The sequence below is a fragment of the Abramis brama genome (assembly GCF_963993115.1).
Source record: "Abramis brama genome assembly, chromosome: 13".
NCBI classification, from domain to species: domain Eukaryota; kingdom Metazoa; phylum Chordata; class Actinopteri; order Cypriniformes; family Leuciscidae; genus Abramis; species Abramis brama.
The window spans coordinates 25508554-25580642 of NC_139975.1; the positions used below are offsets into that span (position 1 = coordinate 25508554).

Genomic DNA, 72089 nt, shown 5'->3' on the forward strand with positions numbered 1-72089 from the left:
CGGTCAGATTGCTGTGGCTGATTTGCCGGCATTTCTGTTCACACACGGTTCACCTCTAAATTGGAAAAATGCAGTTGGAAAAGTCTGCATGTGTGAAAGCGCCGTGACATTTCAGATTTTCCAAAAGATGCCGAAATCTGATCTGTCAAACATTGGAGAAAGAGACTCTTGAGTTCTGAAGAAAAAGAAAGGAAACCACAAAGGAGTGCACGCTCAGTCCTCACTCGTAAGATTTTATCCATGTCCCATTGAACCTGCGGTCTAGTCGGCTTTAAAACAAGGAACGTTTAGCTGCTCTCTCACTCCAGAACTATGTCCATTAGACATGAGGTCATTTCTGGTGACTCAAGACCTCTCTCCTCATGAATCTTAATATATCTGTTCATTATGAGCACTATTATAAACCTGTCCCCTGTTTTTCTTCAATAACATCAGTCATCCTCTCAATATATATATATATGTATATGTGAACTACAGGTCCAACCTAAACCTACATTAATGACTTAAATTTTTAACAGGCGAGCATAAAAATACCAGAAGCGAGGACGCTGTGAGCCTGTGTCTTTGATCTGAGGGTTTGTCATCTGATCGTGGCTCATTATAAACTATGGGGATCCAGCGGATGGGGCCAGAGCAATAGTCTGATCCTGCGGTGATGAACTTGTGCCCTTTGTCGCTTCGCCTCTTTATTAAAAGACAGTGGCAGACAGTGCAGATCCCAGTATCTCATGCAGTCATCCTCTAAACCTTCTGCTGGGGTCTAAGCTGGTCTTACGTAATACACTCAATCACAGGATAAATGGGATGAAAATAAATCAGTCACACAAGCCATTGCTGTTGTGTTATTTTAATTTAGTCAGGAATAAACAGTAAGCCTAGGGTTGTTGTGAGAAGAGGGGGTTGGTTGAGTTCATCACACATGCCTGTGTGAACAGCTGTTAATTGTTTTATTTAAAGCAAAATTTACTCACCCATATGTTGTTTCAAAGTCTTTCTTGAAACACAAAATGAAATATTTTGAATGTTCACCGTGCTCCTTTTCATTGAATATGAAAGGGGAAGGCGCTGTCAAGCTTCAAAATAGACAAAAAAACAAATCTCATGAATATTCATTAATATTAAAGTGCCCGTATTATGCAAATTTACACGTTTATAATTATATTGTGGGGTATGCTAGAAAACATTTGCTTGATTTGAAGTTCAAAAACACATCATTTGTCTCGCACCTCGTCAGAGCTCTTTTTCCAGTACGTTCAGCATCTGGCTCATATTCGCCATCTCAAACATATTCTTAATTTTCAACATATTCAAAATCAATATTTTGATAGCTGACAGATCAAGTGACAGTGACACTAATATTTGATTGCGTTCAGTACTTGCTCTGCAGTAAATCGCTGAGCCATTTCAAGTTTTTCTGATGATACTTCCTATTCTTTTGTTTTCTGCCTGCGGTAACTATGAGTGAAACGTCACTTCATCATTGTGTATCAGACATTGCACTTAGTCATCAAAGATTCAATTATTGTTGTGCAGAAAAAATATACTTACACTGTTACTCACCTCGGGTCATTAACGACCCTATAATTTTTTTTACTTTTTTCTCTTGTTATATTGTTTATAATGAATTAATTGAGGAATACTAAGAAGGTTGATGTCTAACTTTAAAAAAGGAATGATGAGGAGGGTAGTGAATGACGTCCCGGATCAGACCCGAGGTATGCGTTTAAGGTTTAAAGCCCGCTTTTCCAGTCTGCTCTGATTGGTCAAAGTGTGTGTCAGAAATGTACGCTAATGAAATTTCAGAGCTAATGTGGAGGGGAAGATTTTCAGTGAATAACAACTTTAATTTCGGTCGTATAAATTTGGAATACAGCCAATATGGGCTATTTTATGGTGGTTATATGCCTTTTTTTAGATTGACAGTCCCAGTCTCAATTCACTTTCATTGTATGCAAATTAGTGCTCAGGACTTCAGTTCCTCAGAAGAATGTTCAGTCGAACAGGTTTAGAGCAAATGATGACAGATATTTAGTTTTCATTAATTTCAGAAGACCAGTCTCTCATAAGGGTTTCTCTAAAGCAGCGTAACTTTATATTATAAGACGGTTGGTGTCTCTGAATCTGCAAATCTCAGATGCTTCCTCGACAGAGGATTAAGGTGTCAGGAACCAAAGTTATGTAATTTCCTATTGCAATATATATTTGCTGCATGAGTGGATCAGAATTAGTGTAGCATGAAAAACTCAAATTTATTCGATTTCTACATGGCCTTTTTGTTGCTATTAACCATAAAACGGAGAAAAAAACTTTTCTTCAGAAGAAGTGCACTGTACTTGGCTAATGACTTTTCCTGCTCTTTTTTCCTGACAGAGATGATGTCATCAGAGATCTTTGTTCCTGGTTGGCTGCAGCATCTGCTCGTCGTTCTGCTCAGGTTTACGCTGTCCTGTGCGGCGCCAATGAACCTGAACAACGGGACCGAGTGCAGCGCTCGAGGACCCGCCCCTTACATCCTGGTGTTCACCGGCCACTGGAGTCCACAGACCTTCCCCAAACAGTATCCCTTGTTCCGACCACCTGCTCAGTGGTCCAAGCTCATGGGTAAGACTCCTGCGAGGTGGCGGAAAGTGAGAGTGTGAGCTTTGTGAGAGATGAGGTGTTTGGTTGACGATTCTGACGTAGGTTGCTAGATGTGGAACATCTCGTTCTCTGAGGTCGACCGCCAGCGATGGCTCCACGTTCTGTTAGGGATGAGGCTGTTCAAACTTCCTCACCTCACCTCACCATATGTCAGGACTCCCAAGTTCTCACAGCTGGCCTGTTAACCCTGCAATTTGCCCCGTCGACCCCTCAAACATACACACTCCCTGCCCCACCACGTGAGCGGGGCAGTCTAATGAGGAAAGCAGAACGAGAGAGAGGTTGAAGAGTAATAACCGTTGCCAGATGACACGGGCTGCCCTGCAGGTTCGCCCTTTTCTTTTACGCTTCTTCCATAAATACACAACGCATGCGGCCTGCAATGCCCATTGACTTGGCCACTGCAAAGGCGTTTTCTGGGTGTCACTGGTATACCAGCCGAGACCAGCAGCAGACGTGGACGCCTCAGCCAAAACATTCGAAACCCCGAGATCCTGAAAGTTCAGGCTGTGGCTTTGGAGCACTGAGATGATCTCTATGCGGTTTCTGCTGCCTTCTGGATGCCTTTATGGCTCTCTCTTTATCCATTTATCACTGTTGTATTACAATTATGTTCAGAAACCGCACATTTTTGTATCTAATCACAAGTTTGTGCCGTACAATGGATGATTGGATGAAGTCCTTGGATTAGGGATGAGACAAAAAGCATGGGAGACGGTTGTGATTTGTGCTTTAGCTGAGTGAGGTCAGGTCTCTTCAGTCTTTCTGTCCACATGTGAGCCAGACGTGTAGCATGGAGAGACTAGACGTGTCAGCGTGCCAAACGTGCTCCCTGCCTTCCTGTCATTCTCACTTGTATCTTTTTCTCTCAGTCTGCTGCTCTCTCGCTCCCAGCTCAGGGTCTGCCAGACCAAAATGGTTTTGTAGCTATGAAGAACACACTGGGACGTTAAAGAGAGGCTGAAATAATTTCAGAAACATCATCTTAGCTCCTTCCTCTTTCAAAACCTCTATTGTAATATCAAGAAGCTAATAGGTGAATTATCAAACTAGGCACGGTTTGTGTTTGGAGGAATAGTTCACCCATAAATTATGGTCTGTATTTACTCATGATTATGTCGTACCAAACCTGTCGTAAAAAAAGCCTTTTTCCTGTAAAACACAAAAGCAGATTTTTTCTTTCTGTGCAGCTCTTACTGAGGCAGTTTACAGTGACCACATTTACATTTATGCTTTTATCCAAAGTGCCTTACAAAAAGGGAACAGAAGCAATTCATAAAATATTTGTTAAAGACCACGCTGTTAAGCTCTAAAAAAGAAGTTCATATAACGTGTTTGAATATGTAGTCGCATGAACTGATTTCACCAAGTGCAACATGTTCCTGGATCAACATTCCAATCAACCAATCAGATTTGAGTTTACAGTTTGACAGGTTTAGGCTTACAATCAGGGGTTAGGTGCTTCTACATGAGTGTTATTCATTATGTTATTCACTATTCAAATCTTATAATTTCCCTCTGATTTTAGGGATACACTATACACATCTGTAGGGATAGGGTTAGGACTACATTTTCGGAAAAGAATGTTGCAAAATCTGGACATGCATAAGTTATGGACAGTTTGTGCTATGAATCACAGAAATCTGCATGTAAAGTAAAAGGAACCTGAAAAAGAACTGCTTCACAGTTTTGATCGTCTTACTAATCAGGTGTGCAATATTTGTATAAACTTAAAGTTTGTAGAGCTCCCTTTGACGTTAAAATGCCATGTGACAGTGAGTGAAGACCGTGTTGTAGTATTTGCATACCAGTTTGCGATTGGTCTTTATGTCTGTTTGCATACTGAACTGTGATTGGTCTTTCATCTTTAAACACATTTAACCACTGTACAGTGCATAGTGATTTTTGAGTTCAATGAACTACGCGCTGAATGTCAAAGTGTTTCATTTACTCAGAACCAATACCGAAAACATAAGTTTACCCAAAACCTTAACCTTTTTCCGCATTGCAAACACTGATATTATCTTCAGGGCATGAAAATCTACTTTAATATATTACAAAACAGTCTTGGTCACCCCTGCACTTTAGGTGCACACTAAACTCATAGTAGGTCTGGCTTTTCTCACTGAAGGGTTTGTTTTTAGGTGTTTATTCTCTTGGCATTGGGGTTTTGCATGGCTTTATTTTAAACAGCTCGAGGTGTGTTAGGCACACACAGAAAGTGGCAGAACTGTATTTGTGTTTTTTTAAATCTGATGAGCAATAAAAATTCATGGAGTGTTAGTAATGTTCAACAGGCCACGACAGAACCTGCCCGAGGAATCACGAGGCCTGAGCACATGAGCAATTGAAATATGTTTCCTCTGAGTTTACCATTTATTCTTTTACCTGTGAATCTGTGCAGCCGTGACCCATAATGAGCAGTACCGGCTGTGGCAGGAGGGGGCGCCGGCGAGCGACGGCTTGAAGAGCTTTGCTGAGCAGGGGCTCACAGTGGATCTGGTGAAGGATGCGAAGGAGGCGAGGAAGGGGCGATCGGTGGGGTCCATGTACCGCACAGCTGGGATTCCCTCTGGCATCGGCCACAGCTCCACTGAGATACTTCTGACGCCCAGGAGTCCGCTGGTGAGATGACCATATCACTAAACAAAATGAATCATTGTTGTGTTCTTACATTTTGTCTGTACCTAAAAACAGAAAAGAATTACTCAGTTCATGAATTACTGAAAGAGCTTAGTTGACACTGTATCTATTTTAATAAGGATTGTTTGATTTTCCCAGTAGAAAAGTAGGTAAATCTGCCTCATTGGAATTGAAATGAAAACAGATCTTTGGTAATAATGATCACCAGGATGGCTTGTAGAAAGGGACATTCAGGAGTGGATCTAGAACATTTTTGTAGTGTAGCAAGGCGATGGCATGTGACAACACCAAAGCAAGCATCTATGCATCATTCTCGTGGATTTATGACTTGGCATAAACAATTGTGCCCTGAATATTCAAAACTGTTACATTACCACAAAGTAATCATCTATACTGTTTGAAAATAATTAGAAAAAAATAAGAAAATATCAATATCCACTGTAACACATCAACAGATTCTAAATGTAGGTCTGTCAACACTACACAGAGAAGATTGGTTTTATTAAAGGTATAGTGGAGGATTTTCCCGAACTTTAGAAAAGAACCGCCCTCTCCACTTTTTGAAAAAATGCACATGCGCAACACTCTACCTGCTCCCGAGAGGGAACGCCTATTAAATGTGTGGACGAGAGAGCATGCACGAGCCTAGTTCTCCTCGTGCACGCTCTGTTTGCAAGTTGCTGTCGGCATGGCTCATACAAGCCTACTTTCCAAAAGAAGATTTGCACTTTTTCCTCTATGTCAGAACATTTCAGTGTGATACCTTTTACCATTTGGTCATAAGGCTACTTTAGACAAATTGAGATGTTTACCGTGTCTGCACGGTGCGTGGCTTGTGCCAGGGCTAGCATCGCTAATCATAGCTTACATTAACTTTTACTAGCAGTGATTTTAAATGGATTTCTCCAAATAGCATGCCAAACTTTACCTGTCGAGTAGAAACTTCGTGACTGAGGCATCAGTGGGGAAGCACAACCTGTGCTTTTAGCGCACGCCAGTGAAATATTCTCCCAAAAGTCCTTTCTCTTCTTGTCATACAATTCGTAGACACTTTTTCTCTTGCGACCCTCAGACATTTTGAAAAAACCCGGTGAGAACGGCGAGCTTCAATGAATGGCTGAAACCGTAGCTCACCACACATATACACCTGAAAGTGCGCATGCGCAGAAAGCAAAAACTACCTAGGGACGAGCACGTACGCCGGCCTTACGTAAACATATCACCAGAATGATTGACAACTAGGAGGACCAATAGTCTTGATGATCCAGCCGGAAAAAGAAAATTCTCCACTATACCTTTAATATACCATAGGCTTCTTGAATAATATATAAATCGCAAGTTTTAGTGCATCAAGAAGTAAAAAATTAAATTTGCTTTTGAACATTAAAGAATGGCCAAAATATCAAAGCACTGAGTCTGTCATCCATCCATCCATCCATCCATCCATCCATCCATCCATCCATCCATCCATCCATCCATCCATCCATCCATCCATCCATCCATCCATCCATCCATCCATCCATCCATCCATCCATCCATCCATCGTCTGTCTGTCTACACCTTCAAACTATTTAAAATTTTAAGACTAAAAAATGTCTTAAGTCTCAAACCACCTGAAAACGGTACACGACACAGGTCAACTTAAACAATGTGAAATATTGTGAATGGGACGGGATTACATTTCTCAGATTTCTTGAATTTTTAGATTCATAAACAACTGGGAAAAACAGTCCATTTGTTTGTGAATTGGGTTACACTGGTTGTGCTGTGTGTTTTTGACTTACAATGAATGAGGTTAATGAAGTGTCCAGCCCGCAAAGACAAAAAAGACATTTTCCACAATATTTTTTTATCATCACATTGAAGCGCCGCTACTGAATAGTGGTACATGAAACACTACTTAGTTTTATATTTTTAATGGGATAAATCTGGGGTGGCAGATGTGGTGGCAATGCTTTTTCTCAGATCCGCCCCTGGCAGTTGTTCTCATTCCAACAGTTTTGACTATTTAGTTTCAGACATTTTCATTGCACTACGCAGTTGTGTGCTAAAATGAGAAGGCAAAGTCATCACTGTTTTTTTAAAATGTAAATTCATGTTCCAGTTACACTTAATGTTGACCTGACAAAACAGTGATATCTTAGTGTGCTTTTTAGGTAGTCTTCTGATTAACACCATTATTTATTCATTCAGACCGATTTGTGGTTGCGTCTCTGGATTGTGACACATCCATGATGGATTATCGAAAAATAAAAAATGTAGGCCGTGTATCATTTGTGGAGGCGGATGAACATGAGCTTGCAGGAGTGGGTTTAAGAAGACTAAATGATTGGAGAAGTCCTGCATACGTCATTCAGTTTTTAGATCAGACTTTAATGACACAATTTAGTTCTATATTGCACAAAGACAGACTTCACCAGAGCGCAAGTCTCCAAAACCACATCCAGAGTCCCAGGACCTCCAGACCACAAGCCTCACTCACTCCCTCCCTTCCGGCTCCTGTGCTGGGTTTCCTGAATCCACCAGATCTGCAGATAGAGAGAGGCTGGATCCTTTCCTTCTCACTTTCTGGAATATTTATTTTCCTTAGCCAGGAGTCAGTTGGTTATAGGGTCTAAAGGCAGCGCTGGTGCTGCTGGTGACCTAGATATCTTTATTGCCAAAGTCTGGAATACAAGGTAGACTTATAAAAACGCCAACTACCCTCAGATGCGCTTGGCATTTAGTCCTGCTGGCATTTAACCACAGCATGGCGGGATGTCTGCTGTGGCGCTGCTGTTTTTAGATCCGCAGGGCAGTAAAGTACGACTGAGAGAATGAATGTGGCCTTGGGGTGAGACTGTGACGTGTGTGTATGTGTGAGAGAGTTGTGAGTGTCTGTTCACTTATTATTGATGAACTGATTGCTTACATCTTAATATTAAGCATATTTAATAGTATTAAACTTCAGCTAGTGATTTGTCCTGTGCTACAGAAATGAATGATATCTCAAATCACACGGCTTGTAGATCTGACGTATTATTTTTCTTAGTGATCAGACTGAATAATCCCTGAAACGTACATTAAAGGAACCCAAGAAATATCGAAAGCAAATGCTTTTTTGACATGCAATTTAAAATTAGCATTTAAAAATATTTGTTCATTTATTCTTTTATTTAAAAACTAACTACATGGTAAATCATCTATTAAACATAAGTATATACAACAGTGGCAAAAAAGTGATGTCCAGCCTAGGTTAATTGACATGTTCACCCTTTATTCAAATATTATTAAAAATGTGTTTGTAAGCATATTGTGTAGTCAATTGGTTTATTTGTGATAACGCAATGAAACATGCTAAATTGTGCAGACATAATTTTTTGGCCAGGCTGTCTTACAAAGAAATTATGAACACATGCAAAAACAAGAGAGAACCAATGAAAATATTGATAACTGGTTATGTTGTAGTCAGTGTAGGTTTTTTGCTGTGAGCTTTTTGTTCTTTTACGCCTTTTTTTTGATGGTATAATAAAACCTGTAGCTGTAGTTTGCCATTTTTGCCAAATAATTTGTCAGATAAATTCCTTAACTAAGTTTAGTGGTTTGTTCTTCCCTCTTTTTAAAAATATTTAAAAAGTATAAAAAATTGTCCTCATACGTTGATTGTTAGACTGAACATTAATTATCCTACAATTAATATTGTCATATATTTAAAAAAAATAATAATAAAAAATAATAATAACTCTTAATGTAACTCTAAATAATGTAACTCTTCTCGTATTAAAATCAAAATTGGATTCAGACATACCTTGATGCCTTCTTACCTCTGTATGCATCTGTCTTCATCGTTCTGTATAATTTTCTGAGAAACCACAAATACACATTTGTGCTGCAGCCGACATTGAACAATGTTTAATTATATAAGATCTCCAAAAAAGACTGCAGCGTCCGATTTCAGCTTCCCGCACGTGCATGACCAACAACCTCAAATCAACAGGAAAATAAGGTAATCAAAAACAGCCAAATGCTGTCCAAAATTACCAAAGGTTCTTTTTGCATTTAATAGGATCCAGACAGTGTGTATTTCTACAAAGTGCGAGCCATGCAAGAAACCACAGCGCGTTCCAGCAGCACATGCGGACAGACAGAGGAATAGATGAGTTGTGTATTATTTTTCCTGACACTCTGTTCTGGCAAATCAGGGCATTGGTTTGGCAATTATGTGTTAGTGTGACTTTGTGCCCTGAAGGGAGATTGAGCGCTATTAGCTTGGGGTCAGAACAGACAGAAGAGGGATGAGGCACCGTTTGCTTCTCACGCCAGAGAAATTGATATAGCAGGAGGTATTCCTGGAAAAGCCACAGAATGAGAAGAGATGTGAGGGAGAGACCAGAGTAAATCCAGCCTGGAGAAAAGTCAGTCGTAGACTGGATGTTGTCACAAGGTACCAAAATTGTGGCCCAAATATGGATGCAAAATGCCAACTATATCGGTCCTCCTTTTAATGTTTGCTTTGGGAATGATGGATTGTAAGTCATTCGCACTAAAGTACGTACTATAAAAAGTGAGATCCAGTTCGAATGCAATGCAGTGTTGCTTAAGTTTGTGTCCGAGGGGAAAAGGTTGCTCTTCCAAAGTGCAAGAGAATCCAGCGATTCTCAACCTTTTTGACTTTTTGACAAGTTAAAATAAATATGGCAGTCTCCTAGCTGAACAACTTTTTTTTTTTTCTAGGGGTTTTGGTGAATTTAGCATTTTAATCCATTGATATCAAAATTCATATCACTTTAATTTTAAATTATGCTTTAAGTATCAACTTTGCCTCAAATGACTTGCTTAGAATTCCATAAAAATAGTTTACATAGAGATTATAGAACAATAAAACTTTAGATGCGTGTGGTTTTTTTTGTGTGCATATCTTTAGATTTTTGTTGTTGCATATCAGCAATTCTGAGCAGTTTGAGGCATTTTTGATTTCTCTTCTAAAACTGTAGAGGAGAGACATGTGAGATTATAGGGTTTCATTTTCTCAAGAGACAAATCTAAGAAGCAGGACATTCAATAAAATCTCCTTTTGCCATTTAATCTCAATTGCTTTCCAAAAAAAAAAAAAAAAAAAAATTTTTTTTTTTAGCTACACTCTGAAGGTAGCAAAGGGATTTTTCACCCTGCCATAGAAATACCATTTTAGGTTTCCCAAAGAACCTTATTTTTCTTAGTGTGAAGAACATTTTAATAATCTAACAAACCTTTTTCCGCTCTGAAGAACCTTTCGTGGAATGGAAAGATTCCGTGGATGTTAAAGATTCTTCACTGAACCCATCGACAGTGCTGGGGATAGTTACTTTTAAAAGTAATGCATTACAATATTGTGTTACTCCCTAAAAAAGTAACTAATTGAGTTACTTAGTTACTTCTAATGGAAAGTAATGTGTTGCATTACTTTTGTGTTACTTTTTCTCACCAACGCAGGGCTTGCTTGTTTGTTTTTTTAATAACGAAAAAGTTCTATTTTTGGCAAATGTAAAGGCCCTTTCACACCAAAAGTGAAATGAATAAGCCTCAGGCTGAAGGAAATACAAATTCATGCCTGTACAGTAGAGGGCACAGCTGCTTATGATTTGAATTGGATCATCGAAGGTTAGCAGCATTGATGCATTGGTTAATAAAGTGAGATTAAATGCATAAAGTATATTTGTATTCTTTAACATTGTCACGGTAAATGGCGGTAATGTTTTTTTATTTATTTTGTGCAAGTGAGATTAGTAAGTGCATGTTCACATTTAGATATGAGGTACTGTCTAGGGCTTAAATCAAACTTCATTCACGCACACATATATGAAACACTTGCATACGCACAGCGAACACAACGCCTCTGCACTTAATCGTGATTCTTCTCAGCATGGGGACAGGAGAGCTGTCAGTCAATTAATGTGAAAACAAAGTAACTAGCATTACTTATAAAATAACTCCGATATTTTGTTGTAAATTTAAAACTAATGCGACTTGACAAAAGTAATCTGATTACGTAACTTGCATTACTTGTAATGCGTTACTCCTAAAAAAATGCCCATTGATGCCAATAAAGAAACTTTATTTTTAAGAGTGTATTAAAAAGAGCATTCCCGTTTGACTAGCACTAGTAAGCAACTACCCAGAACACACTATCAACACCCTAGCAACCACATAGCAACACACTAAAGTCACTCTGAACATTGTAGCAACTGCACAGCGATGTTCTGCCCTGCTGGCGAGTCTTCCACTCACATTTTGGTCAGAAAATATGAATCTACCTTGTGATTTCTCTTTTATAGAGACGTTTGACTGATATAGGCTACCTTAAATGAACTCAAGCAGACATGATCTGTCAGGTTTTATTGTTTGTCTGATGAATCATCTTTGGCTCTATATTAGGTTTGCGCTCATCCTGAAATAGCCATTGTCACAGTATGGCTGGTCTCTCTCTGTGCGACTGTCTCGTGTGGCTATTCCCTCATTCTGCTCTGACCGAAGGGATCCTCCTGAATGAGGTCACAGTCAAAAGGAAACATTCATCAGCATTTAGAAAAAAAAAAACCCCAGCTGGTTTAACCTAACATACACAGGAAGGAGCGGAAAATACTGGAAATGGCTACAAAGAAAAGTTTCAGATGTGACTTATGAAGCCAATTATGTTAGCAGAGCATGCTGAAAAACGGAAGTATTGCCAAAAGGTAAATCAGGGTTGATGATGTCTGTGTGTACGTTTTCAACATGAGAGTGACTGATCTTGTGTTTTCTCTCACAGCTGTCTCTGATAGTAAAAGTGATCCCCAGTCCAGACTGGTTTGTGGGGATTGACAGCCTGAACCTGTGTGAGGGTGGGCAGTGGAAACAGGAAGTGACCTTTGACTTGCACCCATTTGATGCCGGCACAGACAGCGGCTTCACTTTCTCCTCACCGAACTTTCCTACAACACCTCCTGAAAATATCACCATGGTGAGATGTTACATTTTTATATTTTAATACAATGTAAAAGGTTTCAAATAAATACAATTTTAAATATGCGTGGAAGGAAAAAAACACACTAAACTTGATTAACCCTTTGGGCCTCTTCAAAAAATGTTACGTTTGTAATTTTTTTATTTTTTTTTGCTTCTTCGGAATGGGATGAAACTTGGTTACTTTTGTCAGATTAGTTATGTGAACACACACACAAAAAAATCATGGACATGATTCAGATATGTTAAAGGGACAAAAAAAAAAAAAAAAATTCACACTTGGCTCCTTCACGGTCAAAAATGACCGACATAGGAAATGAATGGGAAATACATTCAATACATGGGAAAAAATATGAAAACTCAGAGAATCTTTTGGTGGTACAAACTAAAAATCAGCCAGTGTGCAGAAAAAAAATGCACAGCAATGAAGAATTATCACTATCCATCTTTATTATAGATATTTTAATGATCAAAAATGCTTTTCATGTGTTCCCTTTCTTTCAAAATTTTTATGTTTGATTGTAATCATTTTAAAGGCTTTCACTCTATTTTAATGTGAAAATTGCATTTATTGAAAAAAAAATTATTCTAACGGAAAAATAGCTTTACATTTTTTATAAATGTTGCATAGTATCACAAAAATAAAAAAAATATTATTGAACAAAAATATATTACATTGATTTTCCTGAAAAAAAAGAAAAAAAAAAGAATTTCAATTACATTTCAAGGCTTTGGTCACTTTTGATTGAGAAGAAGCGAAGTAAAGGAAGAGGCCCAGAGGGTTAAGGTATTAATCTGGCTAAATCATTTTGGCAAAAAAAAAAACCCCGGCAAACTACAGCTACAGATTTTATTTTACTATACAGAAATAATGCATAAAAAAAAAAAAAGCTCACAAGAAAAGGATCCATTGACATAAAGGAATAATCAGTTATTAATATATTAATATTTTGTTGGTTCTCTCTTGTGTTTGCTTGTGTTTATAGTTTCTTTGTATGACAACCTGGCCAAAAATGATATCTGCAGATTTTATTGCGTTATCACATGCTACAAAATCATTAACGCATTTTTAATAATATTTGAATAAAAGCCAAGAATGTCATAATAATAAATCACTGTTTTATTATGTCTGTTGTTTTATTCTGATGCAGATTACCTCTCAGAAGCCAAACCACCCAGCAAATTCCTTCTATTACCCTCGGCTAACAGATCTCCCGCCTCTGGCCACCATATGGATGAAGCGTCAGAGCCGATCACCTGTCCGTCAACAGAACCGGGTGTCCAATCACATCCTGCCTGAAGAAACCAAACCTCACCGATTCTCAGGTAGATCTGCATACACATTTCACACATGCAATGGCAGAGTATTGCGTCTCTTGATCGTGATTTTCTTTTTATTTGGATGGTAAATCAAGATGTTTTGGTTTACCACAGCATTGTGCGTGATTTAATGTGTTTTTAGGCCAAGTAAACAGTTTAGACTTGATGAACCCTAATGCACGCCACATGTGGTAAACTCTTTTTATTTGCTTCCACAACATTTTTAGCATCTGTGTTGTTCCACTAACTAATGTGCTGGTTCTTTACTAATGTGCGGTTTTTTAAAGTGCCCCTATTATGCTATTTTAAAGGTTCCTAATTTTGTTTTAGAGGTCTCCAAAAAATGCATATGCATATCCGAATTTCAGCTTTGGATCTTCCTCAGCGCTTGATGCACAGTGATGCGAACAGGAACGATGGCGTCAGTTTTAATGTATCCATTCGAGCGAGAGTATCCTCATCCTTTGGAAGTGCATGAAAAGTGGATTTGCGTTCACAGCACAGAAAACAGAGTCTTTTCGACATGTCGACAACACAAACCAAACTCTTCCAGGCCTCAGCCACAACTACAGTGTTTGAGGGTCAAAGTACATTGTTTGCAGGCAGCCAATCAAGACCATAGGCTGGCATTATGCAAATCTGTTACAAACCTACTTATGTTTGAGCTGGAAGTAATACTAGAATTACTGATGACTCGTTTCAGGCAGTTCAGAATCCGTTCTTTCTTTTAAGAGACAATAATGCCATTTATCTGCACTTTGATCTTTGAAACTTTCAGGCCTTTTACATTCAAAATCAGACATATTACACTCTACGTGAAAGAAAATATCCGAAAAAGCACAATGGAGGCACTTTAAGAGATTTAGGCCCGGTTTCACAGACAGGGCTTAGATTAAGCCAGGATTAGGCTTTAGTTCATTTAAGTTGCTTTTATAAATGTGCCTTAGAAAAACACATTACCGGTGTGCATCTTGAGACAAAACAATGGAACTAATATATATTTTTAAGATATGTCATATGTTGCTTTGACTTAAAGGGGTGGTTGATTATGATTTCACTTTTTTAACTTTAGTTAGTGTGTAATGTTTCTGTTTGAGCATAAACAACGTCTGCAAAGTTACGATGCTCAAAGTTCAAAGCAAAGGGAGATATTTGCTTTTAAAAAATTGCTTCTTAAGGACTACAACAAACAGCTGGTAGGGACTACAGGACATTCTTCCCGGGTTAGTGACATCACAAACCCTAATATTTACATAAACTCCTCCCCCAGGAACGCGATTTATAGATCATGACAGAATATGCTAATGACTAGAAGATAACTACACATAAGCTACATAAATTCATCAACTAACCATTCAGAAATGTCCTGTTGCATTCTACATGTTGTCACTTCTTCTAGAGACTCTCCATCATTGTCTGACTCCGGTTTGAACATAAAAGGCTAAAAGTTTTTGAAATTTTCAGTGCATGTCTGTGTGAGGTAAAAGGACACAAGTTCTTGAAGCTCCGCCCCCTGTGCCGGGAGCAGCAGCTCATTTGCATTTAAAGGAACAGACACAAAACGGTGCGTTTTTGCTCACCCTCAAAAACTGACAATTTTAACATGCTATATAAAAATATCTGTGGGGTATTTTGAGCTAAAACTTCACATACACACTCTGGGGACATCAAAGTTTTATTTTACATCTTGTGAAAAGGGCATTATACCACCCCTTTAAAACCATGCCTGTAAAACCGGGGGTTAGTATTACAATTCTCTATTGCATGTTGCTATCGGGACTTCATAGACCTACTTTATAATACACATTTCTTCAGTTATTTCGGGATATCTGAGCCGGACTGCCCTAGATTACGCCAGTGGCCTGTTTTTCTTTATCTGACCATGCATAAACAGCCGCAGAACCATAATCTCCTGACGGATTGCTTCCAGACTAGCGATCCTCATGATTCCTGCATGTGTTTCAGAAACGCCGCTGGACTGCGAGGTGTCGATGTGGTCGTCCTGGGGCCTGTGTCTGGGGCCGTGCTCTCGGGGCGGACTGCGTCATCGCACCCGATATATCCTTCTGAAACCCGCCAACAGTGGCACAGCGTGTCCCGAGCTGGAGGAACAAGAGGAGTGCACGCCGTACAACTGCCTCGCGTATCAGTGATGCCGGTCACACGGCTGGCATAGACACTTCGACGCTGTCCAAACGGAGAGCCGAGTTTAACCTCATGCCAATGCTGAGTCACGGGAGAGCCGCCTGGCTGGGACGTCCAGTGAGCTGCATTGGCTCCTCTCCTCACTGGAAAAGAATGGCTCGTACTCTGTTAATAGAGACTTTGATTACGGGTGCTGTACTCGCAGTAATCTCAGTGTATTTTTGCATAATCGCACATTATTTTGCCAATATAGATTTGTGGAAAAGACGACTTGCAGTTGCCCAACCACTGATTTGAACATAACTACATGAATTAACATAAGCCTTCCTCCCGATTTCACATCAATAGCAACCTTTTTGAAGTATAGCCTAGTTGGGTTTTGAGTGATTTGACAGATGGTGCAGTTATAGTATGCTGTGGAAGTCAACTTGGTAGTTCATTAGTAGTAAAATAACACTTGAAGACACCTCGGCTCCTGTCTCATACAGGCCTAATGATGTTCAAAATGCAGTATTCATACAGTTTACAATATTATCTTGTGAGGAATCACACAAAAACAAACTGTCATGTGTCATTTATCAAATAAGGGACCGTTTAGATGTTGTTTACACTACCGGTCAAAAGTTTGGAATCTTGAAGATTTTTAAAGAAGTCTCTCTTTTGTTCACCAAGGCTGCATTTATTTTAAGCTGCAAAATCATTGAATGATTTCAGATTTTTGACCAGTAGTGTATAAGTTGTATTTTATGTTTCTTCTAATAATAAACAATGAAATTCTCTCTCAAATCATCTCATCCTTGTTGCTTTTTTGTGGTAGCATTTTACAATCATTTTCCTTAATAATATTAACATAATTCATAGTAATAAAAGTCCTCAAACGGGAGCATACCTATGTTCCCAGATTTATATGAACACGTGAAAAAGGTTCCTATATGTTCCCCTATATGTTAATGTACATCAAGTAATTTTTTAAAAGGTCAGGACTCATTTCCCCAGGGCCCTATCAACTTAATAAACTTCTAACATAAAGGAGCTATGTCTTTTGTCTTTTGTGATTCAATTACTATGCAACCATTTGTCTAGTTCCCTCAATCTAGGCCTATTAATGAGAGCCATACGGCAGTGCTGGGGAACAGAAAACCCCTTTGATATGTTCCCACAATAACCCATGTCATATTAAGTAAATACAGACCGTGGGAATATATTTTTTCATGTTCTCACACTGTAAATAACAAACAGCAGCTGGGGTTGTCAGCACATTACCGTAAACAAGCGGTAGCAACATTTTAGATTCAATGGCACTGAAGTTACTTTTATGTTAAACTATATATTTCATTAACTGATATAATGTTAATATTCCATCTAAAGTAATGAAACCTGTTTTGTGCCTGTATATACTGATAATATACTGAATACATGGAAGGTGCAGAGTGTCATACATTCACAAAACACTATCATGCTAACAAACATGACACTAAAATAATGAATAAACAATAATAAGATGTAACATAAACCCCTAATATACACAATTAATAACAAAATCTAACAAGAAACTTTTATATAAACAAAATACAGTCAAATATAAATTGTCAGGCAATTGTATAAATGTCAATTTATGTTTTTTTTCCACTGTAGATTAAGATAACTTTCAAAATCTGTATATTTACAAGTATTGTAATATGTCTGTTAGATCTATGTGCCCTTATCCAATTTTAACCAAGTTAATATTGCAAACATTTATAAGTGAAACATGGGACCATTTTCATGTGCTCATTATGTGCCATATACATTTGGTGAACATTGGGATGACAGACATTATTATTTACTGTAGACTTGTGGAGCTCACAGTGTTGCTATTACAGCAGAAAGGGAGCAAAAACTTTTCTGTTATGCTGGTTATATAATTTGTAATGAATAATAATGCCAAATAGGAGCATTTTCTCTATAGCTATTTAAGGGCCAACAACAAACTCAGTGTCTGAAATCTATAGATCCATAGCCAACATGTTTGTGTAACCCATAATAACATGATTATGTGTGTAGGCTACACTGTTTTCATTTTCCTCTCAGGTGATGCATGTCGCAAAAAATAATAAAAAAATAAAAATAAAAGGGTTATTATCACATGGCACATTTATAAACAATCAGCTGCTGTATATAAGAACATAAACTCGTTGAAAAGCATTAGCTGCTGCAGTTAGAAATACAATTACAGTTGATGGTCGATGTGTTCATGACATTATTTGTTCATTTCATTGCGTCTAACATGCTGATGCGCGTGTCTTTATGTGCTTCCCCTGTAGAGGCCAGGACTCGGGTGGATCTAAGATTTCGTATTTATTATTGTTTATTAACATTTAATTATTTGGGAAATAGGCTAATAATGCCGTAATATTATCCTGTTGACCGCTTTCTTGCATGAAAGCTACCCATCTTTCGAACTTCAAGGCAAGCGAAGCTGAACTTGTTATTGTGTTTTTAAATGTCACCATCTAGTGGAGAAAACAGATTTTACAGTGTCACAGTTACACGAACTTGTGAATTAAACTAGATTTAGCAGCCCCGTTGTCATGAATTTTATAATTGTGATTGAAATAAACCTTAAATAAATTAGCTTTACGATATGTTTATGAACTTTCTGAAGCTTCAAAGTAGGCCTAGTTGTTGCATAGCTGTCAATGGAGGGACAGAAACCTCTGATTTCATCAAAAAGATCTTTGTGTTCCGAATATGAACGAAAGTTTGTTGGGTTTGGAACGACATGAGGGTGCTTAATTAATGACAGAATTTTTGGATGACTATCCCTTTAATTCATCATTCAGGAAAAATGTCAAGAAGAAATGCCAACATGGTTTATTTAACACTTTATTCAGGTTAACAGAGCTTTGCCTGCCATAGCTAATATGCTCCTGTCAGGTCTCAGAAGTTTAGACGTCATCCATGTCCCAAACCTATCCCCAAATTCATAGTGGTCATAGTTCCACGAGACTGAAATCTTCTTCCTAACTCATAAACAGTGTCCAGAATGGTCTCTTGCGGCCCCTGCTGGCAAAATAAACACTGAGTTCCCACAGCTTTTCAAAGATCAAATCCTGTTGGGATCAACTAACACCAGGGATCATTTCCTGTGGGATGCCTAGGCTCCTAAATTTAATTTAATTCAGAAGTGAGAGTCCTGGATGTGAGTTTCCCCATTCTCACAGCTGCTGCCTATCGTCAGAAAGCTGGTGATCCACTGACAGAGGGTGGGCACTGGGCACATCCAGCATGGGTCAGTTAGTATGATAGAAGATCTGGTTTCATGGTGATGAAAGCCAAACTAAAGCCCACAAATAAGATCCTCGCGGGTCTGTCGAGATGGTGCAGGATATAATGCAGTCCCATGTTCACAGACCTGTTTAGAGGATCCACTGATGTCCTTCAGGTAGTCCAAAGCCAGTCTCTCAAATGACCACAGATGTGAGAGCGACAGGTCTGTAGTCATTAAGGCCAGTGATTTCGGTTTTTTTGGGGACTGGAATGATAGTGGAGTGTTTATAATGAACACTTAGATCACATTTATGTTATGTTGCTGTAAAGCAAGTAACATCTATTTGTGAGGAGATAGATAGTGATTGGTTCTTCTGGTACTGCCTGTAAAAGGTCATGTACAAATAATATGCCCTTTTCGTTTGAATGACTGAATGTAGAATGTTCCCACATATTAATGTGTCAGAAACAGAAGGGTGCTCTGTTGTTGGTGATTTGAGACTCTCTCCACATCAGTAGCATGCCCTCGCCATCTGTTTTCTCTCGGGATGATGAATCCTGGAACTCATGAACAGGTGGGATGAGAAGATTGACAAAGGAGAGTAAGAATAAGATAGGCAGCAGCTAGTGAGACTGGGGAAACTCAAATCTCTCACAATCAGCACTGGTTTAATATATATTAAATTAATGATGTAATTTTGTTTTTCAGAAAAGTTTGGGCTTTGTAAAAATAAAATATTGTCTGCCATGTCCTGGGGGAACAGGCAATAAATGTGTTGCAGATAGTACATTTATATAGATATGTTGGATATATAGCTAATGTACAGGATAACATTGATGAATAATTAGAAATTATTCATTAGAAATGTGTAAGAAATGACATGTTTAACTTTAAGGTAAAGTCAAGATGCTGTGTACATGATACACTCGTAAAAAATAAAGGTTCTTTATTGGCATTCTGGTTCCATGAAGAACCCTTAACATCCATGAAACCTTTCCATTCCACAAAATATTCTTTATAGTGGAAAAAGGTTCCACTAAAATGTTATTTACACCAAGAAAAGAAGAAGGTTCTTTTAAAGAATGGATCACTGAAAGGTTCTTTGGGGAACCAAAAATGATTCCTTCGTTGCAAAAACACCCTTTTGAAAATACTGTGTAATGTAGGTCGTCTGTGGTGAGGTTTAAGCTTTTTTGATTTACATGGAGGATTGGATCCAACATTAAAAGAGTCAAAACAGAGAGGCCATTTACAAAAAGGTAGGGATTTTGTAAGGTTCTAGTCTATCATTTGTAAAGGATTTGGTTAGGTTATGTTTAACATGCCACTGGGAATAGTCTTGGTCGTTAAAAAATATATATTTACAATTAAAAAAAAAAAAAAATGGGGAAAGTGTCAATAATTGTCAATAAGTTTGTCTATAAAGCGGACGCTTCATCTCGTTGCTGCGCGACTTCAAGTCCAAATAAGCGCAGCTGAATTCTCGCGAGAGTTTGGCGTGACCCTCCCATACAGACCTCCAGAGATGCGCGTTCACTGTGTATGGCGCGTACAGTGTCCAGCAGGGGGCGCTGCTCTATTTCTCGGGTAGCCCGTGAAGCGCAGTCCCGCAGCAGTACGAGGGGTGCGTTTGATCACTGCACAGCTAAATGGCGGATGAGGACAAGGGGCTGAAGCTCGAACAATAACACCTTCTCTCCCAGTAAAGCGCGTTATCAGTCGTCTCAGCTTGCCGATGCAAATCCCGCGCGCACAGGCTGCAGTCATTCATATGTGGCTTTAGTAATTGACGGGTTTAGTTGAGGCACGATAGATCGCGGATTTTAGCGGAGCTCCAGAGGAAGTCGCTCTCTTCATGGTGGTTGTGATATGGGGGACTCGCTCGGTTTGATCGGGAAACGGCTGCTGCTGCTGCTCAATGACGGGAGCTCCGCGTCTGCCGCGGGCGTCGGGACGGATCCGGCGGCCTGGCTCCGCGGCACCGTGCGGGCGGTCAGTGTGATCGGGCTGGCGAGCCCGGGGGTGGAGGTGAGACCGACACAACAACAACAACACCACCCCGTCAAAACATTAAACAAAACCTGCCCATGCGAATCAACTCTGGTGCATTCGACAGTTTAACAGTGTAACACAATGTGACCTGACTCTAGGTTGCATCTAATTCTGAATTAAGGGAGAGATATGCAGATAGACTTAAGTGTGTGATGGAGTGCTAGTTAGCTAAGTAGCTAGCTGCATATAAGGGCTGGCTTAAATCCTAGTGAGCCGCCTGTGTTTTTGGAAGTCACTGATGCTGTCTGGTTAGGCAGCTTACTAGCTTACTAGGCCCATTGTGATTTAAAATGCATTCAGCACGATAAATGCATACGTCAAATCGATTAAACATACTCACTATGAATACAAAGGGAAGGGCCATTGTTTATGTCATTCTGCCTTTGTAGTAATAAGGAGAATGAGCTTTTATAAATGGGTTATTTCTATTTAGAATAAATGGATAAATACTTGGGAAGTATAAGCTATTTATATTCGCACAGGCAAAAACTTTATTTAAAATAAATTTTTTTTAGGAGTTTTTTTTTTTGTCAGTCATTAGTCTTGGATTAAATTGCATTAGATTCAGTTTAATGGTGTGGAGTACAAGTACAGAACCAATGAAATGCATGGTAGAGACATGCAGGCTTTTTATTTCTTGTGCACTGGTTTGATTTAATCCCTAATTTTTTTTTACCATCTGTTATTTACTGGAATCCGGAAGACTAGCTGATGTTACTTTTTTTGTCCCTTGAAATGTCTGAATGCTGTTCTAAAATAACTGATTCTCTAGCTGATTTATAAAATGAAACTCGGTTAACATGTTGTGATAAATTCAAAATGTGGCATTTTTATATTTATAACATATGATACAGTTAAGCAACATTCAATACTGAATGATTCAGCGTTTTAAACGAATCGGTTGAGTCAACGATTCAATGACCCCTTCATAAACAACTTCCTTATTCTTGAATAAATTGGCCATTTGAATGAATGACTCAATGGCTCACCATTAAGACGGTTATTCATTTTTGAGAGGAAACTACTTGGTGAGTCTTTTTCACTCACCATATTTTAAAAATAGGCATTTTAATCATATTAACAATGCTGAAATATGAGTTAAAATGAGCAATTTTCTTGTTTGGTGCTGATGAAGGGGTACTGAGCCTTGTGGTACATAGGACAAAACAGTTTGGGAGTTTGGTATGTAATGAACATAATATCCATTTCCAACAGATGGAAATTCAGGTTGAATTCACGTCAGTTCACGTTGAAACTTGTAGAGTGCAGCATTTTGCTTCTGTGTTCTGCAAAGATGCCAACCTCCCATCTTCATTGCAGGTGTTCGTGGAATTTGAGAAGAGCCCTTGGCGGCAGCGCTCATGGGTGCAGGTGTACGGGGACGAGGTGCGTGCGGTTCTCGTGGAGAGTGCCATCGTCTGGGTCAACTGCACCGACCCTTCCCTCTCCCTTCCCTCGGCTCTGACAGCGGTTGCTTCTCAGTGGCCAGCCTTGGTGAGTACAGATGCACACTGGGATTCTGCTCTTTCCATCTGGGTAATCTTCCAATAATTGCCCAAAGTCGGCATGAAACTGAAGTTGCGCTAGTCTTTTCTTCCCTATTGTGACGTATATCCAAGTGAAACGGCTTCTCGAACAAGAACATATGAAGGACGGGACTTGATTTTGTCCATGGGGAATTGATTGGATGGTTGTGGTTTGCTATTGGTGGATCTGATGTGAGTGACAGGTTGTCCCGCCCTCATGCCAGTAAACACGTCATCAGAGAAGAGAAGAGATGTCGCTCCAAGAGGGAGGGGAAGTTATTCTGATTAAAGATTACGAGGACAGATTTATTTAAAACGCATAATAATATGCATGGATAAATCATTTATAATAAATAATGAAATATTCCATTAAAGACAAAGAATTGTCAATTTTGATTTCATGTTGAACTTCATACAGGTCGAGAGCTGTCTCCATATTATCATCTTTGCTTTTTGTTGTAGTTATAATTTGATTAGAAAAAGCTTTTGGAAATTGTTTAGACTGGAACTCTTGTAAGAGTGAAGATATGGTTTTTATTCACTCGCATCCCATACTGGTTTCCCGAACCCACTTGTTGTCTCTTGTCTCAATCTTCAGGTGTTCAAACCGCTGGTTGACCGTGTGGGTTTGGGATCCATGGCTCCTGTCGAGTTCTTTGGACCAAGAACTTTGTCGTTTCTCCCTAATGGGAATTCACTGCGCCCATTTGAGGTTGGTGACCATCATAAGATCTGCATTCTGATCACTTTAAATTTACTAATGCAGAACTTTTGCGCTGTACAAGTTTAAATAGAACTCGATCAAATGGATTATTTTCTTTATTTCTTCAGACTGAAAAAGATTTTGGACACTCTCTGCTACAAGAGCAGCCAGCGCTTCATGCTGCCATCAGCAGTTGGCACAGTGACTCTGAGCTGCAGGAGATCCTGCGCAAAGGTCAGTTGCATTTACCTATAAATAAACTCTAACTCTATAAACGTGCATGAGTAAACTTACCTGTGCAAAGCCTGCAATGAAATCAAGTCATGCAATATATAAAGGGTTAGTTCACCCAAAAATGATAATTCTGTCATGTAATCACCCTCATGTTGTTCCAAACCCATGAGGCTTCCGTTCATCTTCGAAACACAAGTGAAGATATTTGTAATGAAATCTCTGTCCCTCCTTTGAAAGTCTATTCACCCAAAACTCTGACACTTCATAACATTCATAAAGAGATTTTAAAATAAATCCATATGCATCCAGCAATTTAGTCCAAAGTCTTCTGAAGAGACTCGACTGCTTTATGTGATGAACAGATTGAATTTCGGCTTATATTCACATAAAAACATCGATCAGCGAACACAAACAGAAGCTCAACCATACTTGGTTCTTGCTCATCCATCAACCATGCTTGAGCTTCCGCTTACCAAAATTAAATGCTGTAAATATTGTTTGCTGATCAATGTTTATATGTGAATAAAAGCCTAAATTCAATCTGTTCATCCTATAAAGTGATTGAGTCTCTTTAAAAGACTTTGGTCTAAACCGCTTGATGCATATGGATTTATTTTATGATCTCTTTCTGAACGTTTTGAAGCGTCAGAGTTTTGGGTGAATGGAATATCAATGGAGGGACTAAAATCTCTCTTAAATCTCCATTTGTGTTTCAAAGAGGAACAAAACAACACGAGGGTCAGTTAAGGATGACAGCATTTTTATTTTAGGGTGATCTATCCCTTTAAGCTGGTAATATAAGCTTTATTTCTTTTCTGTCTTGTGCAGGATCTTTCACTATTCAGGGTCGGAGAGTACAGGTGTACCAGCCGGAGTTTGGGGAGCCCTGGGCGCTGGGACTCGTATCTCAGCATGATCCTGTTTCACACATTATGGAGATTACCATGGACCAGGTACGTGTGCAAGTCAGTGCGCTGTCTGTTTAGAAACTAATGGTGTGACCATTGACTGATTCATGGCGTACTGTAGATGCAGATGGAAGCTGATTTTAGTGTGTGGCTTAATGTGTCAATCATGGTTTATCATTGCAGGGTGAGGAGACACAAGTGGTCGATCCTCGGGTTATTCATGTGATGCTTGCTGTGGAACAATCAGATGAGGTATGTTCGAATTCTGTCACTGCTAGTGTCGATTAGAGTGTTCCAAAGAAACCGGTTTTTATTGAATTGTTTTTAGTAATATATTTTTTACTTGCACCAGATAGAATTTATTAAATTTTAAATTTGATTTACGAAAACATTATTTCAAAGATTAGCAATTAATAGTTGGAAATTATGAGTCTTTGAGAACAAATTGCATTGTTTTTTTAATGCATTTACAAAGTCATTTAAATTCTGAATATTGTATACACACTAATGTTCAAAAGTTTTAGATTAGATTTAGATAGAAGTAAAAAAAAAATGTTTTTATTTCAAATAAATGTTTTGAACTATTCCTGAAACAAAATTTCCACAAAATATGAAGCAGCACAATTGTTTTCAACATTAATGATTATAAAAAATGTTTCTTGAGCATCAAATCAGCATATTAGAATGATTTCTGAAGGATCATGTGACACTGAAGACTGAAGTAATGATGCTTGAAACACAGGCATAAATACATTTTTAAATATATTAAAAATAAAGGTTGCCTTGGTGAACATAAATTTCTTTCAAAAACATTTAACAAAATCTTATTGACCTTAAACTTTTGAACAGTTATATATGTTTATATGCATATACTCACACACACACACACACACACACACATATATATATATATATATATATATATATATATATATATATATATATATATATATATATATATATATATGAACTTCGTAATTGATCTTGTGCCTGGGTCATTCTACCATATCGTATCTCTTTTAGAGCCAAGATAGACGCAAGAAGGAGGGTGATGGTGGGAAAGGTGAGGGCAGTCGGCGGCGCCGGACAGCATCCGAAGGAGATGAAGACGTTACTCTCAAACGTTTCAAAGGAGCCGGGGAGGGTGCCTCTGACAGCCAGAATGGGAATGGCTCCAGCAAGGACGCTGAGGCTATGGTAACACGTGTAGAGATGCCGGTAGAGGTAGTAGTGGAGAGAAAAGACGGAGGGGGTGGCGTAGGTGGGAGGGTGTCGAGCACCTGTAGTCCAGTAGCTTTCCCAAACCAAGACTCCTCTAACAACACCAATTCCTCTCAGCAGGATCACTCCCACATAAGGAGCACAAGTTTTGTTAAGGAGAATGGCAGTTTTGTCCCAAACCAAGAACGTATATCTTCAGTGTCAGCTGTGCTTCCTGCGTCCACTCCAACACCACCTCCATTGAAGCCTGCCCCATCGCCTTTTTCTAACACTTTTCCTTCTTTGGGGCAAATGCCCAGTTTGGTGCCCGGGGCCCCCGCCCCCAAGTCATCTCCCACACTCCCAGCATCCGAGAGGGAGGAGGGAGGTGTCCTTTCAGGGTATCCTAAAACAGCTGCCCTGGTGTCTCCAGGTCCTGTGACCATTTCGTCACCTTCCCAAGACAATGCTTCAAGTGTGGCTCTTTCTGTTCCTGGAGACGCAAACCTAAAGCCCAGTATGTGGGGATCAACCCCAGAAGCAAGCCAGGTAGGAAATGATGTTCGATTTTTCCTTTTGGATCTATTAATTAATTCGAAAATTCATTAAAAATGTAAAAAAAAAAAGTCCCCAAAAATGGAATATTATGAATTAATATACATTTGTGAGAAATACTTTTTATGGTGAAAAATATATTTAAAACATCTTCAGATTTATTTAAATAGGAATGTTCAAAACCAAATGAAATCAACATGAATATCATTTATTTTGCCATGTTTATTAGTGTTATTTCTATATTATTTTGTAGCATTTATAAATATTTTAAATTAGCTTTTGTATTTTTATATTTTAATAAGTATGTGCTTTTGTCATTTTTATTAGTTTGTTTTCTGTTTAACTATTTTATATTTGTTTTTCTGTTTATTTTCTTTCAGTTTTAGTAATTTTACAACTTCAACTTATTTATTTCAGTTAATTGCCAAGACATCATTTACAACTTAAGTTTTTTTTGTTTTTGTTTTCATATTAAAGGGATAGTTTACCCAAAACTTAAAATTCTGTCATTAAAGGAGAACTCAATTTTAACATTGAGCTCATTTTTTTGTAAATTTGGAGTGCTGTCAATACAGAGAACAACGACAAAAATCGGTGTTGCCTACACCGTGTTATCCTCTTTTTAAAATTTGCACCCTGTTGACTTCAATGGGGCAAGTTTTAAACCTGCTTTTAGCCTCTTAACATCCTTGATGTGTCATTACAAGTGCACAGCCATTGTGAGTGATTCCTTCAGAGTGAACACGGTGAATCTGACTGCAGTAGATGTGAAAGATATGAATAAAAGTGATGTTAATTCAGCCAGCGCTCATACCTGTATATTTACATCCTGTTTTCGGTCGAAGTCCACAGTAATCGATCGTCGAGTTCACGCGTGTGATCATAGATAACTAAACATATGCGCGTGATCTCGTCAATCGATTACTGTGGACTTCGACTGAAAACAGGATGTAAATACAGGTATGTGCGCTGGCTGAATTAACATCACTTTTATTCATATCTTTCACATCTACTGCAGTCAGATTCACCATGTTCACTCTGAAGGAATCACTCACAATGGCTGTGCACTTGTAATGACACATCAAGGATGTTAAGAGGCTAAAAGCAGGTTTAAAACTTGCCCCATTGAAGTCAACAGGGTGCAAATTTTAAAAAGAGGATAACAATGTTAATATTGACTGGAGTTCTCCTTCAATTACAGACCCTCATGTCGTTCCAAACCCATAAGACTTTTATTCTTCTTTGGAACACAAATGAAGATCTTTTTAATGAAATGGAGGGACAGAAACCTCTTTTCATTAAAAATAACTTCATTTGTGTTCTGAAGATGAACGAAAGTCTTATGGGTTTGGAACGACATGAGGGTCAGTTTTAGTTAATATCAACACTGGTTTTTAACAAGATTTGTCCTTTTTTTTTTCTGTGAACTCTTATTAGTCTTTGACCATCACTTATTTGGCTTATTTATATTTCAGACGCCCAAGACCCTTGCTCTAGCTGCTGCAGTTTTTGGTAAACAGTCAAGTGAGTTTGGAGATGTTCCCACACAGACAAATGGTTCTTCCCAGGAGGACAAGCCTTTTGGCTTTCCCTTTGGAGCTGCGAAGGAACCGCAGAGGCAGAACGCTGATCCCTCAAAGAACCTGTTCTTTCAATGCATGTCTCAGAACCAGAGTATCACACAAGGCCCTTCAAAGGCCTTCACATCCTTGTCCGAGTGCCTGAACAAGGAGCCGCCTAGCCTGTTCAAGCCTTCCGCTCCCTCCGAGGGTTTCAGGAAGGCAGTTGTGGCTTCTGCATCCGCTGGACTGTTTGGTTCAGCACCTGCTAGTGGCCTGGCACCACCGAAAGAGCAGCCAAAAGTGCCTGATATCAAGCCTGCAGGCAATGGGCTGATGAACAAGCCATTCGGAGCGGTTGTGGAGGCACACGGAAAACTCCCAGCCACTTTCCCCTCAGCCATCGGTCAAGCTGCGAGCTCTGCGGAGGTGCTGAAACCCTCTTTGGGATTAGGAACCAGTGGACTTGGAAGTGCCAGTGGTGGGATTAGAAATGTTAACAGCTCGAGCCCAGTCAGCGGTTTCGGTTTGCTTGCTGGCAACAAGGTTTCAGAAACTCACGAGAACCTGTTCCTACAGGCGTCGAAGGAGACAAATCCATTTCTCGCTTATGGTGGAGCTGTTTCGCACAGCCCTTTCAGTTCCTTGTCAACTCCAAAGTCGTCATCTGCCCTGTCCGCATCTGCTGTTTCACCTTCAGGCAGCACCAGTGTACTTAGTCAAGATCCTCCTGGTAATGAGGTCAAGCCAAATCTGTTCACCATGGCAGAACCTCCTAAGGGAATCTTAACTCCCCAGTTCGCTGCTCCAGCTCTCATGACCACTCCGTCATTCACATCGGTAGCACAGGATGGACAACAAACGCCCAAAGCAAGCAAAGAGGGTTCAGATGTCAGTACGGGAGCCCGACTCTCCACTGAAGGCCAAGGTGTCGCTATGCCCTTCGACCAAACCAAGTTTTCCTTGGAGGAACGCGGTCAGTCCACCAAAAGGGATTCAGAGTCCAGTAGCAACAGTGACCTGTCTGATTTGAGCGAGGCGGAGGACAACTCGAGCCAGAAACCTGGGGTTCCTGCAGCCAATGAGGATAAGAATAAGACCCTGCCTGCGCCTAAGAGCCGGCCGCGGAACAAACCCTTTAAAGGTAACATGCTTGACTACTGCATGCTGTGTGATTCATAAATTAGTTCACCCTAAAATTAAAATTCTGCCATCATTGACTCCCCCTCATGTTGTTCCAAACCTGTATGAGTTTCTCTAATCTGTGAAACATGAAGGAAGATACAATAAAAGTCAAGGGGTCCAGTGTTGTTTTGGACCTTAATTACTTTCATTGTATGGACAAAAACAGTTGAAACTTTTCAACTCACTTTTGATTCCTTTTGCTTCATGCCTTATAGCATTTTTATGCAATCCGTAGTAGTGGTCGATGTGTATATTGGTCGATATTTGACATTTACTAATTATCGGCATTGGCCAATAAGTCAGTTTCAGTTTGGCTGAGATTTGTCAGAAGCAAGATGTTTATTTTGACAGCTCTGAGAACTGATATCAGTGTGTGAGCGTGGGAGCTCCTGTGCGTCTATGTTTTTGCATAGAGTGGTGCAGTGATGACATATTTTTGTAGGCTAACCCGTAAGTTAGCATCACCCTTGTTCCCTCGGCTTTTCCATTGGCTTTTGTATTATTGCAGAAAATAAGCTCTGTGACTGACAAAAGTTTATGATTCTTTCTTACACAATTTGTTCATTATGATAATCTTCACAAATGTTATGAATTATAAAGCCTAAAAACTATCGGCAGAAGTAAGAAGCTAAAACAAACTACACCACCATCGCATGACTTCAACATCGCCATCACTAAGCTTCCGACAACTCTTTATTAAAGAACATTTTCCCTGAAAGATTGAGTTAGAGTAGTTTGATTATAAGCACATTGAGGCTGTGAAAGCGGACTAGTGCGTAGATGAGTTTACCTGTTCAGCTGATGATATTTAATGTCACCATGAACTTCTGTAGTCCCGTTTAGCCAATTGTTAGCAGTTTAAGACAAATAAAAGTTAAAAAAAAAATCACAAGCAGCTATTACTGATGCATTTTATGTTGCAGAATAAAACGAGAAAATAACGTCAACTCAACCATCTTTTTTTTTATGGTGAAAGAAATGTATAAATAAAGAAAGCCAAAATATTAAATCTCATGATTATATTTTACTGTGTTATTCACTGTTTTGTAGAAGGGGGTCAAAATGACCATTTGAACTTGAGTGACAGGCACGCAAACTTGGGAAAAATAATATTTATGGCCAGACTCAGGCACTCATTCTATGCAATTGTGTTAAAAAAATCGAGATGCATTTCTAGTTTCAGCATTATTTGTTGTTCAAATATTCCTTTGAAAAAGAAAAAAGTATGCGAAGTGACCCACATTTGGTTTTGGACCTCTGAAAATGTGTACAACTTACTCCTGGAGTTGCATTAAAATCTCCATATCTCTGGGATTGAGCCATATCGGGCCTTTAAAACCAAAATATAAAAGAATATTAAGATATCTTTAATACTTGAGTTACAGGCATGCAAACTTGAGGCAAAAAACACAAGAAGTGCTTTTCCCATTTTGGAACTGTCACTGTTGGCATATAATGCAACAAAGATTGCTAAAGTAAACAGATTTAACTAATAAACCTAGCAATCTCTGTGTAAAAACAAAATAATGATGCCCTCATCTTACTAAAGTCATTTTTACCCCCTGTAATTTGGCACCAAATCTCATGTGAAAATTGTCTTTTTGATCCCCCTCTTCAAAATAGTGGATTACTCAGTCAATATACATCAATTATATTTAATATTTTGGCTTTCATCACTATTTTTGTTTGTCTATCTTTCTTTGATTTAAATTTGAGCCTGGGAAGTTTCCGAAATTTAGTTGCTTTGACATGGATTGACCCTTGAACTTGTTTTCACCTCAGACCTTATTTCAGGCATTTAACCAAAAACCCATTGACTTCATTATGATAGAACCGGAAGTGATATAAACTTGCCTGGGTTTTGGCCTACAAAAATGTCATCCCTGCAGAACTATTCATTAGTTTACTGTCTTTGTTTAACAGTTCTGTCCATCGGCCACCTTTCTTTCTAAGATATCGGCATCATCGCCATCAAAAAATCCACAACGGTCGTCCGCCAATCAGTAGTTCATTTTGATAGATCAGTCAGCATTCACGGTCACCTGATTTTGAGTTCATGTGTGAACATTTATCTAGTGGGACAGTCCGTGTTGAAGGACCAGAGTAAGGTTCGGCGCTTGAAGCAGTCCGGAGAGTCCTTCCTGCAAGACGGCTCTTGCATTAACGTGGCTCCCCACCTGCACAAATGCCGCGAGTGCCGTCTGGAGCGCTACCGGAAATCCCGCGAGCAAGACTCGGATGATGATGACCCAAACGTGGCCTGCCGATTCTTCCACTTTCGCAGGTGAATAAGATTCAGACAACTTTTGGTATGACTTGCTTAACTCTTGTCTAAGGTATGACTCTGACATCTTGACTTGTGTTGTAACAGGCTGGCTTTCACTAAGAAGGGAATCCTTCGTGTGGAAGGTTTCCTGAGCCCGCAGCAGAGTGACAGCATGGCAATGGGGCTGTGGCTGCCCTCCCTCGCGGTACATGAAGGACTTGACCTGGACACGTCCAAATATATTTTAGCAAACGTGGGTGACCAGTTTTGCCAATTGGTCATGTCAGAGAAAGAGGCTATGATGATGGTAGAGCCCCATCGTAAGTAACCGTGTAACTTATAATCTGAATAAATCATAACAAAGTATGACATAAAACCAAACACTGTTTGCACATATAGTAGTTCAGTAGTTCTTAAAGGGATAGTTCACCCAAAAATGAAAGTTCTGTCATCATTTACTCACCCTCATGTCATTACAAACCTGAATGAGTTTCTTTGTTCTGTTAAGCATAAAAGAAGATATTTTGAAAAATGTTGGTTTCTGGTCCCCATTGACTGAATTTTTTTTTCCTATTATGGAAGTCAATGGGGACCAGAAACCAACATTTTTCAACAATTTTCTCTTTTTGTGTTCAACAGAAGAAAGAAACTCATACAGGTTTGGCGCAACATGAAGGTGAGTAAATGATGACAAAATTTTCATTATTGGGTGAACTATCCCTTTAACCTTGTTTTATGGACTCTTCAAATCAGATTAAAAACAAAAAAGTAACATTTTCCTTTAATAAATTTAAAGATTCCAGTTAGAGTGGAATTTTCTTCGTTTCACACCTTTTTTTTAACCAACGAATGTTCATGAAACTTTAAGATTTTATTGATTTACATGACTTTTCTAGGTCTAGAAATTACACATTTAAAAGTTTGGAAAAAATGTGGACACGTGAATGAATTGCTTGTTATCTGAGCAATTAAAAAAAGTATATCTTCCATCATTGTTGTGATATTTCAGTCTTCATTCATGGAATATAAGTAGAGCAAATTATTCATAAAAAATCTCTTATTACACAATCTACTCAAGTTTTATGAATAAGGCCCAATGTAAAGGGGTTTAGACACTTTTCCATGTGTTGTTTTATCAGCAATAAACATAATAATAATTTTTGGTTATGCAGCACCTTTTAGGACCTCAATGTCACTTATTTTAGTGTGAACACTTAAGGACTTAATAGTTGAGACTGTTATTTAAATAAAAGCTAGCAGTGCAAAAAAAAACAACAGTTATTTTAACAGAGTTATTTTAACTAAAATAAAAAGTATAACATTTGTCTTGTTATAAATGTTCACTAAAATATTAACAAAACTAACATAAAAAAAACAACAAAAACAAAAAGTTAGTGACTATTTTAAAACTCTATTAAAGACTTGCATTAAATCTGATAATCTTCTGTGATTTTGCAGAAAAAGTGGCATGGAAGCGAGCTGTGAGGGGAGTGAGAGAAATGTGCGATGTGTGTGAAACGACACTGTTCAACATCCACTGGGTGTGTCGCAAATGCGGCTTCGGTGTTTGTCTTGACTGCTACCGGCTACGCAAGAACAGGCCACCTGAAGGTAGACATGCAACAAGAATGACTAGCCCAATGCTCATTTTGTTTGATATCTTGTGTCATGCACATCCATTACAGCATGTCTCTGACTCCTCCTTCCACTCTTTCAGTAGACGACAGTCCTGAGGAAGAGGTGTTCTCATGGCTGAAGTGTGCTAAAGGCCAGCCACACGAACCACAGAACCTCATGCCCACTCAAATTATACCTGGCACAGGTTAGTGCATTTATTCCTATTAAATATATGTAGATTTAAAATGAAGTGAAATCACGGTAACTGGAGACACATTTATACTTTCTCCTTGTACCCCTTTAGCCTTGTACAGCATAGGTGACATGGTACACTCAGCCAGAGGTAAATGGGGGATCAAAGCGAACTGTCCCTGCATTAGTCGACATAACAAACCCTTGGTGCGGCCCAGTGCTCCAAATGGCCTTTCACAGGCAAGTTTTCTTTTTGATACCTTTAGAAAGAAAAAAACATGATATGTTTCTGCAATATTTAGTCTCAATATCTCATCTTTTATCTCTTAATTGGTGTAGTCGAGTACAGCTCACACTTCGGGGAATGGAGCCAGCACCACTTCAGCCACAACCCGCCCCAATGGGGAATCTGCAGCAGGTGTAGTGGTCAAAACAGAACCCGTTGAAGAGGCGGGCATTGCTGACACAACATCAAGCACGAGTGGGACAAACAGCAGCGCGTCTAGCCCTCCTGCTGCCCCGACACCAGCCGCTAAAGATAGCAAGGCCAGTTCCTCAGCCCTGCACTGGTTGGCTGACCTGGCCACGCAAAAGGAGCCTAAAGGTGAGACAATGTGGAGGTACTTTATAACAGTGGTTCTCAACTGCGGGTAGCACTTTATTTTACAGTCCTACTCACCATGTACATACTATGTACTTATTACAGTAATTACAATAACTAGGTACTAACCCTGAACATTCACCTAACTTTAACCCCTATAGTTACCTTATGTTACCCTTATGTTACCCAGTATTTTCTTAGGGAAGGACACATACTGTAAAATAAAGTGCAACTCAACTGGTTTTTGCTTTTGCTGTTTTAAACTTAGATTTGACCCAAATTATCGTGGACCGTTATATTTATCATGTTTATACATCATTTTTCTTATATGTATGCAAAGATATTATTATTATTATATTTTATTGTTTATATTGTATTGTTAACGGTATAACTGTAATAATAATAATTAGCTATATTTGTAAAGCATCTTTTGTTCAAGAAATGCAGATCAAAGTGCTTCACAATAAAAACCATTACAAGTTCTTTACATAAAAACGAATAAAAATAAATGCCATAATTAATATAACATGAAACTCACTTTCTAATATGAAAAAAGATGAAATTAGTATTTATTTAATGCATAACAAAAGATAAATGAAAAGAAAGATGAAAGAAAAACAAAATACAAAGAATGCAAAAATTAGGTGAAAAAGTCAATGAATACAGAAGGAATTTCAAGCAAGTAATTTTAGTTTTAGTAAATTCATTTTACATTCATTTTAGTTAAAAGCTAAAGTAAGTTTTTAGCTTTCTTTTAAAAATATTTTGTGAGCTAGTTCCCCTTATGTTATTTTTGTAGTCTAATAATTTTGTTACCATTGTGCAAAACACAAATAAAACTATTAAATGTTGGTTCTGCACTGGTTATCAGACACTTCAACATGTATAAAAATTATCTATATTGGTAAATCATATGGGTTGATCTGTACTGCCTATTTTGTTTCAAGTAACAGTAAAGTACTATAAAGTGTTTTTTTAAGTTGATAAGCCTGTTCATCTTTCTATCCAAAACTATGCATGATTATATTCTTATCTACATTTTATTCGACTTTAGTACTGTTTTTTTTCCCCCTTGCTGTCCCCAACTCTTTAAGAAGAAATTTGTGACTAAATTTCCGCATTATAACATTTGATGGATTGGTTACATACTTCATAAAATGAATGAATCTCTTGAATTTGCAGCTTCTTGGTGAATCTTTGCAAGGACTCTGTGCAGATACCATGTGCTCAGGCTCTCCCTCTTGCTTTATCATTTTTCAGAGTCTCTGCGTTCCATGATGGGTCGTGACCCTCGCACTCCGTTTGGCCTGGACTCCTTCAGTACCCTTCCCAAACCCTCGGGGTCCAACCCCAAGCTCTTCAATAGTCTGCTGCTGGGTGCTGGCCCATCCCAACCCAAAGCAGAGGGTACTAGCCTCCGAGATCTGCTGAACTATGGCCCTGGAAAGCTCCCGCAAGGTCCCACAGAGGGAGGAGTCCCCTTCCCTTCAGTGTTCTCCACTGCTGGTGTAAGTATCAGCGCTTTAACTTACATCTATCTTGCATTATTTTTTTAGACTTTTGAGATTTTTATTAATATAGTTTTGTTTTTTCCCTCCTTAGCAGGCTGATAAAATGAAGGGAGGTCTTCCTAATTTCCTGGATCATATCATTGCATCAGTAGTAGAGACAAAGAAGGCAGAGGGTCGGCGTGTGTCGGGGTCAGCAGAAGGCGGCGAGTCTGGGACTGTTCCTCGCAGAGAGGGGATGATGGGCCTCAGCGTACTCGACCCCCACACCTCCCACTCCTGGCTGTGTGATGGCCGTTTACTCTGCCTACAGGACCCCAGCAACAGCAACAACTGGAAGATCTTCAGAGAGTGCTGGAAACAAGGACAGGTGAGCAGTGACAGTCAAATGGAAGAACTTTTGTTTCATCAGTTGTGTTCCACTGATGCTAATAACACTTTTTTTTTTTTTTTAAGCCTGTGCTGGTCTCGGGCATACACAGGAAGCTGAAGGGTAACTTATGGAAGCCTGAGGCTTTCAGCCAGGAGTTTGGAGACCAGGATGTAGACCTGGTCAACTGTAGGAACTGCGCCATCATCTCTGATGTCAAAGTCAGAGACTTTTGGGATGGCTTCCAGGTTATTTCCAGTGAGTACAGACGCTTTAACATCTTTAGATTTTAAAATTCTGAGCAAGATTGGACTGTATGCTTTAACAAGAACAACAACAGTTTAATTTATTGTTGAATAATTGTAAAAATCCCCAACTATGATCCCTAACATCCTTAACTACACTGAACAAAATTATAAACGCAACACTTTTGTTTTTGCCCCCATTTTTCATGAGCTGAACTCAAAGTTCTAAGACTTTTTCTATGTACACAAAAGGCCTATTTCTCTCAAATATTGTTCACAAATATGTCTAAATCTGTGTTAGTGAGCACTTCTCCTTTGTCGAGATAATCCATCCACCTCACAGGTGTGGCATATCAAGATGCTGATTAGACCGCATGATTATTGCACAGGTGTGCCTCAGGCTGGCCACAATAAAAGGCCACTCTTAAATGTGCAGTTTTATCACACAGCACAATGCCACAGATGTTGCAAGCTTTGAGGGAGCGTGCAATTGGCATGCTGACTGCAGGAATGTCCACCAGAGCTGTTGCCCGTGAATTGAATGCTCATTTCTCTACCATAAGCTGTCTCCAAAGGCGCAGGTCGTTGTCGTAACCGACTTGAGTGGGCAAATGCTCTTTGGAGAGGAGTTCTCTTCACGGATGAATCCTGGTTTTCACTGTACAGGGCAGATGGCAGACAGCGTGTATGGCGTTATGTGGGTGAGCGGTTTGCTGATGTCAACGTTGTGGATCGAGTGGCCCATGGTGCCGGTGGGGTTATGGTATGGGCAGGTGTATGTTATGGACAACGAACACGGGTGCATTTTATTGATGGCATTTTGAATGCACAGAGATACCGTGACGAGATCCTGGGGCCCACTGTTGTGTCATTCATCCACGACCATCACCTCATGTTGCAGCATGATAATGCACGGCCCCATGTTGCAATGATCTGTACACAATTCCTGGAAGCTGAAAACATCCCAGTTCTTGCATGGCCAGCATACTCACCGGACATGTCACCCATTGAGCATGTTTGGGATGCTCTGGATCGGCGTATACGACAGTGTGATCCAGGTCCTGCCAATATCCAGCAACTTCGCATAGCCATTGAAGAGGAGTGGATTTTTTTTAGATTTGTTTTGTTACCTTTTATCTTACCTTTTATTGTGGCCAGCCTAAGGCACACCTGTGCAATAATCATGCTGTCTAATCAGCATCTTGATATGCCACACCTGTGAGGTGGATGGATTATCTCGACAAAGGAGAAGTGCTCACTAACACAGATTTAGACATATTTGTGAACAATATTTGAGAGAAATAGGCCTTTTGTGTTCATAGAAAAAGTCTTAGATCTTTGAGTTCAGCTCATGAAAAATGGGGGCAAAAACAAAAGTGTTGCGTTTATAATTTTATTCAGTGTATTTTGTGGTCACCAGTTAACCATAAATCCACTTTAACCTGGAGGTCTATTATATTCTCTTTTCTAGAACGGTTACAAGGTGGAGATGGCCAACCTATGGTACTAAAACTCAAAGACTGGCCTCCTGGAGAAGATTTCAGAGACATGATGCCCACTCGGTAGGTTTTCTGATGTCATTTGGCGTCTTGGTATCTTCATCTGTGCTATATCTAACTAGGAGCAGCCAGTGTGTTTAGCAGTTTTTATGATTTGGCTTATTTATGTTCTTGCAGGTTTGATGATCTCATGGACAACCTTCCTCTGCCAGAGTACACAAAGAGAGACGGCCGTCTCAACCTGGCTTCTCGTCTTCCAAACTTCTTCGTTCGGCCAGATCTGGGCCCTAAAATGTACAATGCCTATGGTAAGGGATCTTCATTAAAAACACTCAAGTACTCAAGAGGATTACATTGGCATTTTGTTAACCTCTTTCCTTCGCCGTGTCTCTCTCAGGTCTGATCTCCACAGAAGACAGGAAGGTTGGCACCACTAACCTGCATCTGGACGTATCCGATGCAGTCAACGTAATGGTGTATGTGGGTGTCCCAGAAGGAGAAAGTGAACAAGAAAAGGGTAAGCATTAAGCTTTTATAACATTTCTATTGCTAATTTACTTAATTGTTTCTGTTCACTTATATTGCTAAATCATATTGTAATATTTTAGTTTGTATCTCCCAGATTTGTTGTCTGTTCCTGTACTGTATAAGGATGGGTATTTTGAGTAATTTTGTAATCTATTATTCTTGCCAAAAGACGAAAACCCGTTGTAATCATTAGCTCAAGGTAAAAAAAAAAAAATTAAATCAAGTTTTTTGTTTATATTTTGTCTTATTTGCTAATGTTATCACCAATAATGGTTTCAAACTTTCAGTGAAATACCAAAAATGTAAAATCCACACCGTGTTCACAAGCTGTTTAATTTCCCTGAAAACACGTCCTGTCCTAAAAGGGTTAGTTTAACTAAAAATGGAAATTGTCATTTGTTTACCACCCTCATGTTGTTCTGAACCCGTTTGACGAAATACGAAAGGAGAGGCGGAATTTGATGTCACTTTCATTGCGACTTTTTCCTCATAAAGTGAACGTTGAATTGGTCATTCTGTCTAACAAATTGTTTTGTGTTCTGTGGAATAAGGAAAGGTTTGGAATGATTATAGTAATTACATTTTTAGGTGAACTGTCCCTTCAGGCATAAGCTTAGAGAATCTACCCATAGATTAAATATTTAGATAGGAAAAATGGCAATCGAATAGAACAAAATATAGACAGTGCCTTGCAAAAGTATTCAGACCCTAACTTTTTGTTACAATATTTTAAATCGGTGAATAATAGTCCCAAGCCTCCCTCAAGAGGTAGTTTCCTAGAGGCCACCATGGCAGACCTTATTAAGAGTAGAAGCTGTATTTAATTTGAAGAACAGTTGAAGGTTGTTTAAAATGTTGTAAGGTGACAACAAACATCTATGTTTGCAAAAAGACGTACAGTATCGTTCATGAATGAATGTATTGAATGTCTTTCCCTCATAGCTGCATTTTTGTTGGTGTCATTAAATATAGCATCTGCTCTGACTGAGGTCTCTCATGGTAAAATCTGTGCAGATTATGAGCTATTGTAGTAGCTTAGCATCCAAACCACTCACAGGCCAGTGGCCCGGATGCAGTCGAGGCCTTTAGGACGGCCTGTGCTCTTAGGGTCTTACTACTTTTGACTGTGGCACCATTTCTCATTTACAGAAGCAGACCTCGCTGGATTTAAAGGTCTGTGCATTTTTTTCATTTGTCTCAACTTAGGCATGCCCCTCCCACTTTTCTCGCTCTCTCTTGTTCTACACTCCCATTGCTTTAACCCATCTCTTACTACTCTTTACATTAAATATATGGGAATAAGTATGGACAATGCACCTCTCAGTGCACCATTTTGTACTCCATTCAGAATTTCCCAGGACACCAAAACATAGTGTTTTTTGTTGTTGTTACATTTCACTGTGTTTACGCCCCTTCAGACCACTTGATTGAGTAGCTTTATTTTTTAAAGGGGTCATATAATAAAGAAAACCACAATTTCCTTGGTTCTTTTCAAGTTGGAGTTTTATGTATAATGACGTATTACTTTCAGAAATCGAAATGTTTTTTAAAGGAATAGTTGACCCAAAAATTAAAACTCACAACATTTAAAACCCATGTGCTTCTAGTTCAGCTGTGCAACACAAAAGGAGATTTTTTTCGAAGACTCTTCATGCCACTCTACAGCAGTTGTTCACAGTAATATGTAATAGTATAGACCAGTGTTTCCCAACCCTGTTCGTGGAGGCACACCAATGCTGCGTCCCAATTAGCCCTGATGCGTCTTTAACGGACCGCTCTGCCGCTTAGTCCCGTGCACCCTGTCACCGTTTAAACTGCCTTGTCACAGTTAAAATCCTCCACATTTAATTTAATTTTATTTCCCTGTATTTGAGAGAAATACAGCACTTTGATCTGCCAATCGTGGGTCTTTCATGCGGGAGACTCTCCTCTGTTTGCATAATAATGCATTTAAAAGTGAATGACCAAACGTATCTTCATGAAGTTCACAATGCTGTTGCAGGTGAAATATAATGTGGATAACATTGAATAAATCTTTTTTTGTCAGGTTTGATACTGATTTTTAATCACTCAATCCCCTTTATAACCGTCAGTCTTGCACATCCGCCATGTTTGTAGTTTTTTAACACTTTTTAAGTTTTATTTGTGCATGTAGTTCTTTTCAAATCCTCGTCCAATGCACTATGGGTTGTGGGCAATATTAGCCATTAGATCCACAGATCTGCACTTCAGATTCTAACTTCTAACCAGAAAAAGTAGACCATCCAGGTTAAAGCCCTGCACGGGCCTCAAATGTAGGCGCCAGCCCGGGACCCTAACCTGGCCCTTGTCCGACAGCTTATCAGAATTCTCGGCCCGAGTCCGACTGGAGCCCGTGACGACCAAGCGGCCAGTAGCTGACAGTGAGTTGACCACATGTTTGATCAATTTAGCCTCTCAAAACAACACTTGACTTGCTTACAATAAAATCCACAGATACAAAAAACTTAAAGCATATCACAATGTTATTTTATATGATTATCACCACCACCACCACAGTAAAAAGGCATTTTTGACAAGCTGAGGCAGGCTGCTCTGCTGCTTACAACGGCGCTCGCAAACGAAACGGGCTATACAGTCTAAACAAACAATCAAAAAATTCAAGTTGTCTTGCCTTACACCTAGACTATGCATCAAAAACTCAAGGCTTCATCACAGAGCATGGCCATTCTTATTTCCAAGAGTTTCCAACAGTTAGACTAATGAAAAAAAGTCCAATCCCAAACGAAAAATGAGACCGTCTTCTAATATGGCTACAGCCAGAAGAACAGCCTCTACGGAGCATCGTGAGAGAAAGCACAGCATCCATAGTGGAAGGTTTTAATCCAGTCCTCCTTTCTTCTTAACTCTCACAACTGTGCTAAAGTCACACTCGCTGCTACTGCACCGTGCGAGCCAGTCTTGAGTTGCGGGCTTGCGGCAGCATGTTCTCGTGTTGTTTCCACAAGTGCAGGGCATCCCATAGTTTCTTTTAATGAATGAATGTCTAAATATATAAAAAGAAGCCTATAACGGGCGCGATGCTCGGCCTGCGTGTGAGCTATGACGCTAAAAATGCAGGGCTCTAATCCAGATATATTTGAAATACTCATTTCAACATTACGATTTGGGACGCACTAATTCTAATTTCGAATACTATTTAGGACAGAGTACGTCAATTGGGATGCAGCACAACTACACATTTTCAAACTCTTCCTAATCAAACACACCTGATTCAAATCATCAGCTCATTAGTAGGGAGACATACAAAATGTGCACTGTTGGTATGCCTCCAGGAACAGGCTTGGAAAACGCTAGACATAGTTAAAGACCCAGACACACCAAATGACATCAATGAACATCAAAGGACTGTGACGTCACCTGCGTCTGGGCCAAAAAGATGAAAACGCTGCAAAGACTACAGCCAATGGCCATCTTGCTTATGTTCTGTGCCTCGGTGAGAGGAAATAACTCTTCATACCAGCAGGTTGCAGGAGTCTGTATTCATTATTCAAAAGAAGAATCAATAAGAGGACCATAAACAAAGCAGCGCTTGCTTACTACTTTCACACCAATCTCGCCCCCTGCAGGTGGATTCATTGAAAATCTCAGATGAGATGAGCACTCAGAGCACTGTTTGTGCCCTCTTGACTTTATTCACTTTCGCTTTTCTTGTGCACTGGTTCGCTGAGCTGACCAGCCAATCAGAGTGAACTCTATCACTAATGACTCTGACATGCTCAATTGGCTGAAAAGCTGCGGGGTTCGACTAGTGCCAACGGTGCAGAACACATGACAGAAACTAGACTGACAGACACTCACCATGGCCCGACATTGGTCGTCCGTCGATTTAGTGTGTCACAGGCATGTGCACTATATTCCAGGTCCTCTGAAGTTGTATGACAGCTCACTGGAGGGGTCTGTTCTTAAGACGGATTCTGTTAACCGCTGCAACTAGATCAAATGGTTCGCTCTTGAGTCAGTTGTCATCAATGAACTGGTTAATCTGGTTCATAAATGTTCAATATCAGACTGATTTGTTTAAAATTGCAGTGTTTTGCAATGACTAATATTATGACCCCTTTAATATCTTATTCTTATCTGCTATAGGAAAAAAGCTTCTTTTCATTTTTCTTCTTTTTTTTTCAGTGGTGGTTGTTGATCCTGTCATTTTTTTTTCTTTCTTTCTTTTAAATGTTTTAAAATATATTTTAATTGGAATTTGTTTTTATTCCAGGAATCTGGTCAGATTTTATTTTTCTTCTGTAGAATATGTTGGGATACTGCAACAGTACATTGTGATTTAGTGCCCCCCCCCCGCCCCCCTCCACATACAGCCTCTTTGCTCCGTTTGCTTGCTTGATCAGTAGGGCTGTCAATAGATTAACATATTTCATTTCAATTAATCTCAACTTTCTTGTAGTTCACAAGTTATCACATTCAGTTCCTTTTTAAGATAAAAAGTCAAAACATGTCGTTATTGTGTTTGGTAGTTCTGCCACACAATGAGGAATAGTAACAATTTTCCCACTCTGTGTGTGTGGTATTAATCTTTTCTAACATGCTCTGAAGCCCTGCTCCATTATGTTTGCACAAGTGTTTTGCAAGTGAGTGAGTAACTGATGGTGATGGAAGTGATTATTGGAATCCCACTGTTGTAATAAGTCCCTAATACCTGACAGTTATCAATGAGGCGGCTTTCACACTGGGCACGTTCGCTGCGGTCCGAGTCCGAGCGCGATTGTTCCCGGTCCTGAAACGTTTGTCTGGTTTCACACTCAACTTGATTCTATCGAACCCTGTTGTGTTAACATGCACTGAATGTCTTCACAAACGTGCACGGTGCATGACAGAAAACAGGACGTGGGTCAATAAATTGTGTTTTTTATTAATTTGGTGCTATTATGCGCAGCAGATTGAACGACACTTCACTGCAAACAGACTCTTTTAAGGAGACCGTGGATTGCGAGCTATTCATTAATTAATTGCGCTCACTCTGCACAATGACACTGCACTCTCACTCATGCTTGTATCCAAGGGAAATCATCACCACTGTCATCCCTCACATGTGTTTTGTTGAACTGAAATGCATGTGTGCAGGTTACTTTAATTCCTGAACAAGTGCGCACCCGAGTTGCTTTCACATTCACGCGAATCGCACCACAGTTCGAGTGCAACTAAACTTAGACCACCGCCTTCAGGTAGCCTCAGGTTCGGGACCCCGGGTCCGCACGACAGCTTTCACATTACCAATTTTCCATGCAAACCGTGCTCCGTTTTCAACTAAACTGCCAGTGTGAAGCACCCTTGTGTTGGTGACTGCGACAGTCTTAAACAGCAAGAAAAGAGTAGGGATGTCCCGATCAAGTTTTTTGGGCCCCCTGATCAGATTCGAGTCATTGCAATTTGAGTATCTGCTGATATGAAGTCCTGATCCGATACTTGTATATTCTTAGTGCTTTGTGCACAAACACTTCAAGTACATTTTAAGTTATTAAAATCAATCCAATGTAGATAGGGATGTAATTCCAATAAAACAATCACTAACTACAGTAATTATATTTATAGGCCTGTGTGTGTGTGTGTCTCTTTCTAGTTTTGGTTGTTGGGTAGGGAGAAGAGAGCATGTTGTCGCAAATAGCAGAATACGCTGTCAGATAAGGTGATGGTGTTAACAGCGTAACAAAGAATTAATCGTACGTGTTAACATTAATTTTGACAGCCCTATTGTTAGTATTAAATATTTACTTGCCCGACTAATGCTTTAGAGACCCTGTGCAGTATGGCATTAAATGGACAAAACAGTGCAAGCGCATGAACAGGGGGCAAGTGAATTACAGCAGTGTGAGCACAGTGACAAAGCTTGCACGTAAAATGTAAACCTGCAGAAATCGCAAAGCCCAAACTTGAGCACAAAAAAAAAAGATTGTGCACAGATCAACACAGTGTGAGGAGAAATAACAAAACTGTGAGTCCTGACAGGGCTCACACACGTACAACTGACCACAAGTGCGAGTTGTATTCTGTACACGCATGGAGATCTGAACACGCATGCAAGATGCAATGTTAGAAACCCAGTCATACTATTGAATGGTCGTGCAACATTTTCTCATTTTCCCCTGAGACGAGAGAAATCTGTATTTGCCTCTTTACACTTCCTCCTACAATGACGCAAAAATCGTCATTTTGCGTCATTGTAGGAGGAAGTGTAAGAGGGGGGGATTTCTGTTAAGACCACAAGCACTAGTTCCCACCCTTTCAAACCCGCCCATAGGGGGTTGGACCTAATGCGCTAACAGACCTATCACAGATCAGTGCCAGTGCGTTTGATTTCACCGGCAGAAACCTGCATGTCCGGCCGTCGAGATCGTCCTAAATGTCCGGGATTCGGCTTTGCTTTCTACGGTCGCCATTCATTGTTTACATGCACACCTTTTGTTTCAATCTAACTGAATTCATTCCGATTGGTGAATCTGAATGTAGTGTTTACATGAACGCTAAACAAGTGATCGGTTGATGTGCGTTTTACCATTGCTAAGAAAATACCCGCTCCTCCGTGAGAGATACGAGACCAGTGCGTCTCACAGGTGTCGCTCATCAGTAATCACGCCACCGGCCTCGCGTCGTTCTCCCGCGGCCTTACGGTGTGTTCACACGGGGCGTCAGCGTCAACGCTTCCCATTGACTTTGAATGGGTGACGTCAAGCGTTGCCGAAAAGAATTGTGGATCCGTCGGCGGCGCTTCACTGGCGTTGCTCGCGGCAGAAGTTGAGAATTTTTCAACTTCTGCCGCGAGCAACGCCAGTGAAGCGCCGCAGACGGAAGCGTCAGCCAATCAGGATCGCTCTATGCAAATACAGTAGCCAGGCGGCAGCCAATCACGTTCATCCTGTTCAATGAAGCTTGTTGTTGAGTTCCTGTCTAATTTCATTGGCTGACGCTGCTATGACCATGGCGTCAGTGCCAAACTTCAGCCACGCCTTCCGTCAAGCGTTGACGCTGACGCCCCGTGTGAACACACCGTGAGTCTCGTCCTGCTCGCCACAGTAAACACAATGAATGGCGACTGTAGAACGCAAAAGCCGAATCCCGGACATTTTGTGCGATATGCGATCTCAAAAACCCGGGCAGACTCACGGAGACTACTAGTAACTTAGCTTAGCTTTATTGTTTACAACTGCTCTCTAACCGGTAGGGGTGGCTTGGGGAGTGGCCTCGTAGAGCAGCGAAGCAAGTGCATTCTGGGAGTTGTTGTCTTTCATCCACATGAGCCAAAAATACATTTTCTGGCTTTTCTCAGTCTAGAAAGCTCCAAATTCAAAAATAATTTCACATTTCTTCTACATAAATGACCCAATTTAAATACACATTCATCTTTCCAGAGGTGGAGTGTCCCTTTAAACAATGTGTAAACACAAAAAATAGTGACACTTCATTTTGTATTTCATTCACATCATGAGCAGTCAGCAGTCATCCGTGGCCCATAACCAAGTAAACACTATAATAAATAAATAATTTAATATTTTTGTAGAAATTATAATCTACTGTACTGGAGTGCAGAAATGCTACACAGAACAAATGGCCATATTTAAGATGGCATGTTTGAAAAAAAACAAATAAATGGAACATTTTTGTGATGCTGGTGTCAGGTTAAATGAAAACGCGCTGTCTGTATGTTTCTTTTTTCATTAATACCACAGCAGTATATAACTGTCTTTATAGAAATCTTGAAATATTTATTTTCTACAAAAAGCAAATCAAATTGTATCTTAATTTTAAATGGACAGCAATATATTTGTCATGTCTGGCAATTTGAAAAATGTTTTATTGGGGTCTATAAAAGTTCAAGCCCCCCTGTAGTCAATAATTTTATTCCTCATCTCATCTTTGATCACCAAAATGACATTTAAATGTATTCTCCTAGAAAACAATTTTTCATGCCTCGTTTAGTTTACGCGGTTCTATGTCTCTGTCTTTGGTTCACTGCAGTTTTAAGGAGAAAATACTCAGCAATGGTGTTGACTTATGAATTTGTACATGGTTTGTCTTAAAGCATATTAAATACAACACTTATAAACAACATTTAAAAGCTTGATTTTCACCACAGGGGGACTTCAAATAAAAATGTAATGATCTATAAGCCTTTCACATTTCTACACTAGTTCATTTGTATAACTGTGGTGTACGGACAGTATAGTTTTCTATAATTAGATTAATGCATTTCTATTCATAGAGATGGAAAATGATAGAAAAACATTAGGCTTAAAAGATTCCTTATCCTGTGGTACATTAATACCACAACTTTCATTTGAAATAGCTGACTGTTTGGTCAGAAAGCAAACGTATCCCTTTAACATAATACAAGCAGCAGAGTTGAGCAAACTAGATTTTTGGATTCACGATTTCTGCAGGTGTACATTTTACGTGTGAGCTTTGTCACTGTGCTCACGATTCTGTGTTTATGGGTATGCACTGTTTTGTCCATTTAAAGCCATAGTGTTGACACAAAGGAGGCTCTTACGATCAATATGAATAGTAAAGCTGTAGTTCGCTGTCTTGTGTAAAAGTCTTTATGTTTTCAATAAGTTATGATTGTGTGTTTGTTTACTGACCAAGCTATTATTACTGCAGAGGTGATGCTGACCATTGAAGAGGGTGATGTGGATGACATGACTAAGAAAAGAGTCTACGAGATCAAGGAGAAACCTGGAGCTCTCTGGCACATCTACGCCGCTAAAGACGCCGAAAAGATCCGCGAGCTCCTGCGAAAGGTGAAAGAATGATGATGTTTGTTTGATGTTATTGCTTTTAAAGTTTTAGTTTACCCAAAAAAAGAAGATTGCCCAAACCTAATGCCTTGAGGACATTTTTAATGTCACATTTAGGCAATGTTCTCTACTTTCTATGTTTTTCATACGGTATGAATGACTGAAGTTAATTTCACCCATTTATTGCAGGTTGGAGAAGAACAAGGACAAGAGAACCCACCAGACCACGATCCTATCCATGACCAGAGCTGGTACCTGGACCAGACGCTGCGCCACAGGCTGTTCGAGGAGTATGGAGTCCAGGGCTGGTCCATTGTGCAGTTTTTGGGAGATGCCGTGTTCATCCCAGCTGGAGCGCCACATCAGGTTAGTTACTGAGATCATGTCCACCAGAGTTCAGTTCAAATTCATGCACTTGAAACTAGGGGTGTGCGATATTGACACAATTATATCTCGGTAGTTTTGGTGATTTTGTCGATAGCGATAATTAGACAATTTGTTGAGTGTGTTTTTGTGCTGGTACGTTTAACTGACTCCTGAAGTTTTTCATATTCTTTATCAGAAATAAACGTTTTCATTAAGGGCTTTATAACCTTTATGCATTATGCATAATTAAAATAATAAGAAACATACTACTTCCATGTTGCTACTGTCACGTGACCTACCAGCGTCAGTTACGTCGCTTCACTGTCAGTGTCCATCGAATGCGCACTTCAGAATCTCACTGGAAGTAGTAGATCATCCAGGTACTGTACGCCTACTGTTTTTCGCATATTATGCATTCGGGACAAACTACTCTTTTGGCTTACTGTTTTTCGCATACTATATAGTAAGGAAGTATTTGATTTCAGATGCAGCGACAGTCTATATGAATGGATCATTGAATCATTGGTTCGTTGGAAAATGCTGATTCTTTCAGGAAAGAAACACCAATGTGATGCACTGAGACGGTTGTGTTGTGATTGGTTTGGAGCTATTTTTATTGGCAAAACGGAGCAAAAAGACTATATTTTACATGTGAAAAAAAAACAAAAAAAATTCTAGTATTTTGAGAATAAAGTCGAAACGTTTCGAGAATAAAGTCGTGGAATACAGTCTTCTGTAGAAGTTGCGTGCGCATTCATAACGGCCCGCGTCCACTGGTACACAGGGCGTTTCCAATTCTGATTTTTGTGTGTGTGTGTGTGTGTGTCTGTGTAAAGAAATGCACTTGTGAAGTCGAACTGCCTCAGACATGGATCTACACAAAATAGTAGCTTTTTACTTTTATCTGGACTTTCAACAAAAAGAAAATTCGAGGTGCCAATCTACCAACATGCATTATCATGGCGTTGCCAATAGACGAGCACAGACTCCGCCGGAGTAGGTTCACAATCTGGTCGAAGCTTTATGTGGCAAGTGTTTTTGACGTTTATTCGTGCTCGTCTATAATAGGCAACACTATCTGGGTCGAGAACACTTAACAGTAACCGCACTAATTCCCACTTCACCGTTCTGGATACATTTTAAGTGCATCATTCTGTACCCAATCATTTGGCCAGATCCCGTGATTTCCTCAAATATAATAACCACTGGTGGTAGTTGAGGAGAGATTCCCTGAAATGATTGTAAAGCGCTTTTAAGTGTAGGCCTACAGTAAACATATGAAAGTGCTATATAAATGCCTCATTCATGCATTCATTCATTAAGCTGGATATCTTGATCCAGTCCGATCGAGACGTTTTGGCTTCACTTTTCAGGGCTTGTGCGGCACGCTTGGGAATAACTGAAAAAGGTTACTCCATACCTAGTCTCGCGTAGCCAGACCTTCAGACTGACGGCTGAAGGTCAGGACTATATCGCAGCTTTTCTTGGCCAAGGACCGCCCAAGAGGACGTTTGACTGACATGTAACGCAACCAATCACAGTTCGCTTTGTTCCGCGTCATGTTTAGGGGCGTGGCAATATAATGTCGACGTCCCTACAATAACAGACCGGTGTGCACCTAATAAATTATTCATTCAAGAACGTTGTGCAAGTTTACTGCAACAATGGAGCCGCGAACTTCATATACTTTTTGAAAATCCAGCGTTTAATTGATCCTGGCAAGCGCTCATTGCCACAGTTGTAAACACAACGGCTTTCTTCTTCCACGAGGGGTTTTGGCATCACAGCATTTGTTTCCAGGCGGGCCGATAAAGAATGCGACACACACGTCTCCCGGACATCCTGTAGAATTCAACCAATCAGTTCGCGACTTCGAAACTCCTGAAGTGTTTCCAGAAAAGTGTGCCATATGCATCAGACGTTCAGCCAACGTTCCGTGGGCGTGACGTCTGAGGCTGAGACTACTCCATACCTGTCCGCTTCGTGTCGTGCCTAAAAACTCCCCTTAGCTGTTCTAAATTCACTGTGAACCACTGCTTCACAGGGCTTATTGCTTTATTACGATATTATCGTAGACGATACATATGACGCACCCCTACTTGACACATAAATACTAATTTAATTTCCTCATCTTGGTTTTGCTAGGTGCACAATCTGTACAGCTGTATCAAGGTTGCAGAGGACTTTGTTTCTCCTGAACACGTGAAGCACTGTTTTAGACTGACGCAAGAGTTCCGGCATCTTTCCAACACTCACACGAACCACGAGGACAAGCTACAGGTATTTCTATATGTCCCGCCAAACCTGATGTGACTTTCTTCTGTGGAGCACAAAATAAATTTTTCAGCGTTTATGCCTGATCATGTTGTGTTTGTGTTGTTCACAGGTGAAGAACATCATCTACCATGCTGTGAAGGATGCTGTGGGAACACTAAAAGCCCATGAGCCCAAGATAGGCCGCTCTTAGTTGGAGAGATTTGGGTTTGGACGAGGCCAGTGCGCTCGCAAAACAAGCTGTTTATAATGGAACGTCTCTCAGCGTTTTGGTAGGATGAAGATGCTGCTTCATCAGTGTTACAAAAGCATTGTTTAGTTTTACAATCCTTTTCTCTGTATTTAAAAAGTCTGTTTTTTGCTCCGCGTTTAAAGTTTGTTGGACTGTTCAGAGAGCTGGTGATTATAAGCTGACATGAATCTTTTAAAAGGCCTTCAACAAGGTTTTTCTATGACTTCTGTGAAAAGTGAGCACTGGGTTTCCTTCTTAGAAAACATTCATTCTGTGCTCTTCAATGAAGGAGAGCTTTTAGTTAAGATGGGGGTCAGCAGAAATGAAAATGATTAAAAGATTCCCACCACCTTGTCCAGGAGAGGTGGAGATGAACATGGAAGGGAACTAGACCAAAGTTTTTTAGGTTTGAGGTTGTTGTTTTTTTTTTGATGAAAACATGTCCTTTTGCTTTTTTTGTAATATGCCATTTAGGTAATTTCACTGACAACAGGAGTTAGACTGGCGTTGAGGAACAGTCATTCAAGAATCAACAATTCCAGTTCTGCAGAACTACTGCTCATTAATATGTACCAATATATATATTGATCTTAGCAGTGTGTATGATTTTTTTTTTTCACAATAAAGATTTACAAGAAAGGATTTGGCCCTGTTGTTTGGAAATGACACAATGAATTTCTTAGCTATCTATTTGTTAAATGCTTACTATTTTATTTTATAAGACATTTTGTGGTTCATGGATGGCATTGCAATAAACTAAAGCTTTTGAAATATTGTCGGTTTACCTTGACATTTTCTTGATGCACGAGGCAAACGTTAGCTGTAATCGGTGTTTAACAAATAACTTTTGACTTGTGCTTCTGTAAAGTTTTGTAGGAAAAATCTGAAAATTGTGCATTTAACCCCTTAACCCCAGAAGGCATTTTTAGAGTTGTTTTGTCTGAGTGACGCACAAAACTAAAGACTCATAACTCCAAAACTCTAACAGGGAGAGTCAAAAGGTAGGTATCGTTTGATAGAACTCTTTTCAAACATTACATTTGGACATTCTCCTGCCGAGAAACTGCTGATGAATACAAAAAAATATATATAATTTTTATTATGATTTTGCATATCTCCAGGGTTCTCAAGTTTTATCAAAAGCTTGGAGAGAGATCACATGTGGTTAGGGGAGGAGCCCTAATGGAGCCCCGCCCCCGTCCCCCAATTTTACCCATTGTTCATAACCAGCACAAATTTAAATTATAACAACTGGTAAATCTGATAAATGACAGAGCAATTCATCACATCAATTATACTCTTTAATGTTAGGCTATATTTCTAAATTACAAATATACAAAAATTACAAAAATATAACAAATTGCTCCAGTTTGGAAAAACAAATGTATTAAAACATATTATATAAACACAAACTTTTATGTTAGAAGCGATTAATCGATTTGACAGCACTAGTTTTAACATTTTTTTTTTTTTTTTTTTTCAATGTTTGTTGTAGTATATATTTTATTATAGTTTTTTTTCTTTCTAATATACATTTTTGAGTCATGAATAATATTATCATTTTCTTGAACTTATAAAAACTCCGGTACAATGCTAATTATTATCTCAAATGGTAAAATATATTTTTGCTTTTTCCCTGACATCTTTGAAAAATACAAATGCAATGGCAATGATTAATGTATGTTTTGACAGGATATAAAATATTACCCAGAGCACTCTGCTTTAATACATGTAGCCTTAATGTAACTAGAAAGACTATTAAGTATAATATATCATTTAAAATAAAATTAAGAAATACATCTTCATTCCTTCCCATACCCACTAACATTTCCCTTAAGCCGCGTTTCCACCGAAATTACCCGGAACAATTTGTCCCAGGAACTTTTTTCCCAGGAACTTTTTTTGCCCCGTACCGGTGGCTTTCTGCGTTTACACCGCGGTCTAAAGTACCGGGAAGGTAAACTGCAGTAATCAGTTTTGAGCGCCACATTTATAATAAGTATGGAGGAGATTCAAACTGTGCTGCAGTTATGTATTGGTTTACTAACGAGGTAATTAACAAAACAAAATAGACGAGCACTGATACTAAAGCGTGTTCAGAAAACTCGTATGCGTATAAAATTAGACAACGTATGCAGTTATTGTGAGATGCCTGGGACGAACGCGCAAAAATTTCCTCTTTCGCAAATACGCTTAAAAAAAGCCTGAACCCCGTCTATCAATCATAAATAGTGACAGTCTTGTAAATAGTTGTTTGTTACTAACCTCAAAGCGCTATTTCAATCCTGTTATAGTAAATTTATAACATGGTTTGGAGTGCCTTGCAATAGATGACAATGTGTTAACATAATGACTTAATAATAAAAGCTGTGGCAGAAAAGAGACGAGCACTGATAAAGCGTGTTCAGTAAGCTCGTAATGCTAACGTTAGATATAAAATTTGTATGTTATCAGCTATTGCGGACATTGACCGTGAGATGGCGAACGCGCAGGGACGAACGCGCAGAAAGTTTCCTCTTCCACAAAATAAAGCCTGAAACTCGTCGCCAGTCCACCAGTTTTTTTATTAAATTCCATATTTGCAGACAGACAACTCTTACTGCATGAAGCCACGACACGAACCGCAATAGATTTTTTAAAAAGGGAGGTTAAAAATAAATAAAATGCTGCGTGGAGTCATCCAACCAAAATTAAGCGTAAACACAACCAATCAGCTTGTGCAGAGCACAAGTCCCACCCCTGAAAGTTCCTGAACTTTGAAAAAGTACTACCTCGTGAGCAGGGACTATCGGAGGGGGACATATTTACCCGGAACTTCATTTAGACCCTGGTTCCTGCGGTGTAAACGCATCGAGTACCAGCCCAAAGTTCCTAGTTCCTGGGGAAAGTTCCTGCGGTGGAAACGCGGCTTTAGTTTCAGATAACGTAAGCTAGCCAAACCGAGCCAAAGCTTCTGGCCTGGTTGCAAAGTAGTTGTAGAGTTTTTGACTGCATTAATAATAATGTATACGATGGGCTATATATTAAATGTTCTAGCCTAAAAATGTTAGACGAGCTTTCTTCCAACTTACCTTCTCCATCACGACATGTGTTCGCGCGATGTTGTTGGTTACCTAGTAACGAACGTACGGTGGCCGAGAATGTTCCGTCAACTTCCGTGTGTTCGCGCATCTAACGCAATCTGGCCGAGATACGTGCTGGCGGCAGGAAACTTTAGGTTACTTACGTAACCCCGGTTCTCTGATAACATGAGTGAGGTATCTCACTATGGGAATGACAGACCTGGAAGCACCAATCACACCACGTCTGTCAGTTGACAGACCAAATAACGACAGTGATGCGGGAGCCCGGCCTCCCTTATATACAGTGAGGAAAATAAGTATTTGAACACCCTGCTATTTTGCAAGTTCTCCCACTTGGAAATCATGGAGGGGTCTGAAATTGTCATCGTAGGTGCATGTCCACTGTGAGAGACATAATCTAAAAAAAAATAATCCAGAAATCACACTATATGATTTTTTAACTATTTATTTGTATGATACAGCTGCAAATAAGTATTTGAACACCTGTATATCAGCTAGAATTCTGACCCTCAAAGACCTGTTAGTCTGCCTTTAAAATGTCCACCTCCACTCCATTTATTATCCTAAATTAGATGCACCTGTTTGAGGTCGTTAGCTGCATAAAGACACCTGTCCACCCCATACAATCAGTAAGAATCCAACTACTAACATGACCAAGACCAAAGAGCTGTCCAAAGACACTAGAGACAAAATTGTACACCTCCACAAGGCTGGAAAGGGCTACGGGGAAATTGCCAAGCAGCTTGGTGAAAAAAGGTCCACTGTTGGAGCAATCATTAGAAAATGGAAGAAGCTAAACATGACTGTCAATCTTCCTCGGACTGGGGCTCCATGCAAGATCTCACCTCGTGGGGTCTCAATGATCCTAAGAAAGGTGAGAAATCAGCCCAGAACTACACGGGAGGAGCTGGTCAATGACCTGAAAAGAGCTGGGACCACCGTTTCCAAGGTTACTGTTGGTAATACACTAAGACGTCATGGTTTGAAATCATGCATGGCACGGAAGGTTCCCCTGCTTAAACCAGCACATGTCAAGGCCCGTCTTAAGTTTGCCAATGACCATTTGGATGATCCAGAGGAGTCATGGGAGAAAGTCATGTGGTCAGATGAGACCAAAATAGAACTTTTTGGTCATAATTCCACTAAACGTGTTTGGAGGAAGAAGAATGATGAGTACCATCCCAAGAACACCATCCCTACTGTGAAGCATGGGGGTGGTAGCATCATGCTTTGGGGGTGTTTTTCTGCACATGGGACAGGGCGACTGCACTGTATTAAGGAGAGGATGACCGGGGCCATGTATTGCGAGATTTTGGGGAACAACCTCCTTCCCTCAGTTAGAGCATTGAAGATGGGTCGAGGCTGGGTCTTCCAACATGACAATGACCCGAAGCACACAGCCAGGATAACCAAGGAGTGGCTCTGTAAGAAGCATATCAAGGTTCTGGCGTGGCCTAGCCAGTCTCCAGACCTAAACCCAATAGAGAATCTTTGGAGGGAGCTCAAACTCCGTGTTTCTCAGCGACAGCCCAGAAACCTGACTGATCTAGAGAAAATCTGTGTGGAGGAGTGGGCCAAAATCCCTCCTGCAGTGTGTGCAAACCTGGTGAAAAACTACAGGAAACGTTTGGCCTCTGTAATTGCAAACAAAGGCTACTGTACCAAATATTAACATTGATTTTCTCAGGTGTTCAAATACTTATTTGCAGCTGTATCATACAAATAAATAGTTAAAAAATCATACATTGTGATTTCTGGATTTTTTTTTTTAGATTATGTCTCTCACAGTGGACATGCACCTACGATGACAATTTCAGACCCCTCCATGATGAGAACTTGCAAAATAGCAGGGTGTTCAAATACTTATTTTCCTCACTGTATACTACTGCCGATGGTCCCTACTCCATTCTCTGCATATCTCTTCCCTGTGCACTGCAAGGAGGGAAGTGTGGTGAGATACCTCACTCATGTTATCAGAGAACCGGGGTTACGTAAGTAACCTAAAGTTCTCTTTCAAACATTCGCTCGGTATCTCACTATGGTATATAGACAACTCCCGTATTGCAGATATGCTGTCTGAAGCAGGCCTGTCAACCAACTCAGTGATGTATGCAACATAAACACACCATATAACGAGTGTTTTTTTTTTTTTTTACACACACTTTGGACGGAATGAGCCAGTGATGGCTCAGTGACATCCAGTCTATAAAATCGGACAAATGTGTGAGGTGAAGCCCAACTTGCTGCAGCACATATGTCCTGAACTGAAACGCCCTTAAACAGTGCCCATGAGGTAGCCAGACCTCTGGTAGAATGAGCCCTCAGCCCTTCCAGAGGACAGAGACCCATGCCATTATAACTTAATATAATAGCTTCCACTACCTAGTGGGACAGGCGCTGACGCGAAATAGGTTTCCCTTTATGAGAATCAGCCCATGAAACAAATAACTGATTACTCTTCCTTAGCGCTTTCGTTCTGTCCACATAGTGACGTAACGCACGGACAGGGCACAAGCAATGAAGCCGCGCATCCTCTGACGAGGAAAAAGGTTGCGGATGGAAAGCCAGTAAATCCACCTGTCTACAGGCGAGAGCTGACTCACTAACTTTAGGCACAAACGCTGGATTCGTTTTGAGCGTTACTCTCGAGTGATCCATAGCGAACTGCATACAGGAGTTATGAACTGACAACGCGTGAAGTTCACTAACCCACTTTGCGGTCGAAAGAGCCAATAATAAAGCAGCCTTTAGCAAAAGGAGCTTTAATTCAACACTCTCTATAGGCTCAAAAGGGGGCTGAGATAGTGCGTTAATGACATAGACTGTAAAAAATATGGACAAAGCGTCTGTGACGTCACCCATAGACTTTCTGAAGAACGGGTTTGAAGCCGTTTATGGGGGGTATGGGCGGCGCCATCTTGGAAAATCTTGGGAAATCCTAACCCCGCCAACCTTCTGGTCCAGGCAATATGTGCGTTTGTACGAAACAACAGATGTTGCAGTAAACAACATTACAGATCATATTCGTTGTATTAAAATTTAAAATGACAAAACTCAACCCAGTCTCTTTTTGTTAAATTTCACTTTTATCAATATTAGCCATTATAAAAGTAAAAGGTAAAGTTACAAGAAGATATACAAATAAAGCAAACAATTCAGTCAAACATACAAAGTCAGCGCTCTAGTCTAACCATACAACGGTAAAGTTAAATAGCTTATAAAGTTATGAAACTTCCCCTCAGCCAAAACGATTGGCCAGGGAACAAATTATAGATTCACGAAACCAAAAATCGCCCGTTAGATATACACAAGATGAATTATATCTCATGTTTAACCACTACAGAGACGCCAGAGACAGCGGCAAACCTCATAACGACTAGCCGAGGAAAGGCTGTTCCAGGCGGGGTACATGAGCGCCGAGCACCCGGTCATCGCGGGATCTCACAACTGGATACAATTTTCATAAATCTTTATAAATAAACCACAGATTTGAGCTTTAAACAACTACATTCTCGCCTGAAAAACTCTTAAAACTACATTTCATGATACAGAAACAGTAGTATTATATGTCAACTGTATTAAAAAATGGCGCTTCTTATGTTGTCATTCTCCGTGGCGCTGCCTTGTCAGCTGTCAATCAAGCTGTCAATCAAAGTTAACCACGCCCTTATTGTCATACATTTTATATCTAAATACGATCTAAACTAAAGAGTTAGAAAAAAATTCACAGCCCTCATGGTTGTCAGGCACTCGGAACCTATCGAAAAATACAATAAAAGTCCATGGGACCAACCTGTAAAAACATGAATTTATGCTGTGAAAACGGACATTTTAACATGGGGGCTATGGACATTTGCTCCCTTTTGGGACCTTCCTCTAGCGGATTTTCGATGTATTGCAGTTTTTCGCACTTCCGGGTAGGCTTCATTTTTCAGATCAGAATGTTGCCGCTTGGTTAATGACCACCGACAGATCCCACGGCGGAATCAGTGGCTTTGAAACCCTGTTCAAACGCTGTGCACCTCTCATAAACCTGCATACAAGTGGGTGAGAGCGTCCACACCCATAGGCGCACCGCTTCTCGCCAGAGAGAAAAAAAGAGGACACTGAGTGTTTTCGTGCGAGGCGAAGAGATCGACGGCAGCCTGGCCGAACCTCTCCCACAACTGGCTCACTACCTGAGGGTGGAGAGTCCACTCTCCATACAGAGGATTCCCCCTGGACAAGAGATCCGCCCCCACATTCATTATTCCCGGAACGTGGGTTGCCTGTAGTGAATGAAAATGCTTCACGCCCCACAAGATTATTTTCTGTGCCAGACTGTGAAGCAGATGAGAACGTGTGCCTCCCTGTCGGTTTATGTATGCCACCGCTGTTGTGTTGTCCGACCTGATCAAAATCTGGTGGTTCCTTAGGAACCGCACAAAATGATTCAGAGCCAGAAAAACTGTTAACAGTTCCAGGAAGTTTATGTGTGCGTTTTGTAGCGAGACGGGCCATTTCCCTTTCGCTATCCAGCCCTCGCACACTGCACCCCAACCTGTGAGCGACGCATCAGTTGTAACCACCTTTCTCAGAGAAATCGTTCCCAGCGGAGTCCCTGACTCGAGAAAGGACCGATCTCTCCATTGATGGAGAGCGTGCATGCCGTGTGACGTCACTATCACTTTGCAGTTGAGGTGGCGTTTTGGACACAAGCCCTGCGCCGCTATCTAGTTCTGAAACTCCCTCATTCGCAACAGTCCCAGGGGAATGACAGAAACTGTAGAGTCCATCAGACCTAGAAGACGTAAACACAGTCTGAATGACACTCTGTTTCCTTTCTGAAAAAGGGAGAGACGAATAGTCTGAGATAACGTCTTTAAGGTCAACATTTTGAACTTGTATTTCCTGAGGTGTTTGTTGAGGTTCCGTAAATCCAGAATAGGACGGAGACCCCCCCCGCTCTTGGGAATAACGAAGTACCGGGAGTGAAAACCCTGATGGCTGTCCTCCGGCGGCACAACTCGAATAGCTCTTTTGCTCAATAAAGAGGCTATTTCTTCCTTTACAACCTGAGCTGACTCCCCCTCTGCTGCTGACATTAACACACTGTTGAAAAGTGGAGGTTTTACAGCAAATTGCAGACGATAACCCCGGCTTTTTGTGGATAAAACCCAGGGGTGTAAACCCAGGGGTGTAGCTCTCTGTATGAGCAGCGAGCGGACCGCAGCAGCTCTCGTTCACTAGTGACACGGCGGCGCCATCTAGCGGTAGAGCTGGGGACTGCAGCTCTGATCTGGACAATTTTGTTTTTGTGTGTTTTTTTCTTTTCAAACATTGCTGTGCCCTCGGCCCACTGCCTGGATGCACAGGAAACGTGTTTATTATTTTCACAGCACACATGTCTTTTTGAAAACAAAAAGGCCCTCTGCCCTCTGTTGTAACCCTGTGGGTGGAGGGAGGGAAACTTCTCTGTGAGGCACTGGGGGAACTGGTGCAAACTTCACAATTGAACTGGTCATCGGATAACTTTTTTCTGTGAACAATTCCTGTGTCCAACGTCTTCTCTTGGCGGGAGGGGGAGAAAATGGCCGCTCTTTTTGAGGGAGGAGGATAACAACAGATACTCCGTGAGTGCTGTTGTTCATCCCTTTGTCCTGAACATAATGAAGCATTATGTAGAAAAGGAACTGTATTGCACTAATTACTGTTACGATGCCAACCGTTTCAGAGGGTCGATTACCACATCTTGATGTCCAATGACTACAAGAGTAATGAAGAGCAGGCAAACTTACTATGTTGTACTATTTTACTTTAAGAATGTTGAATAACAAATCAAATACAATGTGTACATATTCACAGTCAAAGGATCACATAAATGTAAAGAAAATGTACATATGAAGAGCGTAGGCCTACGCAAAATAATAAACAAATAAACAATGAATTATCTCAACAGATTTGAATTTCAAGGATACAGATGTTAGCTGGTCTTGTGATTCGGCAGTGAAAACAATGATTATAAGAGTCCGTGTTAGTCTCTTCAAAATGCAACCTATCAGTGATGTAACGCTGTCATCTCAGACCCTCCGATTAATGATGAATCCTCTGCGACAATAAATGCAAGTAGACCTAGGATGTGTATAACTCGCCGTATGACTCTCAAATGTGGTTCTACAATAAACAAATAATGTAATCAGTAACAGAAAACTGTATAGATATGCAATTAACACGGCAGAACTGCTGAGACGTTACAACTCTATAATGGTTGATCATGTATGCCACTATTAACATAATATCTCACACAATCAGGTAATCACACTCTCATATAACATAAAATATAATGTAGCAGCCGTACATCAAGCTAAACAGTGAATAAGTGACACAATAATAATATAATGAATACTCAAAATGTTACTCACAATCTTCAACGACACACATTCAAGAATCGTCACCATGGAAACTTCAGCACGAAGATTAACGACGCTGCCAATGAAGACCACAAATATTCTTTCCTGCAGTTCACAAAGTGAAGGCGCTGCAGAAAGAGATTTTAATCTATCTTATTTTACTGCCTTTCAGGTAAGATTGCAGGACTTCAACTTTCCCTCAGGATCCAAACCGAAACAATGATCCGCTCTCGCACGCTTAGCTTAAGCCACGCCTCCTCACATTCAAATCAATGACCAACATAATAGCAGCACAGCCCTTATAATAAATGAACAAACTGAACATGGGCTTTTTTACATTTAGGTTGCTCGCCGTTTCTTCCCTCCCTGAGGGTTTGCTGGTCGGTGTCTGGCTGCAGCCGCTGCGAAGGATGGCTTTCTCCTCGGCTGAGCTGGCTTAGACTGTGGCTCAGTCTGCTGAGGCTGAGAAGGCCTAGGGCCTCTGAAAACTGACCGACTGACTCTGGGGGGCTTCAAACGTGGACCGTGGTGGTTGAGGAACCCTAGCAGCGGATCTGCGAGGGAGGCAAGTTTGGAAAGCCTCTCCCTCCTGCTTTTTCAGATAATACCGTTGTCGCATAGCAGTGACAGATGCCCCGAAAAGGGCTTTGGGCTCAACCGGGGCATCCAAGAATTCCACCTTTTCTCTGTCTGACAACCCTGACAGTCCCAGCCAGAGAGATCGCTCGCCGACCACTGCTAGGCCCATGCTGCGGCCGCAGCTCTGGACCGCACCTCTGGAAGTTCTCAGGTTGAGATCTGCAACAACACAAATCTCTTCCCAGAGGGCTGGGTTTGGTGTCCCAGCATCCATTTGCCTCCCCATCTCTTCCATAAGCTCTGCTTGATAAGCAGTGAGGAGAGAGGTGGCATTAAGAGCTCTCACTGCCAGTGCAGAAGAGCGATAAATCTTCTGAAAAACTGAGGCTGCTAAGCGCTCAGTGCATCCTGGCAGTGAAGCTGAAGCCGAGGAAAAGGCTGCCCTGCGGTTAGGGTGGAGATGATGTGCAACTGACAGCTGAACAGGAGGGGAATTTGACATCCCTAACTCCTCCATGTTATCCACATCCAGCCTAGAAAATCCTTTTACAGGAACCCTGTGTGAAAAAGGCTTATCCCAGAAACGTTTCATCTCTGAAACGCATGCGGGGACCGCTGGAATGAGCTGTTTCACTGGTGGGGCACGTGACGGCAGTCTCTTGCCGTCATAGAGATCTCTCTCTGCCCCCTGGCCCGTCGGCTGCGACGGCCAGTCTATGGAGAGTTTAGCCGCCGCCCTACGGCACATTTCCAGCAGGTCGAGCTCCGCCTGAGCTGGGGAGGGTGAACCTTCGCTTAACGCGCTGCCTGGCCGGGGGGGATTCGGCGGGAGGATCGCGTCGTCGTCATCCTCCTCACCATCGTCCTCCAACAGACGAGCGATGGAAAATCACATTATGAAATAAATGTTTTTCTCCAAAACACGTTGGCCACAATTATTCATACCCCTAGAATGTTTTATGAATAAAATATCTCTGAAGTATATTCCCATAAATATTTACCTTTTTTTAGCACACCAGGGGGACTAGGAACATGAAATTGTCCAGCCATGACTTCTTGTTTCACAGGATTTTAAATATGAGGAAACACAAAGGCCAAATTCCCTTAATCATCCATCACAATGTGTAAAACCAAATAATACAGTTCTGATTTGCAGCAAAAGATTGTTGAGCGTCACAAAATAGAAAGTGGCTGTAAGAAAATAGCTAAATAATTGAAAATACCCATTTTGACCATCAGGGCAATAATTAAGAAGTTATAATTAAGTAAAAATGTTACAAATCTGCCAGGAAGAGGACGTGTGTCTATATTATCTTAATGCATGGTGAGGAGGATGGTTTGAGTGGCCAAAGACTCTTTAAGGATCAAAGATGGAGAATTGCAGAGATTAGTTGAGTCTTGGGGGTCAGAAAGCCTAAAAAAAAAAATCAAACAACCCCTACATCCCCACATGTTGTTTGGGAGGGTTTCAAGAAAAATGCTCCTTGCTCATCCAAAAACAAACTCCAGCATATTCAGTGGTCAGACACGAATGGATCTGCAGACGGTACAGGGTTCTGTGGTCAGATGAAACTAAAAAAAGAGCTTTTTGGCAGCAAACACGCTAGATGGGTTTGGTGCACACAAGGATAAAAAGTACCCCATGTGTACAATTTAATATACCACTGGATCTTTAATGTTGTGGGCCTATTTTTCTGCTGGATGTCCTGTACTTCTTGTTCAGATACATGGCATTGTGGATTCTATCAAATATCAACGGATAAAAAAATCCAAACCGGGCGGCTTCTGCTAGAATTCTTATAATGGGCCGTGGTTGGATCTTCCATCAGGACAACGATCCAAAACAAACATCAAAATCAACACAAAAATGTGTTTCGGAGCACAAAAACCCAGTTCCCTGACCTGATGAGTGGAGTGAACTGAAGAGAAGAAGCATCAACATGGATCTGGGAATCTTAAGGATCTGGAGAGATTCTGTATGAAGGAATGATCGCTGATCTCTTGTCAGGTGTTCTCCAAACTCATCAGGCATTATAGGAGAAGACTCAGAGCTGTTATCTTGGCAAAAGGAGATTGCAAAAAGGTATTTACTAAAAGGGTATGAATAATTGTGACCAACATGTTTTGGAGAAAAACATTTATTTCATAATGTGATTTCCCCCCCAATCTGAATTATTTTACTTCAATGAAAGGTTAGAATTTAAAGGTTAAAATTTTTGGAATGAAAGATTTATTTTTTACAGCCATTTTTGATCATATTTACCGGGGGTATGAATATTTTCCGTACCCACTGTATGGTTTAAACATGGGTCTCTTGAAGGGCTTCTTTTACAAAAACCTTGCTCAAGTTTAGTTAAAAAAGCCTAAAACAATTGTTTGTTGGATTCTACTCATTGAGACCTAATACAAAAACGTAGTTTATAAATTATGATTTTTTTTTTCTATTTATCAGCAAATAACTCAGCACTACTTAGGAGTTTATCAAATTGGCTACATTCATTGTAAATTTCAGACTCTAAGCTTTCAAATGACATCTATTTTAAGTTGATAAAGGTAATATTTTTGAAAAATATTATGACTATTAATTTCGCAGCTAGGTGGCACCTACGGGGGGGTACACTCGGTTTTAGAGGAATAACTCAGCACTCGTTAAGAGTTGATCAAAGTGATTAGATGCATTAAAAAGCTTTAAAATGATACCTATTTTGTGTTGTTCCATTCAGTGGTTGCTTAGTAATTTGATTATGAATTTTTTTTGGGGGGGTTGGGGGTAACTTCGGGGTTAAGCATCCACAGCTGTGATAATGTGGAGGAGACTGTGAAGGAGACAGTAAAGAATAGGTTCAACAACAACAACAAAATATATTTTTTTAAAGTAAATATTTGAGTTTGACACATTCTTTTTAAGCTATGTTGCTAGGTCATATTGAATATACTACTCTTTACAGTCACTGTATTGTCAGGGTTAATGAACAAATGTATTAAGCTTTTTAAACTCTACACAACATGCATGCAACAAACATGATATTTTAAAGTCTTGATGCAGAACACGGCGTTTCTGGGCAGGGCCTCCAAAGAACTCTCCCCTCCATTTGGATGATCCGATGTCACAGTGTCTGGTTTGTGTTCCCTGGTTACCACTAGATGTCCTCCTTCCCCACGGTGTCTGTCACATTATGAACTGCATTCCCCACAATCCTTGTCTGTACCAATCACTGTTCATTGCACTCAGCTGTTCCCCGTCATCATTGTTCCCAGCTGTTCCCTGTTTCATTGTTAGTTCTGTGTGTATATATACCCTGGTTGTTTCAGTGTTTGTCACGGAGTCCTTGTCTATTATCACACCACTTCCGAGTTCTGCTTTGTTGCCTGTTTTGTATTGTTTTGTTTTGGATTGCTTCTTTGGTTTTGACCCCTGCCTGGACTGTTTGTGAGTATGGATTTCCCCAATAAATATTACTTACTGCTATTGGATCTTCTCCTCTTTTCCTGTGAGTGGATCGTGACATCCGGAGAATGACCAGGCTGGGTTGGAACGAACGACTGGGCAACATTCGTGACTCATAGTCTTCATGCTTCTGCGCCTCAGAGAAACAGAGACTCCACGGCGTTACCAAAGAGGCCGGAGGGAGTGATTGGAGCCTTTCTTTTTTTCAGCCAGATGAGCCCTGAAATTGCACGGCTTGGACTGCAAGCTGAGATCCGCGGCCAGAAATGAAAGGACGGGCACAGATGCACGGTGACGGCCTCCTCGAAGACATGCACACAGAGCCGTGGGCTTCCGGCTCGTCCTTGTGGGAGAAGATGGCCTGGATGGCAGCGTGGACACGCACCGATTGGAGTGCAGGCCACAACTTAACCACGTGCTCATGGAAGTCGTGGAAGAACGGAGTCCTACCTCTCGAAGCAGCCTGGCGGCGGCCCGACTAAACATACCTAGGAATGCGATTTACTCTTGGTATTTTGACTCGTCTGAAGCATTTCACGTCGAGTCCAGCGCGTCCGTGAAAAGGACCGGTGGAACGTGGCGACGGCACAGGACTATGACCCAGGCCTCGTCATCACCGTCGTTTCTGGGTGGGGGAGGGCCCACTAGCGGCTCCCTGATGGCAGTGGGCCTCGACCCCGTAATAGTATGAGCAAAAACCCTTCCTGGTTGTCAAGTGTGGCGCAGTGCACGCACGTGGAGTCCAAGAAGGCCACTGTTGTAAAGTTTTCTTTGTTCGAAGCAGAGACCAGTGAGACAGTTGGGATCGCGTTCAACAGAAGTTATTCTTTATTGAGAACTCCTCTGTACGCGGCTGTAGAAACGTCCAACATGATCTAACTGAGGGAACTTTACATGGTATCTTATAGGCCATTCAGTGGGCTGTCCTTAAAGGTGCTGAACTTACACACAGCCTTAGAGATGACTACTGAATCTAATCATCTAAAGACAATAGAGGCAATTACCCCCAACTGAGATAATGGTACCCCCAAATTGTATAAATAACACATGGTCACGAGAACGAAGACTTTGTAACATTCACATATAGTTCAACTCTGAGTAGGAAGATTAAAGACTTCCCCAAAAGGTATAAACAACAAATGGTCACGAGAGCTAAGACTATGTAACCTTCACACACAGTTCAACACTTAGTTGGAAGATCAAAGACTAACAAAACCCCTTCAAAGGCACCTGTTAAATCTAATCAGTAAATGGATGCCCTCATGTTCACCTTGAATGCCCAATACAGTATAGTTCACCTTAGTTTTTTATGTGATGTTATGTAGGGAAATAGGATCAGCAGATCTAAAAACATATTCTTAAATTTTAATCCTTCAGTCCCCTCTTTGAGAGTTCTTAAAATAACTCTCACAAAATACAAATTTAAACACTTGAAAGTTCATTCTTGTAACTTGAAAAAGTTACAGGCACGCATAACTTATTCTGTGTTGTGTCCTTGATTTACATGAGTGTCATAGTTCTTCTCAAAACCATAACTGTTGACACCTGCGACGCAGGGTGTAAAATGTCATACAAACTACATGATTCCACAGAAAACCATGTAGCATAAGAGTGGAAGTCTTGAAAGTCCATGGCGCCTGAATAGCTGTGAAGTCTGTTTCCTGTAGAGTCCATTTGTCACGTAGAGTCGCTCTGATGACTCGTCCCTCATGAGGTTTGTTCATGGAAATCTGAGGTGATGTTTTATACCAGGATGCAGCTTGTGAAGACATCATGGCATACACACATACCTGTAACACAATAAAACAAAGAAACGGCAGACCAGCAGTATTCATGCATGGACTTCATTCTTCCATAAGTCGCACATGTTCTGTGTTGATTTTCTGTAATTGCATGTTGACACAGAAACGAACATGCGATTAGGGTCTGTGATGTCTCTGCGCTGTGTATTTTTTTTTATTATTATTTTTATTTTTTTTTATGGTTGGAACTCATTTTCTCGTGAACAAGTTTCTGAACCATGAAGAATTATCTTCAGTCATCTGGTGTGTAATTTTGTTGAAAGATCAAGATTGCTTGTTGGTTAACTTGACATTAACCCGGTGCAGCACTCATGTAATGGTGCAGGCTTGTAGTCTTGATCATGTCGATGGATGACTGAAGGTTTCGTATGTCTCTGCGTTGTGTATTTTTCTTCTGTGTTGGTTGGCTCTGCAGTGGGTCTAGTTGTTTTCTTGAGGTTGTGGCTTCATATGCAGGTGAGGAGGTCTTTGCATATGGGTCTCAGGAGAGCCATCAAGTGTTTATCTGCAAAGAGGAAGAAAGAAAACAAAAGACGACAGAGCAGTATTTGTCCAAACACTAGGGTTGTAGCGTTTTCAGAGTCTGCTGTTGTTGTTTCATTCTTTCCCTATTTCTTAATTTATTTGACACCTATGGACCAGTGAGGTAAGGATGGACTAAATCGGGAAAGGCCTATGAGGTAGTGTCTTCACCCTGGGTTCACCCCCGAACGCCTGTTGCGTCAGTTCTTCCCAGGGCTCCTCACTTGTCCGTGTCCTATTCTGTCCCTGTGTTGTGTACACACTGAACAGTGTGTGAGAAAATTGGCACATTTCCATTCTCCAGTGAAACATCAGTCCTAATAAACATCATTAACAGAGGATGGTGTCTGATTGTAGTGTTCTGCAGTAACATTTAAGTCTGTGAGTATACTGAATGTTCCCCAAACAAAGGCTGTGACAGTCACTAAGTCTTTCATCTTTGTTGTGAGTTACTGGGGAGATTAAGCAATCACAGCCCAAATGGTTAACACCTCAAAAAGCTTAGCCACGAGTCCAATGACGAGGGGAGGGGTTGCTTTAAAGTAGCAAACAAATGTAGTAAGAGCTGCATAACATTGTCAACTTGTCTTAAGTTATTTTTGTTTTTTCTACATTCTTTTCCAAAATGTCCGTGCTTGCCACAGTAAGAACAACTGGCTTCTCTAGGACTTTTGCGTTTCTTTGGCTTCTCTGAGTTGACCTTAAAGGATGCTGCTGCAATTTTTACCCTTGCCTTGACATCAGAGTCTCTTTCCCAAGTAGCTAACTTGTCCAAGTTGTTTTGCAGGGTTCTACTGGACCATGTTAGTTCTAAGTAAGGCAATGCATTTTTATGTTCTGACAGAAGACCCTGAAACCATGCGCGAACTAGGGGACCATTATCACCTAGCACCTTTTCTGCAGTATCTGCAATTCCACTGTACACTGCAACTACCTGACAGAACCTCTCAGTATATTCACTCACAGTTTCTTCTTTCTCTTGTACACAATTGGTAATTTTCGACCAGTCCACTTTCGGTCCAACAATGTCCTTTAACACTTTCAGAACTTCCTCTCTCAATTCATCTTTACTGGCTTGTTGCAGTTCAGAATTGTTTACAGCACTTTCAAAATCATTGAATTCTGACTCAGTCAAGATCTGTGATATTAGCTGGGTGATTTCAGCTAGAGTCATATCATAGAGCCGCATCTTTTTGGACAACTCTCTCCTAAACTCAGAAAAATTTCTTTGCACTGATGGCAAACTTTCAGCAATTCTCTCGATCTCTTTAGGACCTAAAGATGTTTTGACTGCTTGTGGCTGCAATATGGGGGTTGCAAATGAAACTGTATGAACACCTTTTCCCTGAGGCTTTTGTCTAGCTACGCACACTTCAACTGCATTTACATTTGCATTGACCTTGTCCTCTATACTATCAAAAGAATGTAAATCAGGATAGCTTTCATCTGACTGTTGGTCTTCCAAATCACATTTGGTTGAGGCTTTGTTATGGCCCACCTTTGTCTTGAGACAGGACATGTGAGTCTGCAATTGTTTGTTCTGATCGGTTAACTTAGCAATAAACTGATCTTGTTCTTGTGCAATGGATAAGCTAAATTCTCTGTGACAACAGATAATGGCTTTGACATCGTTCTTGCGAATACTTTCTCCTAGTACCTTCTTACAATCTTCAATTGTCCACACTCTGTCGGCATCAATGCCAAATTTCTTTGTTAAATTCAATCTGACTTTCTCAGTCACGATGGAGTCCATGTGCTCTGATAACAAAGACTTGAATTCACTATCTGTCCAAAAAGGTGTAATCTGTCTAGTACTTTTCCTAAACATTTTGTGAATTTCTGTTACCACAAACAAACACTAAAAAAACTTCTCTCTACTGTCTTGCAAACAGAGGGTACAATCTTATTAGCACATGAGGCTAAATCTAATTCTAAAGCTAATTCTCTAGCTTACAGATAGGTCTTCTCTAGCAAGAGCATACACACAATATTAACATGTAACTGTTAATCTTCCCTGCCAACAACAGAGGATCAATTTCATCTCTAAAAGAAAACTTTTTAGAGGCTTATCTTTAGTTAACCAAACTCTACAGCTGTTTGTTAACTACTTCTCTGAACGGCGCAGAGGAAAACATTTGTACTGGTCTGCATTGGTTCTTTGAATGGAGTGAGAACTCACCGAATCGTTGGTTGTACAGAAAAATTTCGTCTGGAACTCAGTCAGCTTTGTTGAGATCTTTGAGCTTGAAGTTTCAAGATTCAGTCTGGTACTCAGTCAGGCATTGAGATCTTTTTGGAGCTTGAAGTTTTCAATCTGGAGGAAGCTGGAAAGATTCAGTCTGGCAATCTTTGTCAGATCTTTTGTTGAGCTTGAAGTTTCAAGATTCAGTTCTTTGAGCTTAAAATTCTTTGAGTTTCCTTCTCCATCCGAGTCCCGGCAGCATCTGTTGTAAAGTTTTTTCTTGTTCGAAGCAGAGACCAGTGAGACAGTTGGGATCGCGTTCAACAGAAGTTATTCTTTATTGAGAACTCCTCTGTACGCGGCTGTAGAAACGTCCAACATGATCTAACTGAGGGAACTTTACATGGTATCTTATAGGCCATTCAGTGGGCTGTCCTTAAAGGTGCTGAACTTACACACAGCCTTAGAGATGACTACTGAATCTAATCATCTAAAGACAATAGAGGCAATTACCCCCAACTGAGATAATGGTACCCCCAAATTGTATAAATAATACATGGTCACGAGAACGAAGACTTTGTAACATTCACATATAGTTCAACTCTGAGTAGGAAGATTAAAGACTTCCCCAAAAGGTATAAACAACAAATGAGCTAAGACTATGTAACCTTCACACACAGTTCAACACTTAGTTGGAAGATCAAAGACTAACAAAACCCCTTCAAAGGAAACTGTTAAATCTAATCAGTAAATGGATGCCCTCATGTTCACCTTGAATGCCCAATACAGTATAGTTCACCTTAGTTTTTTATGTGATGTTATGTAGGGAAATAGGATCAGCAGATCTAAAAACATATTCTTAAATTTTAATCCTTCACCACGATGGCGTGGGCCGGGGCCGGGCCCAGGCAGGTGGCATAGTACTCGTAGGTGTGGTGACCCCTTTGTTTGATTGATTGGTCAATATTATGTATGAGGAATATACATTTCGGTAAGTTGTACTGTATCTTTCAACAGTGTTCATTCGTGTTTAACGTTATTTACTATCAGCTAGAGATGATCGGTTCACGTGCCACTAGGGATCTGTCGCATCACATTTTAGAATGAACAGTGACAGTAACAGAAGCTCATACAATGCATTTTAGCAGGCTTAATTAAGCATGAAAATAACTGAAAGAAATATATATTTGATGAACAAATTAAGCCAACTAATATGATTTATATTCTTTTGGTTTATCTACTAATACATTTAAAAATTACAAATGCAGTGAAAATTCAGGCATCGGTTACGGTATTGGTATCGGCGAGTACCAAAAATGAAAGTATCGGTATCAGACTCGTTCTGCAAAAAGTGGTATCGGTGCATCCCTAATAGAAATAGGCCTTCACTCACACACACACACACATACACACACACACACATATATATATATATATATATATATATATATATATAATGCACATTTGAAAAACTTTTTTATATATAAAAATAAAATGTATATTTATTTGCAACAGTTGTGTTATTTGCACAAGATGTAAAATAAGTCTTTGATGTCCCCAGTGTGTGTAGGTGAAGTTTTAGATCAAAATAAAAATAATATTTTTATATAGCATGTTAAAATTGTCACTTTTTGAGGGAGAGCAAAAATGCACCGTTTTTGTGTCTGTCCCTTTAAATGCAAATGAGCTGCTGCTCCTGGCAAAGGGGGTGGAGCTTCAAAGTGTCCTTTTACCTCACACAGGCCCTGATCACACCAAAGAGTATAGAAGCCCAAGAGGCGAAACTCAATAGAGAGCCTAAGTCCCTCCCCTCCGCTTCCGGCTCATGGGACCTTACTTCGGAAAAAATATGTATGGTAGTCAATGGCGAGAGACAACTTATCTTTTTATTCCGTCTGAACTGTGCCCTGAATTACACATATGAAGTTTGTCAATTTAAAAGATAATTATGAAAGTCAAGAAAGTCGTAGTTTGTCATAAAACAGAAGAGTAACATTTAGTTTTATGTGAAAATCGCTCAATGAACTACATCTCTCGTCTCGCACTATGCACGTCACAAGATCCGTTGCTCGTATGTGTGCAGTCTGGTACAAAACACTCAGGCATGACGGCGTAACGTTACAATTATAACGTAAGACTATAGAAACAGACAGACGTTAGCTTCAGTAAAGTTAGCTTCATTCATTGAGAGAAAAGGTATGACGTCACACGTGCGCCTTTTGGGTTTGTAGTCTCTGTAATTACGTATTTTCACAGTCTTATACCTCAACAGTTTTATATCAAACTGCGACTTTCTTGACTTTAAAATGTATATTTTCAATTGACAAACATCATATGTGTAATTCAGGGCACAATTCAAACGAGATCAAAATATTGTCTCGCGCCATTGACTACCATACAATATTTTTCCAAAGTAAGGTCCCATCATGGTGGTCAACCGGAAGGGGAGGGACGCTCCATAGCAACAGTTGCCCCCATGACGTGACGGCGCGGCCGCCATTATGGACTGAAAACTGAAGGAAAACGCCGAAAAATAATGTTTTAAAAAGTCAATGCCACTGAACCAACTTAACATAACAAAAACTTAACGTAACTTAATTTTTTCTGGCCGTCATATATAAATATGAAAACAATTTAAAATACATTAATGAGGATGACCGACGTTAAATGACAGAAAATGTTACGTCTATGTGTTGGTTATGCATGGCCTAATTACCCTTAGGAAAATAGTATTTTAAGACAAAATATTACTATAGAAGTAGTATTTGGGACATACTATAGAAGTACGATAAGACTACTATAGAAATACTATAGCGGCTCTAGGATATTATAGCGGTATTACAGAACATAACATACTTCTGTGATGTTCTGTAATACCTCTATAATATTTTAAAGCTGCTATAGTATTTCTATAGTAGTCTTATCGTACTTCTATAGTATGTCCCAAATTACTATAGTATTCCTATAAGATTTCTATAATATTTTGTCCCAAAATACTATAAGATTCCTATAGTACTTTTTCGTAAGGGTATGTCCCCCTCCGAATCGGCTTCATTAGCCTACCACTTACGGTTTGCAAAGATACAATTATAAAATTACTGCAAACATTTAATCTATCAATATTTGTTCTATTATGCATTTTCCTTGTTATATGAATAACAGAAATTCATGAAATAATATATAGGCAGATGTAACAGGGTTAAAAAGAACATTTGATTTAAAGAGTATTGTGTGAATTTCATAAAATAAGGCATTTGGTTGTATTTATTGGTGTTAGAAGGCTCCCCTCCTGTGGCTATTAATGGTACTGCAGATATTGGATTTTGTCGCTCTTTTCTTGCCGTACCGCAGCAGATTCAAGTGTCGACGCTGCGGGTATGTATGGTTTTTCATGCTCTGACGCATTAACAAATTAATTGTGAAAATGATACGTTTCAAGTGAATCTTTTCGACGCAATATATTTCATACATATATGTGCACATATAGATAATGCATTTAGCACCTTAACACGGTTGTTGAGAGTATTATAAGATGTATTGAATTTCCATGTGCGTCACACGTGCGGAGAGGGAGTAAAATCTTTCCGTGGCAGGGGCAGCTGCCACCGGCGCCTGTCACTCGACCTGCCACCGCTATATGCGCCTGTCACTCGACCCGTCACGGCTATACTCGCCTGTCCCGCGACCCGTCACGGCTATACGCGGCTGTCCCGCGACCCGTCACGGCTATACTCGCCTGTCCCGCGACCCGTCACGGCTATACTCGCTTGTCCCGCGACCCGTCACGGGTATATGCGGCTGTCCCGCGATCTGTCACGGCTATACTCGCCTGTCACTCGACCCGTCACGGCCAGGGGCGGCGCCAGAGATTTAGAGATTTTTTTTAACGCATGTGATGAGGGGGTGCTAGATCATTGACAAGGGGATTAATATTTAATATTCAATTATTTTAATGACCACAATTAAAGTTTAAAATTAAACTTTAAAATGCTAAAATTGCAGATCTCTATCCGTGCCTTGCTCTTGAAGATATTGATGATGCCAATACTATCGATCCTTTACTGCTAAACTGCCCTACACGGTTGTCTGAGGATGTGGCTGATGTGTCACCTGTGAGCGAGCGACTGAAGTCAGTTGGTCTGGACAGTCTTAACATTGACTCGTGCGATGTTTCAGATGCATGCAAGCAATGATTGCTGAACCTGATTCTGAGTTATGAAGACATCTTTTCACAAGGCCATCTTGATTGTGGGGAAGCTAAGGGTTTCGTGCACAGAATACACCTTTCAGACACCAGACCATTCAGGCTTCCTTTCAGACGGGTAGCACCCGGTCAATATCAAAAACTGCGTCAAGTGCTGACTGAAATGGAGGAGAAGGAGATAATTAGGAGATCTACCAGTGAGTATGCTTCTCCTCTCGTTCTGGTCTGGAAAAAGAATGGGGACCTGCGTGTGTGTACAGACTTCCGCTGGTTGAACAGGAGAACGCTGAAAGACGTGCACCCTCTTCCACATCAGGCGGATTGTTTGGCAGCACTCGGCGGTAACACCCTGTTTAGCACGATGGATCTGACGTCTGGATTCTATAATATGCCGCTGCATGAGGATGACCGCAAGTTTACCGCCTTTACAACACCTATGAGCCTTTTTGAGTACAATCGGTTACCTCAAGGCCTCTGCAACAGTCCTGGCAGCTTTATGCGTATGATGACCAACAT

At 40.3% G+C, this 72089-nt stretch overlaps 2 protein-coding genes across 9 annotated transcripts in view; both read left to right on the plus strand.

Moving 5' to 3' along the window:
- The window catches only part of spon2a (spondin 2a, extracellular matrix protein), a 21753-nt gene extending 5014 nt beyond the window's left edge, over positions 1 to 16739 (plus strand). For both annotated transcript variants that reach the window (XM_084133183.1, XM_084133182.1), the window contains exons 2-6: positions 2371 to 2601; positions 5045 to 5265; positions 12050 to 12241; positions 13395 to 13569; positions 15529 to 16739. In XM_084133183.1, the coding sequence (XP_083989309.1) occupies positions 2373 to 2601; positions 5045 to 5265; positions 12050 to 12241; positions 13395 to 13569; positions 15529 to 15716 (1005 nt within the window). In that variant the 5' untranslated portion in view covers positions 2371 to 2372 and the 3' untranslated portion in view covers positions 15717 to 16739. The remainder of the gene's footprint in view (positions 1 to 2370; positions 2602 to 5044; positions 5266 to 12049; positions 12242 to 13394; positions 13570 to 15528) is intronic.
- A 3823-nt stretch (positions 16740 to 20562) lies between these two features.
- kdm3b (lysine (K)-specific demethylase 3B) lies at positions 20563 to 50138 on the plus strand. Of its 7 annotated transcripts, XM_084133373.1 has the most exons (26): positions 20563 to 20986; positions 22331 to 22504; positions 23135 to 23248; positions 23368 to 23473; positions 24302 to 24426; positions 24565 to 24633; positions 25405 to 25578; positions 25723 to 26130; positions 27612 to 28839; positions 30957 to 31164; positions 31252 to 31466; positions 32605 to 32757; positions 32864 to 32968; positions 33068 to 33195; positions 33295 to 33559; positions 34817 to 35064; positions 35159 to 35434; positions 35521 to 35692; positions 37151 to 37241; positions 37356 to 37486; positions 37576 to 37695; positions 38856 to 38879; positions 46356 to 46495; positions 46682 to 46858; positions 49004 to 49138; positions 49245 to 50138. In XM_084133373.1, the coding sequence occupies exons 1-26, from the start codon at positions 20828 to 20830 to the stop codon at positions 49323 to 49325; spliced, it is 5226 nt and encodes a 1741-aa protein (XP_083989499.1). In that variant the 5' UTR covers positions 20563 to 20827; the 3' UTR covers positions 49326 to 50138. The 7 variants fall into 7 exon arrangements, with proteins under 7 accessions (XP_083989499.1, XP_083989493.1, XP_083989494.1 ...); XM_084133367.1 differs by having other exon boundaries at positions 25405 to 26130; XM_084133368.1 differs by having other exon boundaries at positions 25405 to 26130; positions 35162 to 35434.
- The last annotated feature ends 21951 nt before the right edge of the window (positions 50139 to 72089 follow it).

Excerpts from the sequence above, each read along its gene's own strand:
- kdm3b (XM_084133367.1), top strand. The coding sequence starts at position 20,828 with ATGGGGGACTCGCTCGGTTTGATCGGGAAACGGCTGCTGCTGCTGCTC. Across the intron at positions 20,987-22,330 it reads TGGCGAGCCCGGGGGTGGAG|GTGTTCGTGGAATTTGAGAA; the intron begins GTGAGACCGACA and ends TCTTCATTGCAG. Across the intron at positions 46,496-46,681 it reads TCCGCGAGCTCCTGCGAAAG|GTTGGAGAAGAACAAGGACA; the intron begins GTGAAAGAATGA and ends CATTTATTGCAG.